The following is a 64,620-nucleotide window of genomic DNA, read 5'->3' on the forward strand; positions in this document are numbered from 1 at the left end:
CATAGATGACAATACAACAGTTCATTTGGTGTTCTTAATGAAAGACAAATCTAAAGCCCTATATTATCTTCAAAATGTTTCATCAAATGGTAAGAAATATTTTTCAATCCTCTATCCATGCTTTACATTCAAAATAATGGTGGGAATATTTTCCCAATGAATTCAATCATTATCTAACTAAGCATGGTATCATTCACCAAATCTCATGCCCTTACCATCCTCAACAAAATAGGGTGGTAGAAAGAAAAAACTGCCTTCGCTTTGAGACTGCTAAGGTTATCATGTTCACTAATTCAGTGCTTAATTCCTATTGGGGAGAAGCAATTCTCACAGTCTCATATCTCATTAATCAACTTCTCTCCAAGGTTTTTGCATCAAGAACTCCCTTAAGTGTTTTTCTTGACTTCTATCCTCATCATACCTGAGTCCTGAATTCCCTTTCCTCGATGGTTTTTGGATGCACTGTCTTTGTGCACAAATACCAACCTTCTAAATCCAAACTTGAACTTAAAGCTCTCAAATGCATATTTGTTGATTATTCTCCTACTCAAAAAGGATATAAGTACTATAACCCTTCTACCCGGCAATTTATTATGTCTTGTGATGTCTCATTTCTCAAGCATCAACCATTGTTTTCCCATATATTGGCACATACATCATCATCACACTATAATACCATCATAGCTCACGTGATAGCAGTGCTGAAACATACTATATGTGTCTCTCATGGCCTTGGCATGCCAAGCCTCACAGTATCGTAATCTTTTCTTGTTGTGAGTCACCAGAAAATCTACTAGATAGTCCTCTAATAATAATGCAAATGATACCCTACTTAATGCACAGATCATAACCATTTATCATTTCATGTGGTACCCAAAATGCACCATATCATTCAATATTTCACACACTCAAAAACAAGAATTAGTTAGGGTATCTTTCTGTTTATGTCTCTCCTAGTAAGATGAAAATATTTCATGCATTTTAGAAACATTTAAACGTGTTTTTCTATGATTCGCATATAAAATCATATACAAGTTATGCATGGAACAGTATATACGTGCACAAAATAAGGTAAACATAACATATCTTGTCTACTTGCCTAGGAAATGATAACTCAAGTCCGAGTCTGGGGAGAAGATCGAGCAAAATCCAAGGAATCCAAGCCTACAATAAATAGAATTGGGTGGTCACATTTGGGTAATAAAAGTAACGACGTAATAAGAATTACCGAAAATCCTAACCATTGTCTAACACCCTGAATCGGTTATTTTATACCTTGGCCCACACAATATACGAATTTGACTCCATGGAATTTGTCGAGCTTAGCCATCGACTACGTCATCATGCATCGCTTTGCATGCTATGCGTAAGTGTATAGTGAAACTATACACCCACTTATAGGCTGCAATAAAATAATATATATATATTTCTATATTCACCTATAAACTAGTTTTCTTTTAATATAGATAATATATTTTTATTTAAATTTCTCTTTTTTCAAAAATACATATATATTTATATTTATATTTATAACTCAATTGGTAAATTTTAAAAAAGTATAATAATTAATTAATTAGTGATTTAATAAATGGCTTAAAAGAAATTATTTGTAGTGTACTAGCCTCAGAATAAAATGAATCCATCAGAAATCAGGATTCAAGATAAACCCAAGTCATCATCATAGGCTAGCCTAGAACACACTCGGGGTCAGTTTTGCTCGTCGCCTCGAGTCATCTAATAAAGCTTCATCCTTAGAACTCCGATCAACAAAGTGATTCGCCAGTCACATCGCCAATTCCAAGAGACCTAAGGAGAACCCAAATTAGACTGACATCGATATCCTAAGTAGGACCAACCTAATCAAGTCATCCTAAGTCCACGGACAAGCGACGAAAAGGGAAAACAAGTGGAGTGGGTAGGCCCAAAGGCTGCCACAACTAGGTCAAACCATGCCCAACACATTGGGTCATTCTATAACCCAATCGGGCCCTACCCTCTTAGGCCAAAACCTTACTCGACCTGCCCAACCCCATAAGTCCTATTTTTTTCTTTTTTCTTTTATTTCCTTTTCTTTTTTTAGAATTAAATTATTAATACTATTATTATTATTTTATTTATTTATTATTTTTTTTTTCCAGATCTTTACAATAAACTCCCCAATCAATCTTGATCCCTGGCAGATAGCATTGAACATCATGAACTATATTTTTCAAGAGAAATCCCCTCAAATTATGATAAGACGGTCATTTGAAACTAGGATCAACTATTGCTAAAGCATCCACCATTGGTTGGTAATAAACTAATCTAGCACCATTAAATGGTACATTGACATTATATTATGTTACAAAATTGGATAAAAATAAACCAACAATCAAACCAATTAACTACACATAAACACATAATTTAACGGAAAAAAACCCAAATTATGAAAAATCATGGGTAGAAAGAACAAAATATCATTAATCAAATATTAGTAATACAAAAGTGATATTGGCCCACATACTGTGTTTAATTTCATGTGACATGGGCACCTATTTATAGACCAAAAATCATCTATGGATGTACACAAAAAATCATATCCTGATCAGAAGATAATGCATGAGGATATTCTTTCAAATGAGATAAATCTTATATAAAATCGAATTTGACAACATCATAATCATAGTCAAATTCGAAATCATATTCATGGTCAAATTAAGAAATCCAATCACAGATAAATAAGGATTTTGAGTCATAATTATCACAAATCTCCACCATGACTCTAAATCCACAAATAGAATTATCCAGAATTTTTTCTTCCAACAAAATAAAAAAGAATCAATCTCCCTAACGAATACCAACTAAATTCACGCAATGCTCGAACTTTGCAATAGGTAAAGACTTAGTCAACATATTTGCAGGATTATCATGAGTGATGATTTTTCTGACAGTAACTTCACCATAAGTAATAATATCCCAAATAATATAATATCGCATCAATGTGTTTCATTCTTGATATGCTAATATTTCCTACTTATTTTTTATATCATTCTTACTTAATTTTATGCTTAATTCTCATGATTTTATATGTTTTTATATTAATTTTAGGTAATTTATCATGTTGACATGATTTGAAGGATAAGTGAGAAAGAAGAGCAAAAATTATAGATTTTCGATGCTTAAGGGTTCAATTAAAAATAAAAATTGGACCAATTGGAATTTCAAAAAGTTCTAAAAAAAATATATACGTGAAACCTCTATATGCCTACATTCCTACACTTTAAACGGTGCATAAATCTAAATTTTCTAGAAAGTTATGGTTGTTGGAATGACAAAAGGTCAAAATTGTCAAAAAACCAGCATTACTTACGAATTTTTTATTCCATTTTCTTCAAGTTGGGTTGAGTTGTAGATGGATTAAGAGGCCTTTTAATAGTTAGTTGAGCTACCTATTTCAAGAAAAATTAGGACAAAATTGATCAAAGAAGCCTAGCCAAAAGTTTAATCAAATTAAGCCCATATATTACAAAAATCTCTAAATTGTAATTCTTAATATTTTGAGGGATTATCTTGTATTTTTCCTTGAGTGGGCATGGATGGCATGAAACATGGAGAGGAAAACATATAAAAGACGAAATTAGGAAGTAAAACATGGTGGAGGAAATTAAAGAGGTAGGGTATGGTTTGATTCATGTTTAAAGGAGGAAATTAAGAAAAAGAAAAAAAATGATGAGTATTAAAAGAGAAGGAAGGATGGAAAATGGGAGGGTTGGAGGTGAGAGAGCTTGAAAGATTGAAGAATTTGAGCATTCTTGGTGGAAGATTTCTTGTATTTTTTTTAAGGATTGGTGACAACATATTTGGAGAAAGAAATACTGCACATCAAAAGAGTTTGTATTCTCTTCTTTCATTTCATTTAAATTTTATATTTATATTTATTTATTTTTTTATGGATTTCATCATTTGTAATATGAACTAAACTCTATAACTATAGTGTTTTGATGTAACTTAAATATGATAATTTGATTTTCATGAATTGATTTTATTTATTCGTGCAAGTGTTTATTATTGTGCTTAATGCTATCAAATATTTGGCTAATATTTGATTGATATGTTAATATAGATTTAGACTGAGAGGAAAAATCTATAACTTAATCTAAGTAATAAACACCACAAGAATATAATTGAATAGGAAGTAAAAATTTGACTTGTGTGGTTAATTATGTTTGCATGAGTAATTAAATTTGGATTATCAACCATTAAAATTAAATTAGATTATTGCTCTCCAAAACTTGAACTTCTTCATTTTTTTTTTGTGTTATTATTTTATTTTATTTTTTAAATTAATTAATTCTTCATTTAATCAATTGTTTAAATAACATTTGAGTTAATATAATTTTGGTAATTATCAATCAATTTATGTTGAAACAATACTCTTACTCACTACTTTATTATTTGTGCGATCTGTAAACTTGCATAAAATTGCTATCAAGTTTTTGGCGTCATTGCCGGTGATTGACAAATGATAATTATCAATCGATCCTTGTGGGAATGATACTCTTATTCACTACTTTATTACCTGTGCGATCCATACACTTACGAAAAATCACTATCAGTTTTCTCGTGAAACATTTAATCTTTAGTGAGGAAAATAACACTTTAACTGTCACAATAGATTATACTATCATGAAGATCTTCACTGATTTCACTCATCAACCCTTTTAGCCAAATAGCTTCCTTAATGGCCTCAGTAATTGCCATATATTCTGCTTCTATAGTAGACAAGGCAACGGTAACACAACCACCAATGATGAAAACATACTCAGTAAGTAATATTCTCTTGTTAGAATCACCTATAAAATCAGAATCAACAAAACTAGTAACTCCATCTCTAGTATTTTTGAATTGTAAATAGACATTAACGATACCGCGTAAATATTGGAGAATCCATTGGACTGTCTTCCAATGTTCTTTATCAAGGTTAGCCCTGTATCTACTAACCACGCTCACTGCATGAGCCAAATCAGAGTGTGTACAAACTATAGCATACATAAGACAACCCACTACACTAGAGTATGGAATTTTCAATATTTTGTCAATTTCATCATTTGACTGAAGAAATAAGCTCAATGAAAACTTAAAATGTGTAACCAACAAAATACTCACAAGTTTAGCCTTCTGCATATTGAATTTAGTCAAGACTTTCTCAACATATCCCTTTTGACTTAGATACAATTTACTTGTCTACCTATCTCTTGAAATTTGCATTCCAAGTATCTTCTTTGCTAATCCCAAATCTTTCATCTCAAGTTTTTTGTTGAGATGATCTTTCAATCTCCTTATCTCGTCCTTATTTTTTGATAATATTAGCATATTGTCAACATATAGAAGCAGATATATAAATGACATGTTCTTGTTTCTTTTAAAATAGACACAACTGTCATAATTGCATCTATCAAAATTATGCTTAATCATAAATAAATCAAACCTTTTATACCACTACTGAGGAGACTATTTCAGGCTATATAAAGACTTCTTCAACAAGCACAAATGGTCTTTTTTACCTGGTTCTTCAAAATCCTCTAGTTGCTGCATATAGATATCTTCATCAAGCTCCCCATGTAAGAACGTTGTCTTAACATCCAACTGTTCCAGTTCAAGATTTTGAATAACCACAATTCCAAATAGTGCCCGGATGGAACTGTGTTTCACAACTAGGGAAAATATGTCTGTGAAGTCTATACCTGGAACCTGATTATATCCCTTTGCTACGATTCTAGCTTTGTATCTCACTTTTCTAAAGATTTGGAGGACTATCAACATCATGGCCTTGTTCGCTTGCAAACCATTATGAAGTTTTTATCTCCTTGACTTTTCAATCGAGTTCCCATAAATGACGCCAATTGTTGTCGCTCAAACACAATAATGAATTTATTTTTCAGGAAATAACTATCTCCAAGATTCAAGTACTTTGCAAGGAAGAAAATCATCAGAAAGCATAAGACAATTCTTATGCAAACACAGGGTTGGCCTTGAGATTTTGGTGGTTCTAAGTAAGCCCATAAACCAAAATTCTATTGGGGCCTTAGACTTTTAAGACTTTAAATCAAATATAATATTAATGGTTTACATGATTAACTTTTAAGTTTAAATATAATTGAAAATTTTCAAAGGTCCAACGACTAAAGTATTAATTGTTTTTTCAAAATTTTGATACAGGAATGATATTTATTGTTTAAAAAATATTAAAATGTAGAAAAATTAACTAAGGCTTTAATTTTTCTTACAAAATTTATGGGATTGGTATTTATTGTTTAAAAAACATTAAAATGTAAAGAAATTCAAACGTGCTGGTAGAGTGACTTGAGCCAGTGACCTAAAAACTAATGATTTACAACCCACTACTCTACCAACTAAGTTTAAATAGAATTTGTGTAAATTATGTATTTTAGCACGTACTTATTATATATTTAAAGTATATATTCAAAATCCGAACTTAATTTTTAGGGGCCTTCTATGATTGGGGGGGCTTAGGCGACTGTCTTGGTCGCCTACTCTCAGGGCTTTCTCTGTGCAAATACTCCGATGCTTAAATTAGAATTTAAAAGATCACATAAGAAATTATAGAGCTCTTGAATGAGTAGAAGTAACTAACTTTTGAAAAATGGGGGCTCGCCTATTTATAGTTGAGTAGTGAGATTATTGATAATCATCCTTTATATTTCAAGATTGATTTGGATTTGGATAATCTTTATCCATTACATAATTTTTAAAGAAGACTTCAAAGGTAGGTTTGCTTGGCTTTGTCATAAGATTACCTTGCGAAGGAGTCCTCCAAGAGACCTTATGGAATTTCTTGAAATTTCTTAGCTTTTCCTTGTGGAGAGCAGGTCGAGGGGTCACTCGAAAGCATTTTCATCCAAAATAGTCTCTTGGGCCCCTTTTGTGAGGCTTTCCCCTTTCCTTTGGCCCTTATGCTTTATTCTTAGCTTTTGGGCTTGACCTTCTTAGGCTTCATAAATGGGCCTAAGTCCATGTGTACATCAAATAGTTTATAACTATAAACAAGTATATTATCAATTTTTTTACTATTATACTTGATTCATGACTCTATGCGTGAAAAGGTTCCACAAACTTGGCACTGTATTGCACAATTTTTATATCAAGATCATCTCATTCACTTACTTTTTAACGTATTGTCCATTCATAACTTTGGTAGGTTTTTCAATCACATTCAAAATAGACTTCCATATCTCCAAATTGTTAGCTTCGATGTATTCTCACCATTGCCTTCCAATGTGTGTAATTAGTACCATTGAAAAGAGGTAGTGTTTTTTCAATAGTTCCATTTCTTGCAAATAAATAGCTACATCCATGGAGAAATAATCAATATAAATGAATATGAACAAGCAATAAATGCAACTCTAGCGCCACTTATGGCCCAAGTGGCAACCTAAGAAAGGGGTGAATTGGATTTCTTTGTGCAAGGTGTTAACTTCTAAATCTTTTAACATGATGTGCAAGCTATGCATTTGTGTGATTATTTAGCTATATATCAATAAAAATGCAAAAGTAAAGCAATTGTAATGTAAAGAAAAGAGAAAAAGGGATGCAAATTGATTTATAGATGTTTAACACAACCAAACCTACATTCCCTCTTCTCAAACCTCAATTTTACGCGCGCGCGCGGGGGGGGGGGGGATCACTATGGAAACAATATCTTTAGTTTACCGGGTGCTAAAGAAATTCTTTCTCCTTGTTTCACTAGGTCCCCTAGCTTAAAAAAGTGTTGGTTGACCTCTATTGCCATTGTAAGTCCCTATAGCTTATGGGTGTTATAGAACCTTTCTCCCTATAGCTCCTAAGTGTTATAGAAACTTAGAATCTTCCAACTTTAATAGGTGTTAGTAAACCTCTCCTAAGTTTACTAAGTACTAGTGGACCTCTCTTACAAAAACAAGTTCCTAGCTTGAAGGCTAGCACAATCCTTCACCCAAGATGCCATTACAAGTTACTTCACACACCTCTATAGAGATATGATTAGAAGGAGAGATGCAAAAGAATATGCCAATGAAGTACCACTTGGATCATCTCATTCTTACTTTGTAGAATCAAATATCAAAAGTTAGAAAGAGGTAGGTTGAGCTTAAGATGAATGCTTACAAAATTCAAGATATGTCAATGAAAAGGAATTTTCAAAAGTAAAACAAACTTGCAAAAGTTCTCTTGAAAAATGGATATGCTAATATAGCTCAAAGAAAGTGAAAGATTTATCAAAAAGAATGTAATAAAGGTTTGCCCTTAAAAGAGAACTTGTATACAAGGTGAAGATCTTGATTCCCTTAATGGAGAATGATCCAATTTGTACAATTCCAAAATATCGTCATAATAAAATTTGAAACTGAAAAGACAAGACCTATCAAATAGGACTCAATGGCCTGAGATGAAACTCTGTCGATTAGGTTTTTACTTTCTAAATTTGTAGTTGCTTTTTATCAATACTCAATCGATTGTGTTACAAAATCATTTGGTTGAATGACCTTTTGTCTTCTATGTTTTTATAGAGGATTTGTAGATGTTTAAGAAAATTCAAAACATTTTGTCTTGACATAGGCACTTGAGTTACAAGATTCATTCAACTAAAAGCCTTTCTTTTTGAATACTCAAGGCATGACTCATAACTAAATCGACAGTGTGTCTCACATATGACAATTTGTCTCACTTTTATAAAAAGATTATTTTTAGGCTTGAAAAACAAGAATTCCTTTCTAAGAGAAAAGTTCACAATTTTGTAGGTTTCAATTCGAAACACATTTAAACTTTTCCTTAAATAAAAAACTAAGTCCATTTAAAGAAAAATATGTATTTAACTTAAGCTCTGAAAATGATGGCCTTTCAAAAAAGATTTTGAGATGAGAAATCTAAAAAATATGTCAATTTTGAGCTCAATAATTCTCATATTTAAAACATTATAGATCTTATTTCTCGACGTGTCATTAAAGCCTAGTCCATGTATGATTCTTCTTCCACTTAGTTTGTGTTAATAAATTTGAGATATCACATTAAGCTGCACATAGCACTAAAATAAAATCATTAGGTAGTTTGAGTCACTTTGCTATCATCAAAACCTTTGGTTGCACTTTCTGGGTAAGAAGCCTGAATTTAAATTTTTGAGATTTAATTAATTAGGGTCAATTTTTTTTTTTTTAAAAAAAGACACAAAGTTTGTATAAAATAAAACTTTAATTTTAATTTTAAGTCAAAACTAGGCTAGCTTTTGATTGACCTAGCCTAGAAGAAAAGGGCAAGGCCCACATGAGCTTTCCTATTTAAAAGGGCCTTAGATCATAGTCTGTTAAGGCTCATAACCTAGGCTATAAGAATGGAAGGGAACCCTAGGACTCCTTATTCTCCTTATTGGCCCCTATCACCACCACCTCGTGCCCTTTTCTCTCTCCATCTCCAAATCTCTCCCTCTGCAACCCCAATTCAAGCAACCCTCTGTTTCTCCCCACTTCTAGTTATGGCTACTTTCAATAACCTTAATTACCTTTATCACTTCCTATTTGTATCATGATTTCCTTTGGCACAAAGTTTTTTTCCACACAAAAGTTCAATTAGGCACATCTTAATTTTCATTTTAATGGAATTGAATTGTATTTCTAAACTTTACCGAGGCACTTGAGGCCCAATTTTGCGTAAAATTGAGAATGAAAATGTTTCTATTTGTTACTTTAGTTTTTTTTTTTTTTTTTTTTTTGCTAGCACGGTACAAAAACAACTCACAAAAGGGTTAAAACATAAAGGCACAAGGGCTAATGTACAACAATTCAACCTCTCGCCACATAAAAATAATAGAAAGGGCATAATAACTATCTTAAGCTAACATTGGGCCAAAATAAGACCAAACAACAGCCCAATAATAGCGATAAAAGAAGGCCCAACAAATGATAATATGCATACCCTAAAAAAAGCTAATATAAATTAGGGTTGCTTCCTAAGATTGCCCCAATTGAAAGCTAAATTTCGAATGCCTAAATCGCCTTCGACATTGCCTTGACATCCACACTCCATACCAGATCAGGGGACCTCGCTCCTATTCTAGATGACTACACTACATCTACCTTTATCTTTAGCAAAAATTGCCTTCGATGGTAGGTGAGAGAGTAGATTGAGGATAGGAAAGCTAGTTGACGAATGGGAAACCATCAAGGATGTCCGATCAAAGCCAAATCTTGCATAAGAGAAGGGAATATGCTAGAGAAAACAAGCCAACTGCATCCAGGAAAACAGATAAGCCTCCACGGTGAATGTCAATCAGAGGACCGCCAACAACACGATGATCGAAGAGAGGCAGTAACGAAGGTCAAACGATCGACAATGCACCCAACCCTCTTCTCTAGGAAGATCTGGAGGAGAAAGGCTCTCGATAAGTTTTTTACTTCTATTTAACAAAGGTATGTATGTTACCTTATTACTAGATATGCCAAGGGTAGTGATGACTGTGGGTGGATTCTTGAGAACAAGGACGTGATAGATTTGAATCTAGAAGACAATTGGTGATGATGATGGTTTTTGAAATGGAGGATGAGTTCATAGAGCTTCATGAGATGCTCATTAAAATGTCAAAATTGTTGTTACAATCATTTGAGTGCAATGGATGTGAAAATCTTCTTGTATTTGAGCTTTTTGTTAATAATAAGTTCTCAAATACAAGAAGATTTGCACATGCAATGGACTCAATTGATTGTGACTAACAATTTTGACATTTTAATGAGTATCTCATGGACCTCTCCGAACTCATCCTCCATTTCAAGAAACATCATCGTCACCAATGTCCACTAGATTCAAAATCTGTCACATCTTTGTACTCAAAAATCCACCCATGGCATATCTAGTAATAAGAAAACAAACAAAAACCTTCTCATTCCTTTTTTTTTTTCAAATATGTCTCAAACTCTTGGTGAAGTTTGGAAATGCAATTTAATTCCTCCATAGTGGAAATTATGATATGATTAATTGAATTTTTGTGCGAAAAATTTGTTTGTGCCCAAATGTAATCATGACATAAAGTGAAAGTGTTAAAGATAATTGAGGTTACTAGAAGTAGTAAGTCAATGGCCTAATTATGTAGTCAAGAGAGATCTATGTTGGATGATCACATCGCAATAGCTGAAAATTGACTTCATAAAGCATGCAGATTTATATAATGCTAATGACCCTAACCCACCACAGACCTACTACCTTGCCAATAATCAAGACCAGTAAATAATTTTGCAATAGATTTTCCCATGGAAGGTCCCCTGCATATAATATGACCAAAATAAAAGGAAAACAAATTCAAAGGTCATATTTAGGGGCAGATTTTATCACATAAGTTGTCATCAAAAACATCAAGTTCGACATATTTTACAATTTAACAACAGGTTTGAGGTTATGTTTGTTATTATTTCAATGGATTTAGTGACAAATATTTCTAGCTATCACAAAACTTCCCACTGGGACGAACACACCCTTTCTGAAACTCTCCCATGCATTCACTATGGGACTTCATCGTATAAATGAACCAAACAAGTGTAACTATTTAAACATCAGGTTTTCACATCTCCTACTACACCTTCTTCAATTCAGGATGTTTCAGAGTTACTTTTAGTACTTCTATTGGGATCATTATACAAAACCATAATTGTAAATGACAAGATATGTGGGTATAATTTTGAGAAATCGTTAGTAAGAATGACTAACAAGATTTATTTCCACTTAAAGAGCTCAACAGCAAGCAGGAAAGTCATGTATTCAGCACTATAGTCCAGCATTTGGATCACCTGATCCTGCAGCAACAACTCCTATGCCAACATGTGATGCAGAGTCAGAAATTTCCAGGTTCGTTGATTTTGTAAGATCGGGTTTTCCACCATCAAAATCATGAACAAGGTCGTCGATCTTGCGAAATTGGTATGGCCATCTTGTATTGTACAGAAATTGGCAAAGATCAAACCGGTTGTCCTCAGGCGAATAACTCTACACGAAACAAGAGGGGTATGAGCTTCGGTATTAAATGGAAATATGAAAGTTCAATCCCAGAAATTTCCAGTTGGACATATCATGATACCTCGGCATGGTAGGAGGGTGTCAACACGGTCATTTTGTGTCTATTTATGGCGTAGTATTTGAAGAAGTGTTTCACTTTGTCAGCCACCTCTGATGGACTCAATCTTCCACCCCACTTATAGCAGAGATTCTGAAAGAAAAGATGATAACAGATAAAAGAAAATGAGTGCACGATAACATTAGAATGGTAAAATATCCTTGGAGTGATGTCAATGTCATGCACGGTAGCTTATATAAATCTGCATGCTTTCTTTGTCATAGTGTTACTTAGCATTTCACAAATAAACCTCCTAAGTTTGTCAACATGAAGCAAATCAGCAAAGAATGTAATTAACACTATGACGAAATGCTAAGTATACCACATTGTCAGAAACATATTCAGTGTTGGCATGCTTATCATTATATCACGAAAAGGTTTATAGACATGTTTTCTTTCTAAAACTATAAGGCGAAGGTTCTAATTTTTACACCCACAAAGAGTTTCATCATTGGCAATGGCGATTTTGTTGCTCAAATATTAAATTAATAGAGGTGAATTGATTTATTTAAAATTTATAAAAATTAATTATAAAGATAAATTAAAATTCTTGATCCATTTTTAAAAAAAAAATTAATTTTGAAAAAGATGAAATATGTAAAGTTAAGTGACGCAAATGCACAATCAACACAATAATTTTTATAAAGGTTCAATCTTTGAAAGACTACATCTTCTCTTTTCAAGACTAAAGTTGAAGGTTTCGCTGCTAATAAAAAATCTTTAGTTTTTAATTGGAACTACTAACCTTGATACAATTCCTAATATTTATAAGGAGTTAGCAACCTAACATAATCACTTGCCAAATCAAGAAACATTCTTATATGCTAGAAGATATTCTTCAGGTTATGGTGAAAATCTCATCGCTTAAGTGAGTTAATACACCAATAGAAAATAACAACAGCCTATGAAACTTTGATTACAAGAGAAACAAATATGGTGTAAATGAAGATCCCTTTCAATCAATGCTCCAACTTTGACATTATATTTTCTTTGCCTCGAGAGAATTCAATGCTCGTACAAGGGTTTTTAGATTTCTATATGTTTTTGTGGCTCCAAAAATCTTTCATTTATAGTCCTTAATTCAAAAACTAGTTTTTAGAGAGAATAAAGGGAAAGGGACAACATTTGTGAGCTCTTCAACAAGGACTACTTCTTTTTTTATTAATGAAATATCAAAAACCTGTAGATATACAGCTAAAAGAGAATACAACAATTTGGAGGATATGCTTTCAACTTCAATGGAGACCAAAGATATGAGAAAGTGGTTAAATTCCAAATGTAATAGGTAATATAACACAGAGTAAGGATACACCTGTAATAAAAGTATACTAATCAAATTTGGGAAAAATCTAACTTGTTTGACTTGATTTACAATGAAGCAACTCAAGAGAATTTTAATCTTCAACAGAGATATCAATCACAGACAAACAAAGCATCTTATCTTTTGTGTGCTTTTGAAAGATGTGTAGAAGATCCTCTTTATTTAAATATTTGAATTCCTTGATTCAGACTTTGAATAGGGTATTATCAAGGTTCAACCTTGTTTCGAACATTTGAGTAGATTTCACTAAATAAGCATTACCTTTGGATAATACACAAGAAAATTTATGATGTGTTGTTAGCCACGATTGAGCATCCATGAACTCCCCAATCAATCTTGATCCCAGATAAATAGCATTGAACATCATGAACTATATTTTTCAAAAGAGATCCCCTCAAATTATGATAAGATGGTTCTTTAAAACTAGGATCAACTGTTGCTATAGTACCCACCATTGGTTGTTAATAAATTGATCTAGCACCATTAAATGGTACATTGACATTATATTATGTTACAAAATTGGATCGAAAACAAACCAACAGTCGAACTAATCAATCACACACGAACACATAATTTAACGTAAATAACCCAAATTGAGAAAAATCACAGACAGAAAGAATAAAATATCATTAATTAAATATTGGTAATACAAAAGTAATATTGGCCCACACATTGTGTTTAATTTCATGTGACATGGACACTTATTTATAGACCTAGAATCATCTATGAATGTACATAAAAAATCATATCTTAATCAGAAGATGATTCATGAAGATATTCCTCTAGATAAGATAAATCTTATATAAAATAGAATTTAACAATATCATAATCACAATCAAATTGAAAATCATAATCATGGTCAAATTAAGAAACCTAATCATAATAAAAATTTTGAATCATAATTATCACAAATCTCTACATTGACTCTAAATCCACAAACAAAATTATCCAAAAAATTTTCTTCCAACAAAATCACATAGAATCAATCTCCCTAATGAATACCAACTAAATCCACGCAATACTTGAACTTTGCAATAGGTAAGGACTTGATCAACATATCTGCAGGATTATCATGAGTGATGATTTTTCTCACAGTAACTTCATCATGAGCAATAATATCTCGAATAAAATGATATCACACATCAATGTGCTTCGTTTTTTATGTGCTAATATTTCCTACATATTTTCTATATCATTCTTACTTAATTTTATGCTTAATTCTCATGATTTTATATTAATTTTAGGTAATTTATCATGTTAACAGGATTTGAAGAAAAAGTGAGAAAGAAGAGTAAAAATTATGGATTTTCACTACTTAAGGGTCCGATTAAAAATAAAAACTGGACTGATTGAAATTTTAAAAAATTCTAAAAAAAATATGTGTGAAACCTCTATATGCCTACTTTTCTACACATCTGCATAAATCCGAATTTTCTAGAAAGTTATGGTTGTTGGAGTGAGGAAGGTCAAAGTTGTCAAAAAACAAACATTATTTACGAATTTTTCATTCCATTTTCTTCAAGTTGGGTTGAGTTGCAGATGGATTAAGGGGTCCTTTAAAGGTTAGTTAAGCTGCATATTTCAAGAAGAATTAGGACCAAATAGACCAAAGAAGGCTAGCCTAAAAGTTTAATCAAATTAATCTCATATATTACAAAAATCCCTAAATTATAAATCTTGATATTTTGAGGGATTATTTTGTATTTTTTCTTAAGTGTGGGACTTAAAACTTTGAGTAGGCATTGGTGGCTTCCTCTCTATGTAAAACATGGATGAGGAAATTAGGGAGGTAGGGTATGGTTTGGTCTATGTTTTACAGAGAAAATTAAAGAAAAGAAGAAATTGATGAGTATAAAAAGATAATGAAGGCTGGAAAATTGGAATGTTGGAGGTGAGAGAGCTTGAAGGATTGGAGCATTCTTAGTGGAGGATTTCTTGTATTTTTTTCAAGGATTTGTGACAACATTTTTGGAAAAGAAAATTTTGTACATCAAAAGAGTTTTTATTCTTTTCTTTCATTTCATTTAAATTTTATATTTATATATATATATATTTTTTATGAATTTCATCATTTGTAATATGAACTAAACTCTATAACTAGGGTGTTTTGATGTAACTTAAATATGATAATTTGATTTTCATGAATTGATTTTCTTTATTCATGCAAGTGTTTATTATTATACTTAATGCTATTAAATACTTGGCCAATATTTATTGATATATTGATATAGATTTAGGCTATAAGAAAAAATCTATAACTTGATCTAGGTAATAAACATGACAAAATTATAATTGGAGCGGAAGTAAAAATTTGACTTGTGTAGTTAATTATCTTTGCATTAGTAATTAAATTTGAATTATCAACCATTTAAATTAAATTAGATTATTTATGTGAAATTGAAATACCTAGTGCTCTCCAAAACTTGAACTTCTTCATATTTATTTTCTATGTTATTATTTCATTTTACTTTTTTAATTTAATCAATTCATCATTTAATCAATTGTTTAAATAACGTTCGAGTTATTATAATTTTGGTAATTATCAACTAATTCTTGTGGGAACAATACTCTTACTGACTACTTTATTACTTGTGCAATCCGTACACTTCAAAAAAATCGCTATCAGTTCTCTCGTGAAACATCTTATCTTTAATGAGAAAATAACACGTTGACTGTCACAATAGACTGTACTGTCATGAAGATCTTCACTGATTTCATCCATCAATCTTTTTAGCCAAATAGCTTCTTTAATGGCCTCAGTAATTGGCATATATTCTTATCAAGCTCTCCATGTAAGAACATTGTCTAAACATCCAACTGTTCTAGTTCAGGATTTTGAATAGGCACAATACCAACTAGTGCCTGGATAGAATTATGTTTCACAACTAGAGAAAATACGTCTATAAATTCTACACCTAGAACCTGATTGTATCCTTCGCTACGATTCTAGCTTTGTATCTCGCTTTTCTAAAGATTTGGAGGACTATCAACATCATGGACTTGCTCGCTTGCAAACCATTATGAAGTTTTTATCTCCTTGACTTTTCAATTGAGTTCCCACAAATGACGTCAATTGTTGTCGCTCAAACACAATAATGAATTTATTTTCAAAGAAATAACTATCTCTAAGATTCAGGTACTCTACAAGGAAGAAAATCGTTAGAGGGCATAAGACAATTCTCATGCAAAGACAGGGTTGGCCTTGAGAATTTGGGAGCCCTAAGTAAGCCCATAAACCAAAATTTTATTGGGGTCTTAGACTTTCAAGACTTTAGATCGAATCTAATATTAACGATTTACACTATTGACTTTCAAGTTTAAATATAACTGAAAACTTTCAAAGGTCCAATGACTAAAGTACTAATTTTTCTTACAAAATTTTGATACAAGAATGATATTTATTGTTAAAAAATATTAAAATGTAGAAAAATTCACTAAGGCTTTAATTTTTCTTACAAAATTTTTCGGATTCGTATTTATTGTTTAAAAAATATTAAAATGTAAAAAAATTCAAACATGCTAGTAGAGTAACTTTAACCAGTGACCTCAAAACTAATGATTTACAACCCACCACTCTACGAGCTAAGCATAAATAGAATTGGTGTAAATTATGTGTTTTAGCATTTACTTATTATATATTTAAAGTATATATATATATATATTCAAAACCCAAACTTAATTTTTGGGGGGTCTTCTATGATTGGGGGACCCTAGGCGACTTCCTTAGTCATCTACCCTCAGGGTTGTTTCTATACAAATACTCTGACACTTAAATCAGATTTTAGAAGATCACATAAGAAATTATAGAGCTCTCGAATGAGAAGAAGTAACTTACCTTTGAAAAATGAGGGCCCACCTATTTATAATTGAGCAGTGAGATTATTGATAGTCATCTATCATATTTCGAGATTGATTTGGATTTGGATAATCTTTATCCATTACATAATTTTTAAAGAAGACTTCAAAGGTAGGTTTGCATGTCTTTGTCATAAAATTATCCTATGGAGGAGTCCTTTAGGAGGCCTTATGGACTTTCTTGAAGCTTTTTAGCTTTTCCTTGTGGGGAGCATGCCAAGGGGGTCACCCAAAAACATTTTCATCCAAAACAGTCTTTTGGCCCTTTTTGTAGGTTTCCCCCTTTGCTTTGGCCCTTATGATTTATTCTTAGCGTTTGTGCTTGACCTTCGTAGGCTTCATAAATGGACCTAAGTCCATGTGTACATCAAATAGTTTATAACTATAAACAAGTATATCATCAATCTTTGACTATTATACTTGATTCATGACTCTATGCATGAGCTCAAGTTTATCCCATATTTCTTTAGCAATAACATAAGCAAACACTCTATTAAACTTTGTGGGTGCACAATAGAAAAGGTTCCACAAACTTAGCACTATATTGCACAATTTTCATATCAATATCATCTCATTCACTTACTTTTTAACATGTTGTCCATTCATAATTGTGGTAGGTTTTTCAATCGCATTCAAAATAGACTTCCATATCTCCAAATCGTTAGCTTGGATGTATTCTCACCATTGCCTTCCAATGTGTGTAATTAGTACCATTGAAAAGAGATAGTCTTTTTTCAATAGTTCCATTTCTTTGCAAGAAATGGCTACATGCATGGAGAAATAATCAATATAAATGAATATGAACAAGTAGTAAATGTAACTCTAGTGCCACTTATGGACTAAGATGCAACCTAAGAAATGGGTGAATTGGATTTCTTTGTGCAAGGTGTTAACTTCTAAATCTTTCAACACGATGTGCAAGATATGCATTTGTGTGATTATTTACCTATATATCAATGAAAATGCAGAAGTAAAGCAATTGTAATGTAAAGAAAAGAGAAAAAGGGATGCAAATTGATTTATAGATGTTTGGCACAACCAAACCTACATTCTCTCTTCTCAAACCTCAATTAGCTTATCGGGTGCTAGAAAAATTCTATCTCCTTGCTTTACTAGCCTAGCTTAAAAAAGTGCTAGTTGACCTCTATTGCCATTGTAAGTCCCTATAGCTTATGGGTGCTATAGAACCTTTCTCCCTATAGCTCCTAAGTGTTATAGAACCTTAGAATCTTCCAACTTTAATAGGTGCTAGCAAACCTCTCCTAAGTTCAATAAGTACTAGTGGACCTCTCTTACAAAAACAAGTTCCTAGCTTGAAGGTTAGCACAATCCTTCACACAAGATGCCATTACAAGTTACATCACACACCTCTATGGAGATATGATTACAAGAAGAGATGCAAAAGAATATGCCAATGAAGTACCTCTTGGATCGTCTCATTCTTACTCTGTACAATCAAAGATCAAAAGTTATAAAGAGGTAGGTTAAGCTTAAGATGAATGCTTACAAAAATCAGGATATGTCAATGAAAAGGAATTTTCAAAAGTAAAACAATCTTGCAAAAGTCCTATTGAAAAATGGATATGCTAATGTAGCTCAAAGAAAGTGAAAGATTTCTCAAAAAGAATGTAATAAAGGTTTGCCCTTAAAAGAGAACTTGTATACAAGGTGAAGATCTTGATTCCCTTAATGGAGAATGATCCAATTTGTAGAATTCCAAAATATTCCCGTTATAAAATTTGAAACTAAAAAGGCAATACCTATCTAATAGGACTCAATGGCCTGAGATGAAACTCTATCGACTAGGTTTTTACTTTCTAAATTCGTAGTTGATTTTTATCAATACTCAATCGATTGTGATACAAAATCATTTGGTTGAATGACCTTCTGCCTTTTGTGTTTATATAGAGGATTGGCTAAATGCTTAAGAAAATTCAAAACATTTTGTCTTGACATAGGCACTTGAGTCACAAGATTCATTCGACTAAAAGCCTGTCTTTTTTGAATACTCGAGGCATGACTCATAACTAAATCGACTATGCATCTCAAATATGACAATTTGTCTCATTTTTATAAAAAGATTATTTTTAGGCTTGAAAACCAAGAATTCCTTTCTAAGAGAAAAGTTCACAATTTTGTAGGTTTCAATTGGAAACACATTTAAAGTTTTCCTTAAATAAAAAACTAAGTCCATTTCAAGAAAAATATGTATTAACTTAAGCTCATGAAATGATGGCCTTTCAAAAAAGATTTTGAGATGAGAAATCTAAAAAATATGTCAATTTTGAGCTCAATAATTCTCATATTTAAAACATTATAGATCTTATTTTTCGACGTGTCATTAAAGCTTAGTCCATGCATGATTCTTCTTCCACTTAGTTTGTGTTAATAAATTTGAGATATCACATTGAGCTGCTCATAGCACTAAAATAGAATCATTAGGTAGTTTGAGTCACTTTGCTATCATCAAAACCTTGGTTGCACTTTCGGACTAAGAAGCTTGAATTTAAATTTTTGGGATTTAATTAATTAGGGTCAAATTTAAAAAAAAAATTAAAGACACAAAGTTAGTATAAAATAAAACTTTAATTTTAATTTTAAATCAAAACTAGGCTAGCCTTTGACTGACCTAACCTAGAAGACAAGGGCAAGGCCCACATGAGCTTTCTTATTTAAAAGGGCCTTAGATCATAGTCAAGGCTCATGACCAAGGCTATAAGAATGGAAGGGAACCTGGGGCTCCTTATTCTCCCTATTTGGCCCCTATCACCACCACCTCCTACCCTTTTCTCTCTCCATCTCCAAATCTCTCCCTCTGCATCCCCAATTCAAGCAACCCTCTGTTTCTCCCCACTTCTAGTTATGGCTACTTTCAAGAACCTTAATCACCTTTATCACTTCCTATATCATGATTTCCTTTGGCACAAAATTTTTTTCCACACAAAAGTTCAATTAGGCACATCTTAATTTCCATTTTAATGGAATTGAATTGTATTTCTAAACTTTACCGAGGCACTTAAGGCCCAATTTTACGTAAAATTGAGGAATGAAAATGTTTCTATTTGTTACTTTAATTTTTTTTTTTTATTAGCACGGTACAAAAACAACCCACAAAAAGGTTAACATATAAAGGCACAAGGGCTAATGCATAACAATCCAACCTCTGGCCACGTAAAAATAATAGAAAGGCATGATAACTATCTTAAGCTAACATTGGGCCAAAATAAGACCAAACAATAGCCCAATAATAGCGATAAAAGAAGGCCCAACAAAAGATAATACGCAAACCCTAAAAGAAGCTAATATAAACATTAGGGTTACCAACAAAAGAAGGCCCAACAAAAGATAATACACAAACCCTAAAATAAGCTAATATAAATTAGGGTTGCTTCCTAAGATTGCCCCCATTGAAAGCTAAATTCCGAATGCCTAAATCGCCTTCGACATCACCTTGACATCCACACTCCATACCAGATCGGGGGACCTTGCTGCCATTCTAGACGATTACACTACATCTGCCTCCATCTTTAGCAAAAATTGCCTTCGATGGCAAGTGAGAGAGTAGATTGAGGATAGGAAAGCTAGTTGTCGAATGGGAAACCATCAAGGATGTCCGATCAAAGCCAAATCTTGCATAAGAGAAGGGAATATGCTAGAGAAAACAAGCCAACTGCATCCAGGAAAATAGATAAGCCTCCATGGTGAATGTCAATCAGAGGACCGCCAACGACATGATGATCGAAGAGAGGCAATAACGAAGGTCAAACGATCGACAACGCACCCAACCCTCTCCTCTAGGAAGATCTAGAGGAGAGAGGCTCTTGATAAGGTTTTTACTTCTATTTAACAAAGGTATGTATGTTACCTTATTACTAGATATGCCAAGGGTAGTGTTGACCGTGGGTGGATTCTTGAGAACAAGGACGTGATAGATTTGAATCTAGAAGACAATTGGTGATGATGATGGTTTTTAAAATGGAGGATGAGTTCATAGAGTTTCATGAGATGCTCATTAAAATGTCAAAATTGTTGTCACAATCATTTGAGTGCAATGGATGTGAAAATCTTCTTATATTTGAGCTTTTTGTTAATAATAAGTTCTCAAATACAAGAAGATTTGCACATCCACTGGACTCAATTGATTATGACTAACAATTTTGACATTTTAATGAGTATCTCATGAACCTCTCCGAACTCATCCTCCATTTCAAGAAACATCATCGTCACCAATGTCCACTAGATTCAAAATCTGTCACGTCTTTGTACTCAAAAATCCACCCATGACATATCTAGTAATAAGAAAACAAACAGAAACCTTCCCATTCCTGAATTGTATTCAAATATGTCTCAACCTCTTGGTGAAGTTTGGAAATGCCATTTAATTCCTCCATAGTGGAAATTATGATATGATTAATTGAATTTTTGTGGGAAAATTTTGTTTGTGCCCAAATGAAATCATGACATAAAGTGAAAGTGTTAAAGATAATTCGGGTTACTAGAAGTAGTAAATCAATGGCCTAATTATGTAGTCAAGAGAGATCTATGTTGGATGATCACATCGCAATAGCTGAAAATTGACTTCATAAAGCATTAGTTTGGCCACTCCTGTATTGGCTAATGCTAATGACCCTAACCCACCACAGACCTATTACCTTGCCAATAATCAAGACCAGTAAATAATTTTCCAATAGATTTTCCCATGGAAGGTCCCCTGCATATAATATGAACAAAATAAAATGAAAACAAATTCAAAGGTCATATTTAGGGGCAAATTTTATCACATAAGTTGTCATCAAAAACATCAAGTTCAACATATTTTACAATTTAACAACAGGTTTGAGGTTATGTTTGTTATTATTTCAATGGATTTAGTGACAAATATTTCTAGCTATCACAAAACTTCCCACTGGGACGAACACACCCTTTCTGAAACTCTCCCATGCATTCACTATGGGACTTCATCGTATAAATGAACCAAACAAGTGTAACTATTTAAACATCAGGTTTTCACATCTTCTACTACACCATCTCCAATTCAGGATGTTTCAGAGTTACTTTTAGTACTTCTATTGGGATCATTATACAAAGCCATAATTGTAAATGACAAGATATGGGGGTATAATTTTGAGAAATCGTTAGTAAGAATGACTAACAAGATTTATTTCCACTTAAAGAGCTCAACAGCAAGCAGGAAAGTCATGTATTCAGCATTATAGTCCAGCTTTTGAATCACCTGAGCCTGCAGCAACCACTCCTATGCCAACATGTGCTGCAGAGTCAAAATTTTCCAGGTTCGTTGATTTTGTAAGATCGGGTTTTCCACCATCAAAATCACGAACAAGGTCATCGATCTTGCGAAATTGGTATGGCCATCTTGCATTGTACAGAAATTGGCAAAGATCAAACCGGTTGTCCTCAGGCGAATAACTACACAAAACAAGAGGGGTATGAGCTTCGGTATTAAATGGAGAGCATGAAAGTTCAATCCCAGAAATTTCCAGTTGGACATATCATTATACCTCGGCATGGAAGGAGGGTGTCAACACGGTCATTTTGTGTCTATTTATGGCGTAGTATTTGAAGAAGTGCTTCACTTTGTCAGCCACCTCTGATGGACTCAATCTTCCACCCCACTTATAGCAGAGATTCTGAAAGAAAAGATGATAACAGATAAAAGAAAATGAGTGCACGATAACATTAGAATGGTAAAATATCCTTGGAGAGACGTCATTGTCATGCACGGTAGCTTATATAAATCTGCATGCTTTCTTTGTCATAGTGTTAGCATTTCACAAATAAACCTCCTAAGTTTGTCAACATGAAGGAAATCAGCAAAGAAGATATGTCAGAAACATATTTAGTGTTGGCATACTTCTCATTATATCACGAAAAGGTTTATAGCTATATTTTCTTTCTAAAACTGTAAGGCAGTTAGACGATGGTCAGAGAATGGATTGATGAAGCGACTGTCATGACTCCCTAATGTATCTCATATTTTATCGTTTGACTTTTCATGTGGTCCCAATGTGGTCTTGTATTATGCTCTTTGCTGCAAGTTGTCTGCTGGATTTAATTTCCATGGAAACATTAAGTTTGATTGTAAGTTTAGATATTGGAATACTGATTAAATCTTGGACAGATCCATCCATGTTGGTCATTTTCTTTTGTGCAATTAATCTATCCAGATCAATAGGCTATGCTTCTATGACAAAGTAGAATGATCAGTCTCCACTGTTAATGGATGGGGCTTGCTCTAGTGATAATAGGATATTCAACACAAACCTTGAACATGGATACAGGCCCGCAGCGGAAAATCTTTCGCATTCTTCCATAAACTGAAAGTTCTTCATATGTCATTCCCATATCCACTTCATCCAGCTATTCACAAAGAATGTGGCATCAGAATTAGATGAACACAGCTCTAGCTAGAACTTTTTTGGTTTGAAGATGATAACTAACAATGCTATGACCTTGACAGAAATTCTGGATGCTTCAACATGAAAAAATCAATCTAGATGAAGCTATTATAAATCAAATGCAGCACTATAATAAACTTGAAAGGACATGATTAATCAATTGTAAGAACATGGCTCATCTTCAACTTTTGGGAGGCAAAAAGTGGAAATTGAAGAAACATTCTGATAGGCCACCGGTGCACCAGACTTACCAAAGACGCCACAAGCAGTGGAAGGCATGAAGATTAGAGTGAGGGGTCAACGCATGCAGGTGTAACAACCAGCATGTGCGCATAGGAGGTGTAGAATTGTAATCCACATGCTGAAGGAATAACCAGCATGTGTGAAGGGAATTCAGTTAGAAAGGTGGTGAGGAGAGGTATAAATAAGGAGGGAGGAGAGAGAAAGGAAACTGGTTTTTTACAGAAGAATTTGGAGAGTTAGGGCCTCTCGAATGCCCTGGTTTATTCTTATTTTCTTGCTGAAAAGTATTGGAAACTATTGATATTTGATTGTTGTTGGAATTTTATCTGGTATCCTTTCAATTTGGTATTAGAGCCATTTTGAACCTGATGGTGAACTTAACAGAAAGAGTGTTAGTGTAGGTGCTCTAGACCCAATCAAATTGGGCATGTTGTACACTGACAATTGCAATCATATTTAGTATTGAATAAGGAGTTATTCAATCTCACAAAGAAGTCATTCTATTAGTTTTTTGTTATTATTGTAATAACCGAATAAAACTAGATAGAAGTCCATATGATGTATACTGTGATTAATATATAAAGATGTGAGATAATGCATCACAGTTTTTAGACATCATTAAACATCTCAAGTCATAGCAATGTCAAGAATGGACATTAACAATTGCGGTAAGACTTGTATGTGCTATGTTTTTTCTATGTGATAGCAATGGGGGTCTCACACCCATAAGCATGGGGATGCCTAGACAAGTACATAGGTGATCAATGTTGAAGAACGTGTCACTGGACATGACTCGCCATGAGAATCCATTTTGGTTATATGTTGATGGTATTCTCATACGAGATGGGTGTAACTAATCCTTGGACCTGAGGTTGTCACGGTCATCTCATAAGAAGACCGGTATACTTTGACATCGCTTCGATGGGCCTAGACAAAAGCTGTACATGGCCGATCGTTGGGCATATCGTGAGGCTTATGGAGATGGGTGCATAACTAAGATGGGACTCGTCTATCCCTTGATAGAGGATGATGTATCTAAGGTGCATTCAGTGGATATTCACTTTAAATCCATAGTCGTGGTGAAAGAGATCAATAAGGAGTTATTAACTCACTTTCTATTAAGTGAAGATATCCGGATGACCGAAGAAAAATTCATGTGATCATAATCAAGCAACACATTGCCAGACTTGAGATCACATAAGATACATTGATGAGAAGATCGAATTACACGGTAACCATGCTCGTGAAAGGTTATTTGCGGATTATGAATTCTTCTGAATAATTGGGTAGGCATGACGCCTTGCTAGAGGCCAATCTTGTCTTATGTGTTCGTACCAACACATTGCCAACATATTCGAAAGCCTAATGAGTCATACGCAATAGGCACGATCCCTGGCTTAAACTAGGAAAGTGGACGTATGGTTAAGTGGGACACTTCGGCAAGAAGTTGTGCCGTCGTAGATTCTCACGAAAAAAGAACAAATAGACGTAATAACGTTGATATGACGAGGGGTCGTCATAATGGAAAGAGTTTCCTAAAATGACAATTGATTAAATTAGGAAGGAGTTTCTAATTTAATAATTTAATATTTGTTAAGAGTGAGAAATAGGAAATAAAATATATTTGGACTAAATTGGATTTGGGCCAAATATTAAATATTATATTTGGACTAAAATAGATTTGGGCCAAATAATAAATATTATATTTGGGCTAAATTAGATTTGGGCCAAATATTAAATATTATATTTAGGTTAAATTGGATTCGGGCTGAATATTATATTTAAACGCATAATAAGATTTGGGCCATTTAATTATATTTCTAGTTGGATTAGAATAAACCCATTTAAATAAGTTTCTAATTGGACTAAATTAAATGGGCTACCCCACATCCATTAGGGTTTAAGAAACCCTAGAGCTCCTTATAAATACTCCTTTATAGGTTGCCCAAACTAGAGAGTTTTTGGTGTAGTTTTTCAAGAGTTGAAAAACGTATTGTCGTTCACTCTTCCCTGTTTCTTTTTGGCATCGATTTGAAACGTGGGTATTCTTTCCGTCCATACATAAGCCGCGAAAAAGAGAAGGAGATAGCACTCCTATTCTGCTCTCCTTGCCAACGGACGCGTGTCGCATATCACGAGTTAGAGGCTAGAAGCTTGGACGGCTCGAATCTGCGAACGACTCGAAAATCTAAATGTTAGATTTATTTTATTTGTATGTGAATGATTTGATTTCGACGTTGATCCAATCGCCGGGATCATGGTAAGGTTCAAAATTTTTGAACTACGCTGCCTGTCCCGTAGCGATCTTGCTTTACTTTCAGAGAATGAATTGGAGTCGAAGATGGAAGGCGTGTGTTATATTATGAAACATAAAATGAGGCCCATGGCTGGGGGGTTTCTTGTGGCAACCTGGGCTGCCCCTTTGGGCGCCCACTGGAAGGCCACAAGAAACAGCCACCTTGGGCCAGCCCAATGCTCATAACTTGTGGTCTTTTGTCGTTTTGTCTGCTGCCGTCTCTTTTGCATGACTTGATCCAGACCTTTGGCGCTGCTTTTCCTGAGGCAATCCGAGCCATTCATTTCATTTATATCACGCCTCGAGATTGCCGTTTTCTGAGAGCATTGAAGACGAAATTGATTGAGGGGGTTTGCAGGGAGTCGGTCACTTTTCTAGGGTTTTTTCTTCTTGCTCTCTCTCTCGTTCTCTCTCTGTAAATGCTGTATAGATCGTCTTCTTTAAGCGTTCCTGATTTTGTTTTTGTTTAAGGTAAGCTCCTAATCTGTAAGTGATTTCGTGGCTTATAGTGTAGAAAATCAGGGTTGTTTGTTATCGTTTTTACGCTGTAATCAGATTGAATCTATTTAGTGGAGTGAGCTCTTCTCACCGGAGCTCAAGTGGACGTAGCCCTATTTTGGGGTGAACCACTATAAAATCTCGTGCCTCCTGTTTCTTGTTTATGTTTTAAATACTGTCAATATTGCTTTGCGTTTATCTTTCAGTTCGTGTGAGTTCATCTGTGGGATTTTGACGGTGTGTGTGTGTTTGGAGATTTTGCTATCTCTGTTTGTTTGTAACAACGTGCAAAGGGGAGTCGAAGTCATTAGAGGGGATATCCAGGCAGTGGAACAAAATGTAGCAGTGATGCTCAAACAGTTCGCTTTCATGAGAACGAAGTAGGACGAGCAGGAGCGAGAGAGGAAGAACAAGTCCAAGAAGCGAGAAGGACCTTTGGAATTCACCATGGATTCCGAAGTAACCCCTGGGGTTGTGGAGGTCGCGACTCGGATGGAGGCGTCGGGGGCGGGTACCGATCGGACATACGCGGAAGGAGATTGGAGATGCCCTTTTTGAAGGAGAGAATCCGGATGAGTGGATTTTTCGAGCTGAGAGGTATTTTGCTGTCAATCAACTAACGAACGAGGAGAAGATAGAGTCCGCAACACTATGTTTTGAAGCCGCAGCTCTGTCTTAGTTCCAATGGGAGACAAGGCGAAGAGGGATTCGGAGTTGGGAAGGCTTGAAGCAAGGAATTCTGGGCCGATTTCACCCCAATCAGGAGGAGTCGTTAGAGGAGCGTTTCTTGGCTCTTCAACATGAGGGAACTGTTAAGGAGTATCGGTTGATGTTTGAGACAATGGCCGCGGCAGTGCCTGATGTTCCTGAGGCGTTTTTGGAAGGCCAGTTCGGCGTTTTTGGAAGGCCAGTTCCTAAACGGCCTCAAACCAGAGATAAGGGCGGAGATCAGGGTGCTGCAACCACAGGGGCTCGATCGGATTATGGTGGTGGCTCAAAACATTGAGGACAAGAACGTAGCTCTTCAGAATTGCCATTGAGTAACCGGACCACCCAGGAGCGGATACGCTATAACACCCACGGTCGCGAGTCGGATGTCACCAGTACCAGCGAAGAGTCTGGGTTCCTCCCAAAAGTCCGTAACCCAGCTGGACCCCGTTTTCACACCGCTGGAAATGGTGGAAGCTTCCCTTTCAAGAAGCTTAGTGAGGCCGAGTGGAAGGCCAAGCGGGAGAAAGGCCTTTGCTTCTGCTATGATGAAAAATATTCGATAGGCCATAGGAGCAAAAACAAGGAGCTCCAAGTTTTGATGATCTATGACGAAGAAATAAGCGAGGCTGTAGCAAAGGAAGAAGTAATGCAGGGGGGCGATGAAGAATTGGGATATGGGGGAGAAGTGATCGAATTATCCATGAATTCGGTTGTGGGATTGACTACACCACAAACGATGAAGCTAAGGGGACTCATAGAAGGGCAACCAGTAGTAGTTCTGGTGGATGGAGGAGCAACTGACAACTTCATAGCGTCCGAGTTGGTGCAACGTTTGAGTTTGCCTAGGACAGAAACGGCTGGATATGGGGTGATAATGGGAACCGAGATGGCTATTCAAGGAGCGGGAGTTTGCAAAGGGGTGAAACTGATCCTGGATAACCTGCAGATAGTGAAAGATTTCCTTCCACTTGAGTTAGGGAGTTTCGATGTCATTCTTGGCATGAAGTGGTTGGCTTCGGTGGGGAAAATGAGTGTGGATTGGAGGAATCTAACCATGAAGTTTCAAGTGGGGGGAATGACTGTGTCCTTGCAGGGTGATCCCATCTTAAGTAAGACATTAATCTCCCTAAAAGCTATGATGAAGGTGTTTAAAGAAAATGGGGAGGGAGTACTGCTGGAAATAGGAGAGGTGGCTGCCGAGTTTAATGAATTGCAAGTGGGACTGCCCCGAAGTTTAGAGGAATTATTGGCTGAGTTCGAAGGGGTTTTTGCCAGCCCGGAGGGATTGCCACCCACCAAAAATAAGGACCATGCCATCAACCTTCTACCCGACACTTCCCCAGTTAGTGTTCGGCCTTACCGCTACCCTTATCGTAAAAAAAACGAGATTGAGAAGATGGTACGTGAGATGTTGGCAGCTGGAATTATAAAGCCAAGTGTCAGCCCCTATTCCAACCCGGTATTGCTCGTTAAAAAGAAAGACGGGGGATGGAGGTTTTATGTAGATTACCGGGCTCTCAACAAAGTAACAGTCCTGACAAGTTTCCAATCCCAATCATTGATGAGCTGCTAGATGAATTACATGGGATTAAGGTTTTTTTGAAATTGGATCTCAAATCTGGTTATCATCAGATTTGAGTCAAGGCTGGAGACAAGCCAAAAACCTGCATTTCGAACACACGAGGGCCACTATGAATTCCTCGTTATGCCCTTCGGATTGAAGAATGCACCGGCCACCTTCCAATCTTTAATGAATGATGTATTCAGGGAGTATTTGAGACGATTTGTGTTAGTATTTTTTGATAACATATTAATTTATAGCCAAAATTTTGAACAGCATGTGCAGCACTTACACTGTGTTCTGAAGTTGCTGGCTGAAAATCAGTTGTTTGCAAACAAGAAGAAATGTTCCTTCGGGCAGTTGGAAGTTGAGTATCTCGACCATGTCATCTCACAGCAAGGCGTGTCGGCTGATCGCTGCAAGGTGCAAGCCATGTTAGACTGGCTTGCGCCCACTTCTTTGAAGGAATTGAGGGGATTCCTTGGTCTCATGGGGTACTATAGGAGATTTGTAAAGGATTATGGAAAGATAGCGTGGCCCCTCACGGAGAGACTAAAGAAGAAGAATTTTTTCTGGGATGGGGAGGCTGAGCGAGCCTTTCAGCAACTCAAAACAGCAATGGTGTCGCTGCCAGTTTTAGCCCTACCAGATTTCGATCAGCCCTTTATAATTGAGTCTGATGCTCCAGGGCAAGGGTTAGGGGCGGTATTGATGCAGAATCTTAGGCCGGTTGCGTACTTCAGCCATGCTCTTAAGCCGTCAAAGAGAAAAAAAATCGGTTTACGAAAGGGAGCTGATGGCCATGGTGTTTGCAGTCCAAAAATGGAGGCATTACCTCTTGGGAAGAAAGTTCATTGTAAGGACAAATCATAAGGGCTTGAAGTTTTTATTGGAGCAGCGAATGGTGAGTCTGGAATATCAAAGATGGATGTTGAAGTTGATGGGGTTTCACTTCGAGATACACTACCGACCGGGGTTGGAAAATAAGGCTGCGGATAGCCTTTCGAGAATCAGTCACCCAGCAGCCCTATTCGCACTAACAGTTCTAAAGGTGGTGCAACTAGATCAGCTGGCCCGAGAGGTGAAGAAAGACGCTTACTTACAAGGAATTATAAGGGAGTTATAGCAGGATCTAGCTTCCTGATCAGATTTCCAGCTGGTGGGTGACTAGCTCCTTTACAAAGGACGGTTGTTCCTGCCTAAGGGTTCTTCCCTAATTCCATTATTACTCCATGAGGGTCACGACGGAAGTATAGGAGGTCATTCCGGGTTCTTGAAAACATATAAACGGATTGCAACGAGTGTTTATTGGGCTAGCATGAAGAGGGACATACACCAATATTTGGGAAATTGTGACGTTTGCCAGCAAAATAAGTATGAATCTTTAATGCCGGGGGGTCTTCTACAGCCTCTTCCTATTCCCAGTCAGATTTGGGATGATATAGCCATGGATTTTATTGAGGGTTTACCAACGTTGGGCCATATGAATTCTATACTTGTGGTTGTGGATAGACTCAACAAATATAGCCACTTCATTAGTCTCAAGCATCCGTTCACAGCAGGAATAGTGGCTGGAATTTTCATCAAAGAGATAGTGAGGCTTCATGGTATGCCCCGGTCTATTGTTTCGGATAGAGACAAGGTGTTCACAAGCCGTTTTTGGGAGGAGTTGTTTCAGCTTCAAGGTACTAAGCTTAATCGTAGTACGGCCTACCACCCACAAACGGACGGGCAAACGGAGGTCCTCAATCGGACCCTAGAGACGTACTTGCGTTGTTTTGCATCAGCAAGACCTATGGGATGGTATGTGTGGCTGCCATGGGCTGAATTGTGGTATAACACATCATACCACACTGCTTCAAAGGTGACTCCCTTCCAAACAGTTTACGAGAGGGAACCACCAACCTTGATACAGTTTGACAAAGGCACTACCCATGTGTCTGCAATAGAACATCAACTGATGGAGCGGGATTTAGCGTTGGAAGAACTCAAGGACCAACTAGCAAGAGCTCAAGCTATCATGAAGAGGGGGGCTGACCGGAAAAGAAGGGATGTGCAGTTTGCAGTTGGTGACTTAGTCTATTTGAAAATCAAGCCTTATCGAAGGAAGTCCCTAGCTGCCCGCCCAAATGAGAAGTTAGCTCCTAGGTATTATGGGCCGTTTAAAATTGAGAGGAGGGTGGGACCGATGGCTTATAAACTGACACTACCAGCACACTGCCATGTTCACCTTGTTTTCCATGTGTCTAAGCTAAGAGAGGCCAAAGGAGAGGTGGCAGCAAGAGTGGAGATTCCCCACCAGCTGAAGGCAGACTTAGAGATGAAGGTTGAACCCGAAGCGATGCTGGGAGTTCGGCCTGGACGGGGGTCTAACTTGTGCGGGCTGGATATCTTGGTACAATGGAAGGGCTTACCACCATTAGAGGCAACTTGGGAGCCCTACAACATAATTCAGCAATAGTTTCCATCTTTTCACCTTGAGGACAAGGTGAAAGTGTGGGAGGGGAGTAATGATAGGCCGCCGATGCACCAGACTTACCAAAGACGCCACAAGCTGCGGAAGGCACGGAGATTAGAGTGAGGGGTCAGCGCATGCAAGTGTAACAACCAACATGTGCGCATGGGAGGGGTAGAATTGTAATCCACATCTGAGGGAATAATTAGCATGTGCGAAGGGAATTCAGTTAGAAAGGTGGTGAGGAGAGGTATAAATAAGGCGGGAGAAAGAGAGAAAGGTAGCTGGTTTTTGACAGAAGAATTGGGAGAGTTAGGGCCTCTCGAATGCCCTGGTTTATTCTTATTTTCTTGCTGAAAAGTATTGGAAACTATTGATATTTGATTGCTGTTGGAATTCTACCTGGTATCCTATCACATTCACAACCCCCCCCCCCCCCCCCAAAAAAAAAAAAAAAACACTAGTCTCCTAACTGCACTAAGTACAATATATACGTTCACTGCATATAACTAATGATCCTTGGAACCCCAACCTTAAAGAAAATGAGAGGAAAAAAAAAATGAATAGAAACCTTGGCTGTTCATACACAGAAAAATAAATACCACAGGGACCTTGAAAATCAAACGTTAGAGAGGAGGTCCAAAGAAGCTCATAAAATAATGAGATATCTTAAAACAAGGGAAGTTTATTTGCCAAAAGTTTGGGAACTGAAAGAAATCAAGCAAAACTAAATATATTAACTCAACTCAAGGAAAGAATAAGCAAAGAGAAATAATATCTACAAGGCATTACTTCACTCAGGAGCGAAAAAACATAGTTGGAAAAATTAGGAATTAAAGGTTTGTGAATTTTGTTATCTTTCAACCAAGAAGTTTTGACAGAAAATATACAACACGGAAATGTGCTAGATGATATACCTGGCTGTAGTTGGACCGTATTGGCTCCAATTCAGCAGTGGGGGGAGCTGCTTCAATTTCTGCTAAAGATGCGTAACCAAGATGACCAGCAGCCCAACGCAGAAATCTGCAAAGATCCTGCTTACTAATACTTCCAATTGGATTTATATCTGCTGCGCTGCAATCATACTGAAATGGGATATTCATTGGGAAAAATTCAGAACCAAGGAGGCGGCATTAATCTCATCAACAAACAAGGTCTAGGAAATAACCCAAAATTAAGTTTCTTGTCCACACTTTTCATATGTTTATCAAACTAAACCATGGAAGGATTTCATAAAGAATCCCTAAATTATGCATGCTTGCGAACCAACTAGCATGGTTGTTAAATTCAGGATCCTAAATAGAGTGGGTGAAGGGGTCTTGACGTGGGACTTCTGGATGAAATTGTAGGATCAGATCAAGAATTGTAAGATCCTACCGCAGCTATGGCCATCAAATGGATTAGATTTTAATCTGAATATGATCAGTTTCTAATCCATTTTATTGGATATTGATTGTGATTCAGATCCATTCACCTGATTATGATCCAAACCCAATAATCCATAACTGCCAAAGCAAATATGACTACATCTTTATACTTTTTTTAGAGGACAATGTATTTGTATACTTGATATAATCATAAATTGAACAAATATTAATTATCTATATAGAATATTAACATAATCATATTTATTTATAATAAACAAATATGTACATAATTAACAATAAAAATAGCAACTATCTGATTATCAAATATGGATAAAAAGCATAAGATCAGGCTTTACCTAGTCTAAACACATACTCTTTTCCTTCTTGGTGGTTAAATTAGGCACAACCTATGGAAAGGTAAAGCACCCTCCCTCCCTCTAATTAGATCTAGGATAATTTTTCTACATCACTATTCAAATTGTGTTATGAATGAGTGGGCCAAATTATTTATTTCTCAAGTACCTACCTAGAAAACCCATTGTTTGCTTCTCAAAATAGTTTTTAATAGTTTCTTTATTACTATTTCTGTATTATTATTTTCAGGCTTTTGATTTACTTAATCATTGGAAAGATGTTTGCACCAAATGGAGAAAAAGAGAAAGAGGCTGCAAATTAAGTGAATGATTCTCCATCTTCAACAGCTAAGAAGAGAAGATTGACATCAGAAGTATGTCAAATTTAAAGGATCAAAAGAATAAGTTGTAAACACTATAAAATATGTGAGACAGAGTCATGAAGAAATTAGCAACTTGCACAATCATATGAGTAGATGTCCAATGAAGTCTCTTAAATACTAAGTCCAACAAACGCTAATGTTAAAGGTCACCAAGAGTCTCATAGAGACTAGTGGCAATGTTCAAACTTTTAAGTTTGATCAACACAGAAGTTAGATTGATTTTTCTGGTGTAGTTATTAAACATACTTATTGTTTACCTCAAAGGTACAATTAGTATTTTGATGATCACAAAAATAATTCTGTTTCTTAAATTAATAAATGTTTAAGTGGTTTTTGGGAAAATCAAATATTCATTTCGTTTTATCAAAGTATTTTCAAAAGTTAAATTTAAAGTATGCTTTTCTGATTAAAACAACATTTTTAAAGGAGTCTGGTCAACCAAATTGGTGAAGTGGTCAACCAAAGCTAGGCAGTAAATACATCCTCACAAATGACAAGTTTGGTCAAACACATGAAGTCCTTTGAATGATCAAAGTTCAACAAAAAGCTTTGCTCATTTCTTTACAATTTGGTCGACCAAAGTGGTCCTTATGGTCAACCAAAGTGAGCTAGTGTGTTCACATCATTTTATCACTTTAAGTTTAGTCAACCAAAGTATCACTTGGGTCGACCAATGTTTTCCTAGAATGAATTATGACTATCCTCAAAGCTAGTTTACTCAACCAAACTTTGTTAGATCCTTATAAATAGTCTCCGAAGTAGATATTTTCTACAATGTTTTTGGTCCCAAAAATCAATCAAAGCTCACTTTTCACTATTTATCTATATTTGTCTTTCATATACTCTGATCTTATTTCTCTTTGTTGGAGAAGATAAAAAAGAAAAAAAAATTATTCCAAGTTGTGAACAAGTAGACAAAGAGATGAGGTTGTTATGAGAAAAGATTGGAGAAGTTCAAACTAAGAGGATAAAGGAAAAAAAGGATGAAGCAGTTTTCAAAACGGATGAGGGAATCCTAGTTCAAATTCATTCTAATATGTAATGTATTGTTATTTAAATTTGTTGTAATTTGTTTCTGTATTTTAGTAGAGTTTTTAGGATATTTTATGTATATATATGTCAAACCAACGGATTAATGAAGGAAGAGGAAGAACATTCATTTTTCATGATATCAAAGCCACGTTCTTGTGGTAGATGTTTCCTCCTTTCCTACGAATTGTAGAATCCTTCAGGTACACATCATGACTGAAACTCAATCAGCTAGTGAGACGTTGCTGGAAATATGCTAAAATCAAGAGAGATTTGTCCTTGATCCTAAAATATTCTAGGATCTAAGTTTTATGTAAATAATATGTAAATATAGTAAGTCAAGGATGTAGTTTAGGATGTTGTCAATGTTTAGATTATTTCCTTCCTTTTTTGTTCATAATCCTCTCTTTAAAAGAGGATACTGTTCTTGCTCATTTGTATCAATGAAGACAAAGTGTCTTTGGTTATTTCTAAGATGGTATCAGAGCCAGATTAAATCCCAACCATCCACGCCGTGTGAGGCTCTTCACGCAACCGTCTACGCCTCCTCTATTGGCCTCTCGATTGGTTGCTGATGCCCGGATTCGGCAATTCCCAGCCTTCGCCAAGCCTGAATCTGTTGGTCGCGGCCACCCAAGATTGACCCAAGGTCATCTTCTCTGTCGCGTTCTCCATCGTCAACCGCCAGGATTCTTTCTACCGCCTGCGAGTGCAAGCCTCTGCTGCGCGAGTGCAAGCGGTGTTCGATTGGGTCGGCTGTGTTTGCTTCAGCCACTGCCGATTGCTCGCGACCTCTCTACCGTGACCAGCGTTCGCTTCCGAACGGTGACACCCACTCCGATTGGGTCCGCTGTGTTTGCTTCAGCCACTGCCGATTGCTCGCAACTTCTCTACCTTGACCAGTTTCAGTCACCGTTGCTGCACAGCGCAGCGCAGCTGCACGTTGCAGCCACCGTAGCCACTGGAAAGCACTGCCGCAACTGTTTCTTCTGCACAACGCGGCGGCCACAGTCGTTCACAAGATTACTGTTGCAACCGCTTATGCAGAGAGCCGCGACCGCCTTCTGCTTGCTGGCACCTTACATTGACAGCAACTAATTTTGCAGCCATCTCCCAGATCTTGGTAACCTTGCTTGCTTCATTTCCTTCTTGTGTTTTCCTCTTCCAGCGTGTAAGTTATGTCGGAAGTCACTTCCGAAACATCCTTAAATCCTGTTGCTGCTATCCAAACAAAATATCCAGCAACCCAGCCAAACCATTCAAGTACCCATTCTGTCCAAATCACCACCATTCGTTTAAATGGTGATAATTTTCTTCGCTGGTCTCAATCTGTTCGGATGTATATCCGCGGGCAAGGAAAAATTGGCTACATTACTGGCGACAAAAAGGAACCTGCAGTGGATGATCCAGCACACTCTATTTGGGATGCTGAAAACTCTATGGTCATGACATGGCTGGTTAATTCCATGGATGAAGATATCAGTTCTAATTATATGTGTTATCCTACTGCAAAGGAGTTGTGGGATAATGTAAATCAGATGTACTCTGACCTAGGTAACCAATCTCAGGTTTTTGAGTTAACTTTGAAGCTGGGAGAGATTCGGCAAGGAGATGATTCTGTTACTAAATACTTCCATTCCTTGAAGAGACTGTGGCAAGATCTTGATCTCTTCAACACTTATGAGTGGAAATCTACTGAAGATTGCAACCACCACAAGAAAATGGTTGAAGATGGCTGTATTTACAAGTTTCTTGTTGGCCTTAATATTGAGTTCGATGAGGTCCGAGGGAGGATTATTGGCCGATCCCCCCTACCTCCCATTGGTGAAGTATTTGCTGAGGTTAGAAGAGAAGAAAGCCGAAGGAGTGTCATGCTCGACAAAAAAACTGCTGGTGAGTCCATTGAAAACTCTGCCTTGTTTACTGATACATCTACCTACAAGGCTGCACATTACCAACATAGAAGCAGTGAGAGGCCTCGGGTTTGGTGTGACCATTGCAACAAGCCATGCCATACTCGGGAGACTTGCTGGAAAATTGATGGCAAACCTGCCAATTGGAAGAGCAACAAGCGAGGAGACAAGAGCAATAACCATGGGGTCCCTATTGCGAATGAGGTTGACACAGGTCCCTTCAACAAAGAGCAAATTGATCAACTCTTGAAGCTGTTACAATCCAATTCCTCATCTGGTATTCCTAGTGTTTCCTTGGCACACACAGGTAGAAAACCTAAAGCTCTTTCTTGTCTATATTCCTCTCCATGGGTTATTGATTCTGGAGCCTCCGATCATATGACTAGTTCTCCTTATTTATTTAATACCTATTCTCCTAGCTCTGGAAATGAAAAAATCAGAATTGCCGATGGTAGTTTTTCATCTATTGCAGGAAAAGGTCTTATTCAACTAACCGAAAAAATTAATCTCCATTCTGTTCTTCATGTTCCTAACTTGGCCTGCAATCTTTTGTCTGTTAGTAAACTTTGCAAAGACTCTAACTGTCGTGTTACTTTCTTTGAATCCTATTGTGAATTTCAGGACCAGAACTTAGGGACGATGATTGGGCGTGCTAGGATGATTGAAGGTCTTTACTACTTTGATGAAAAGTCTTCTGGTAATAAAAAAGCTCAGGGCTTTAGTAGTACTAGTTCAATTCCTGTTCAAGACACAATTATGCTATGGCATCTTAGACTAGGACATCCTAGTTTTACCTATATGAAACGTTTATTTTCTGAATTATTTAAAAAAATGGATTGTTCTTCTTTTCAATGTGAAAGTTGCATCTTGGCAAAAAATCATCGTTCTACATATTTACCAAAGCCTTACCAAGCATCCAAACCGTTTTATATAATTCATAGTGATGTTTGGGGCCCATCTAAAATTTCTACTCTATCTGGAAAAAAATGGTATGTTACCTTTATAGACGATCATACTCGTTTGTGTTGGGTTTATTTGATTCACAAAAAATCTGAAGTGGAAACTTTATTCAAAAACTTTTACATTATGATTGAAAACCAATTTCAAACTAAAATTGGCATTTTACACTCTGACAATGGCACCGAGTATTTCAATGAGCACTTGGGGGATTTTTTGAAAACCAAAGGTATTCACCACCAAACTACTTGTCGATATACTCCTCAACAAAATGGCATTGCTGAACGTAAAAATCAACATTTACTCGAAGTAGCACGTGCCATCATGTTTTCTATGCATGTTCCAAAATATTTATGGGGCGAAGCTGTTTTAACGGCGTCCTATTTGATAAATAGGATGCCTACTAAAGTATTAAAGTACCAAACCCCCCTTAAGTGCCTCAAAGACTTTTTTCCCAACACTAGATTACATTCGGACCTTCCCATCAAAGTTTTTGGATGTACTGTGTATGTTCATATACCTACTCAATTTCGCTCAAAACTTGATCCTAGGGCTGTCAAATGTGTTTTCTTGGGTTATACCTCTCATAAAAAAGGCTATAAGTGTTATGATCCTCTCACAAAAAAGACTTACGTGAGTATGGATGTCTCATTTGTTGAAAACAAACCCTATTTTACCAAAAATTCCCTTCAGGGGGAGAACCATGAAGCTGAAGACAATTTTTGGGATGTTTCTGTCCCCCTTCCAAATGCAATTTGTCCTACTCAGGAATCACATGTTTCTGATAATGGTCACCTAGGAGATTCTGGTTATTTGATGCCAAGTAAAGGGGTTTCTCGGGCAGGGGGAGAATTATTACAAACTGATCATAATGATCTAGATTCTGAGCTTCAGGTTTATACCAGGAAGAGATTTCATCAAAAGAACAAAGACTTGAATGTCAATTCTGCACAAAACCAATCTGAAAACCTGATAAATGGCACTGTAAGTTCAAGAACTCCCACTTCAACTTCTAGTCTACCTCCCTCTACTTTACCTAATAGTTCCAAAATTGATTCTTCAACTATTTCTAATCATTTACCTAGTATTTCTGATCTTGATATTCCTATAGCAATTAGGAAAGGTGTCAAAAGTTGCACTAAATATCCTATTGCTAAATACCTTTCCTACCACAGATTATCTAAGAATCATAAGGCTTTCACATCTAGGATTTCACACTTGTTTGTGCCAAGGAATATACAGGAAGCTTTGGATGATCCAAACTGGAAATTAGCAGTTATAGAGGAGATGAATGCTCTAAGGAGAAGTGGTACTTGGGAGATAGTTAACTTGCCCAGAGACAAAAAAATAGTAGGGTGTAAATGGGTGTTTACAATAAAATGCAAGGCTGACGGGAGTGTTGACAGGTACAAAGCCAGACTGGTGGCTAAAGGCTTCACCCAGACTTATGGGATTGATTATCAGGAGACCTTTGCTCCTGTGGCAAAAATAAACTCTATCAGAGTTCTGTTGTCTCTTGCAATAAATTCAGATTGGCCTCTACACCAACTTGATGTCAAAAATGCGTTTCTTAACGGTGATCTTGAAGAGGAGGTCTTTATGAGTTTACCTCCTGGATTTGAAAATAAACTTGGGAGTAACAAAGTATGTAGACTGAAGAAATCCTTGTATGGTCTCAAACAGTCTCCAAGAGCATGGTTCGAACGCTTTGGAAAGGCAGTTACCAGTTATGGCTTCCTTCAAAGTCAGGCAGATCACACTATATTTTATAAACACTCAAAAGATGGTAAAGTTGCAATTTTGATTGTTTATGTTGATGACATTATTTTAATTGGTAATAATGAGACAGAGTTAGCAGTCCTCAAGCAGAAACTTGCAAATGAGTTCCAAATCAAAGATCTGGGAATCCTAAAATACTTCCTTGGAATGGAGTTTGCAAGATCCAAAGAAGGCATCTTTGTCAATCAGAGAAAATATGTTCTTGACCTTCTTGGAGAAACAGGATTACTCGGCTGCAAGGTGTCAGAAACTCCCATTGAGCCTAATGTGAAACTATATGCTGTCAAACCTGAAAAAGTAAAGGACAGGGAACAATATCAGAGACTTGTGGGCAGATTAATCTACTTGTCTCATACGCGACCTGACATTGCTTTTGCAGTGAGTGTGGTGAGTCAATTTATGCACTCACCAGGGCCAGAGCATTTTGAAGCAGTCTATAGAATCCTAAGATATCTTAAAGGTTCTCCTGGAAGAGGCTTACTATTCAAGAAACATGGCCATCTACAAGTTGAGATCTACACTGATGCAGATTGGGCAAGAAGTGTTAATGATAGGAGATCTACTTCAGGCTACTGTTCGTTTGTTGGGGGAAACCTTGTCACCTGGCGAAGCAAAAAACAAAATGTTGTGGCTAGAAGTAGTGCAGAAGCAGAATTTAGAGCCGTTGCTCATGGAATCTGTGAGGGGATGTGGATCAAAAGGATACTTGAAGAGCTGAAATTTCCTCAATCAAAACCTATAAAAGTCTATTGTGACAACAAGGCTGCCATCTCTATTGCTCATAATCCGGTATTGCATGATCGTACAAAACATATAGAAGTGGACAAACATTTCATCAAGGAGAAGCTCGATGCTGGAATAATATGCATGCCATATCTTCCAACAACTGAACAAATTGCTAATGTTCTAACTAAGGGTCTTCATAAGAAGCAATTTGATAAACTCATTGGCAAGCTAGCTATGGAAGACATCTACAAGCCAGCTTGAGGGGGAGTGCTGGAAATATGCTAAAATCAAGAGAGATTTGTCCTTGATCCTAAAATATTCTAGGATCTGAGTTTTATGTAAATAATATGTAAATATAGTAAGTCAAGGATGTAGTTTAGGATGTTGTCAATGTTTAGATTATTTCCTTCCTTTTTTGTTCATAATCCTCTCTTTAAAAGAGGATACTGTTCTTGCTCATTTGTATCAATGAAGACAAAGTGTCTTTGGTTATTTCTAAGAGACGTCTACCACCATCCCTCTTCCAACTAGAAATACACAAGTTCCATTAGTTTCAATGGCTCTTGACAATCATTCCCTCTAGATTACTCAACATAAACTAAATGGAACCAACTTTAGAAAATGGTCTCAATAAGTTTTGTTGGTTGTTAGGGGAAAAGGAAAAGTAGGTTACTTGACAGGAGCAGTTCCTAAGACTAATACAAAATCAGCAACTTATGGCATTTGGGAGGCGGAGAATTCTATTGTCATGGCCTGGTTGGTCAATTCCATGGAGCCAAAGATTGGAAAAACTTACATGTTCTACAAGACAACCAAGGAGATTTGGGAAGTTGTACAAGAAATATACTCTTACATAGAGAACACTGCTCAATGTTTTCAAATTCAATCTACTATTCGAACGACAAGGTAAGGTACTAATTATGTTACTAAATATTACAATACTCTAATAGAGTTGTGGAAGGAGATGGATCTATTCTATGAAATCACTTGGGAGTGTTCTAAAGATGGAAGAAAGTATGACAAGATGATGGAAAAGGAGAGAGTGTTTAACTTCCTACACAGCCTCAATTCTGATCTAGATGAAGTTAGAGGCAGATTACTTGGAACTAAGCCTTTCCCATCTATAAGGGAAGCTTTTGTAGAAGTTAGCCGAGAAGAGAGCAGGAAAAAGGTGATGTTAACTTCATCAAGGTTTTCCAATAATGATGTACGCTCACAAACATCAGCCCTGGTTAATTCTAGGATGAAAACACTTAACACATCTAGAGGAGAGTCCCAGAAGGATCAATAGTGGGGTGACCACTGTAATAAACCATACCATACAAGAGATACTTACTGGAAATCCATGGAAAACTAGCAAATTGAAAGCCAAAAAACCAAAGGAAGGTGAATCAATCCGCCTATGTGGTAGAGGCTGAAGCTGGAAAACCAACTAATCTGACCTTATCGACAAATCAATTGGAAGTATTACTGTAGTTGTTAAGCCAGACCAAGGTGATCAAATCTAAGGCCAAAGATACTACTAGGCCATAGATAATCCTAATCCAGTAGTATCTCTGGCCAAACAAGGTAAATCTAGATACTCCCTAATTTCTTATAAATTCACTGCAGACTGTTGGATAATAGATACAGGTGTTTCGGATCACATGACCGATTCACTTAAGGTGTTGTCAGCCTATGAACCCTATGATCAAGGTATAACCATCTCCATGGTTGATGGTACAACATCTATGGCTTAAGGAAAAGGGATAGCTTTTATGGTAGGATTAATTCTAAAATCAATATTATATGTGCCTAATTTGAAAAGTAACTTGTTATCAATAAGCAAGCTAACTAGAGATAGGAGGTGTTTGGTCACATTTTTTCCGTCTTATTGTGAATTTCAAGACCTATTTTCGGGGAAGATGATTGGCAGTGCTAAGGAAAAAGGGGGTCTCTATCATATCTCAGGGCTTGGTCATTCTCTTGGATCTAGGTCACACATTCAATCCTCCTTGTCTACTATTTTAGATTTTGAACTCATGTTATGGCACCAACGTTTAGGGCATCCTAGCTTTAATTATCTTAAATTTTTGTATCCTTCTCTTTTCATTAATAAAATGAGCAATTCTTTTCATTGTGAACAATGTATCCTTGCTAAACAAACCAAAAGTTTACATCCAACTCATATCTATATGCCTTCAAAGCCATTCTATTTGGTCCATAGTGACATTTGGGGACTAGCAAGGACTCTCAACTTAACTAATACTCGTTGGTTCATCACGTTCATAGATGACCATACAAGAGTTAGTTGGGTGTTCTTAATGAAAGACAAATCTAAAGCCTATATTATCTTCAAAAGGTTTCATCAAATGGTAAGAAATATTTTTCAATCCTCCATCCATGTTTTATGTTCAAATAATGGTTGGGAATATTTTCCAATGAATTCAATCATTATCTAACTAAGCATGGTATCATTCACCAAATCTCATGCCCTTACGATCCTCAACAAAATGGGGTGGTAGAAAGAAAAAACTGCTTCTCCTTGAGAAGCAAAATAGGGCTATCATGTTCACTAATTCAATGCCTAATTCCTACTGGGGAGAAGCAATTCTCATAGCCTCATATCTCATTAATCAACTTCCCTCTAAGGTTTTTGCATCCAGAACTCCCTTAAGTGTTTTTCTTGACTTCTATCCCCATCATACCCGAGTCCTGAATTCCCTTTTCCTCTAAGGTTTTTGGATGCACTATCTTTGTGCACAAATACCAACCTTCTCAATCCAAACTTGAACCTAAAGCTCTCAAATGCATATTTGTTGGCTATTCTCCTACTCAGCAAGGATATAAGTGTTATAACCCTTCTACCCGACGATTTATTGTGTCTTGTGATGTCTCCTTTCTTAAGCATCAACCATTGTTTTCCCATATTCCTCTGCAGGGGGGCACGCCTAGTACAGAGAAATATTGGGACTCTACCATATCTATCCCTACTTGTTCACCTCCTACCTCTCATCCTACTTCCCTGCCTTCTACAATCTCTGATACTAAACCTATTCCTGAACCACCTCTTACTGAACCAGTCCCTATTTCTACCCAAAGCTTGGTGCCTTATCAAGGGGGAGATCAAAACAACCAGATCCAGGATGATCAGGCTTCTGACAAACCACCGTTGGTTTATTCCAAAAGGCCTCGTGATCCTCAGCTAGGCCCATTATCTAATCCAGAGATACGTCCAGATGCTAGTGTTGTGCATAGGTTGGAATCTATAGGATTTGATGACCTAGATATCCCAATAGTACTAACGAAAGGGGTGAGATCATGTACCAAACACCCTATTTCTAATTATTTGGGGTATTCAAATCTATTTCCTCAGTTCAAGGCTTTTATTGTTAGCATTGATGATATTGAGATTCCTAGAGATATATATCATGCCCTACATGATGAAAAATGGAAGGCAACAGTTATGGATGAGATGCAGGCCTTAGAAACCAGTGGCACCTAGAAAATTGTGAGACTACCTAATGGAAAAAAAATTGTTGGCAGCAAGTGAGTATTTACAATAAAGTACAAGTCAAATGGGAGCATTGACAGGTACAAGGCTAAACTAGTAGCCCAAGAGTTCACACAAACTCAAGGACTTGACTATGAATAGACTTATGCCCCGGTAGCCAAGCTAAATTCTATCCCGAGTGTTAATTTCATTAGCTATCAATTTGGATTGGAAATTGCACTAGCTAGATATCAAGAATGCTTTCTTGAATGGTGAACTACAAGAAGAGATTTATATGAGGATACCGCCTGGCTTTGAGACGGAGGATACAAAGGAAAAGGTATGTAAACTAAAAAAGTTAATAATATGGCCTTAAGCAGTCCCCTAGGGCATGGTTCAAACGGTTTAGTAATACTCTAAACAACCTTAGATACAAGCAAGGGCAGGCAGACCATATCCTATTCACAAAACTTGAAGCAGATGGATGAAGAACAATCCTCATTATGTATGTGGATGATATTATTATCACAAGGGATAACAACCAAGAAATTGCGAATCTCAAGAAGCAACTAAAGAGCATATTTGAAGTAAAAGACTTAGGTAAATTGAGATATATTCTTGGAATGGGAGTGGCTAGAAGCAAAGAAGGAATTTTCATATCCTAAAGGAAGTACATGTTAGGTTTGCTAAGGGAAACAGGTAAACTTGGGTGTAAACCTACTAGAACTCCGCTAAAACCCAATTGGAAGAAAAAAGAAGACAAGGGTGAATACCAAGTGGATAAGGGAAGAAACCAACGCCTAATGGGAAAACTAATCTACTTATCTCTCACTCATCCTAACATTGCATATGCAAGTATAATTGTTAATTCATGCACTCGCCTACAAAAAGACAGCTTGAGGCAGCACACCACATCCTTGGGTATCTCAAGGGAACACCCAGGAAATGACTGTTATCTATGTTCTAAAACGTGGCCTAGGCGGCCTTTGGCCGCTCTAGGCACTAGGCCCGATTAATCGGGCCCAATTGGCGCCTAAGCGGCCTAGGCGGCGACTAGCCGCCTCACCGTTTGGGTTGTGCGCTGCTTGGGCCACCTAGCCGCCTCGCTACCTGGGTCGCCTAGCCTTCTCGTCGCCTGGGTCGCACGTTGCCTAGGCCGCCTGGGTCGCACGCTGCCTAGGCCACCTAGCCACCTGGATCAGTATTCCCCTTTTCCATTTCCCTTTTGATATTTCCCCTTTCCTTTTCTCTCTCTTGTCGCTTTCTCGTTCTCTCTCTCGTTGCGTGCTGCCTGGGTCGTCTCTCGTGGACTTGTCGCCACTGCCGATCTCTCATCGTTTCTCTCTCTCTCATCGCCGCCGCCATTCATCTCTTCATCATTCTCTCCCTTCCATTTCTCGCTCTTCTTCCTCCAGTACGTATGGCCATCATCTAGGTTTGTATTTCTTCTTCTTCCGGTACAAAAAAATTTCTACTTGGCTGTTGCAGCAACAAAAAGCAACCGACAATACTGGATTTCTTGTTTAATTATATTGTTTATAACGCCTATAAGCTATGTTTCACAACGTCTAAACCCTAAACTTAATAATTTATGTTAATGTTTCATAAAGTCGTTAGCTAGTTGTCTATTTTAATTCAATTTTAATTACTCATGGAAAAAAAAAAGAAGAGAAAAGAAAGTCAAATGATGTTGAATGGGATTAGGAGTACGAGAGCATCGTCCAAGGCCTCCTCAATTCTTAAAAGGAAGTCAAATGATGTTGGATAAGAGTATGGAATGTTAATTGATCCAAAGAATATAGATAAAGTTAAATGCAAGTTGTGTGGTAAAATTATGTCTTGAGGTGTTTACAGAGTAAAAGAACACATCGGCCACATTTCTGAAAATGTTTCTGCACGTCCAAAATCTTCTCCGGATGATCAAGCCAAATGCAAGAATGCTATTGCTGAGGAAGAGTAAGAAGAAGAGTGTCATAGCCCAAGGGCAAGTCTATAATTAGAGGAATGTAGCTGGGTATAAGGGGAGATTGGTGTAACTGTAATAAGCCCACTTGGCACATGGCTACTTGGAGGTTCTAGAGAAGTAGTTAGAGAAAGTCTCTAGTTGTAACCAACCCCTGTAAATAAGAAGATGCTCACGAGGATGGGGATATGTGAAGATTAATCCACAAGTCCTTTCCCTGCTAATTCAATCTCTATTCTTTCTTCTCTCTCTCTCTCTCTCTCTCTCTCTCTCTCTCTCTCTCTCTTATTTCCCTTCTTCCCGCTAATTCTCTTCCTAAATTTCGAAAGAGACTCCCAGTCAGATCCAAAGATCTAACAAAGAATAAGAAGGATGAAGATTTGATGAGATCCTCTGTTAATATCCCTGAAAGGGGGGAAGGGGATGATGAAGATGAATTCCAAGAGTTAGGGAGTAGAAAAACACCCTATACTCTTGGCCTTATGGATAAGTTTGCAAGCTCCATCAGCCCTGAAACTTGTTTGAGTGCGGGAATGATGCAAAGAAAACAAAATATCAGCAAAGCACTCTTTAAAGAGAGAACATAGTCTGTTCGTGAATATTGTGCTAGATAGGCGTACGAAGCTAGTATACCTTTCAATGCTATTAATTATGATAGCTCCAAATTGTTTGCTGAGGCGGTTGGTCAATTTGGGTCAAGTTTCAAACCTCCCAGTCAATACCAGTTGAGGGAACCATTATTAAAGGGAGAAGTTGACAAAAAAAAAGAGATACTAAAGAAGCATGAAGAAGAGTGGACACGAAATGGGTGCTCCATTATGATAGATGCTTGGACAGACAGAAAAAGGAGGAGCATCATGAACCTGTGTGTTAATTCTAACGTAGGTACTGCTTTTCTTTCCTCCAATGAGTCTTCAGATGAAGCATATACAAGTGAACTCATCTTTGAGTTTGTGGACAAGGGCATTGAACAAATTGGGCCACCAAATGTCATCCAAGTGGTAACCGACAATGCTGCCAACAATATGGGAGTGGCAAAATTGTTAAAGGTGAAGAGGCCAAATATCTTTCGGACCTCATGTGCCACTCACACCATCAATTTGATGCTTAAAAGTATTGGAAAACCGTCGAGGTATAAGAAGGTCATTGATCAAGCCATGAGTTTGACGATCTTTATTTATGCACACCATAAGACTTTATCCTTAATGAGGTCATTTACGAAGAAGAGGGATATAGTGAGACCGAGAGTTACTAGATTCGCTTATTCTTTCCTTACTCTATAGAGTTTGATGGAGAAAAAGGCCCAAATGAGGACAATGTTTACCAGCTCTGAATGGGAGGAGTGCAAATGGTCGAAGACTGTTAAAGGGAAAGCAACCTATGCTACTGTGATAAGCATTGCTTTTTGGAATGGTGTGACTGTATGCCTTAAGGTTTTTGCACCTTTGGTGAAGGTGCTTCGAATTGTTGATGCAAATAAAAAGCCTTCTATGGGCTTTTTATGTGGAGAGATTAAGCAGGCAATGGAAGACATTAAGGAAGCCCTAAATAATCTTGAGAAGAACTATCAGCCTATTATGGGGATTACTGAAGCAAGGATGAAAGATAGGCGAGATAGTCCACTGCATTTTACAGCTTACCTTTTGAATCCCTACTATTTTTTCAAGGATATGGATATACAACTTGATCATGAAGTGATGGATGGGTTTTTTAACTGTATGGAGATGTTTTATGATGGTGAATTGCAAAGCCATGATATAAATGTTGAGTTGCCAAAGTATACTTGTAAAGAGGGAGTTTTTGGAAAATCGTGGGCAACTCAAGGGTGTGAAAAAAATGATGACAATTATAATCTATCGACGTTCAATTTTAGCCGACCGTGATTGGTTTTGGGCTGCGGTGAGTAAGTCCAAAGTGCCAAGAGGAGGAAAACCAAGATCCCAGATATGAGTCAACACAAGCGATTTTCACGTGGTTCGGCCAGAACGATACCTACTCCACGATCGCACTCTGATTATTCTTTCAAAATGGCGGTGTCTAATTATTCTCCTTGTACCCCTCATGGTATCTCTGACTCCTATTTATAATGAGGGGCCTTTACAATTTGGATAACATATAGAAATATAAAGATGACATTTTGGGGGATAAACAGCCCTTATCATCTACACAAAACCGGGAGTGGGATCCTCATTACAAGGAGCATGGGCTATTGCAGGTAAAGTAAATGGACCCTACCCCTGACTTCTCAGTAGCTTTGCCACTTATGCGAGCTGGAGGTTTTAGGCCAGCGATCTGGATGGTCCAGCGAACTGAGGGCTTTGCTGGGAGATCGTTAGTTGATCATTGAGAGCTCGCTATGGGCTTTGCCGGGAGCTTGCAAGATGCTCGTTTTACGAGCTTCGGATTTCGATGGTGTATAGACTTTCTTTGGCGAGGCCACCTGGGCCTTCTGGGCTTCGGGCGATTGGGCCGGCCCATTGGACCGAGTCTGGCCCATGAGGAATGATGCGGGAAATGCGTATAACATAATCCAAGTATAAAATTCCTTTAATCCTTTCTATCATGTATTAGTGTATAAATTTGTTTACTTTATACTTGTTTAACCTATGTAGTTAAATGGTGGATGACTTATGGAAATCAAACTCCAAACTTGCAACAAATGGTGAGAAGGATCCTCTCGTTAACCACTAGCTTATCTGGTTGTGAAAGAAATCGAGCACTTTTGAAGAGGTTAGTGTATATTTTAAAACTTTTTTAATATTTTAATTTCATTATCTCTATGAATTATATTTATTTAATATCAATTCATTATCCTTATCCACTTATCATTTGTATTGATATTGCTCTTATTTTATTTATGTAAATACATACGAAGAAAAAAAAATAGACTGGACGTGAATCGATTGAACAATCTAGTCTATATCCAATTTAATGCGAAATTGATGAACAAGCAAAAAAGGGAGAAGGAAATGAATGTTGATGTGCTACTTACTAGTGATGCTAGTAATGCACAAGGATGGATCATTGATGGAGGAGATGATGAAGAAGTTGAGCTTGGTACAGAGCTCACTTGGAAAGTGGTTGGTGAAGCATCCGAAGTAGATGAGATGCTTCAACCTCAAAGAAGTTCTAGGGTGAGAAAGCTTTGTGAAGATGAGCAAGAAATCAATGAATTTGATTTTGAGTCCGATGAAGATATGTGTTGGAAGAATATGGAGATGAAGAAGTCGAATTAGATAGTTAGATTCTTCAAATATGGTTTATGTTGCATTATTGTTACTTATGCCTTCTTGAATCTAAAATTAATCTAACAGTTTGTTTTCTCAGACTTAATTTCAGTATTTCACTTGTCTTTCCAACTTTGATTTATCTGAAAATACAAAAAAAAAAAAAAAAAATAGCATTTTTCCTAGGCCTCGCCTAGGCGCTAGGCCCCAATCTGGCTCCCAACTACTGCCTAGCGCATTTTAGAACATTGAAAATTATTTAAAAAGAGCCAAGATAGGGGAATTGGTGGATATGTAGATGCAAATTGAGTTGGATCCATTGAGGATAGCAGATCTACATTAGGATATTGTACTAAACTATGGGGTAAGTTGGTCACATGGAGAAGTAAGAAGCAACTTGTAGTGGCTTGTAGTGTTAGAGTTATGCTCCACAAACCAATTATATTTACATGTAATTGATCATACTTTACATTTTGATTCTTTATCTTTAATCAATTGTTACAACATCATTATTTATTGTAATCCATACTCGACAAAGTCCATAGATCAAATAGGCTCGTTGAATATGGTCGTGCGGAGAGATGACAATCATGAAACATATTCCTTTCAAGCCTTGATCTTAAATGTTCCTAGTCATAGAGTTATTAGGATTGGACACTAATAACTTGGATAGACTAGCACATATGATGCATGCTCAATTAGGAGAATGTCTCGTTTCATGGACATTGATATGAGGACACTAGTGCATATATGTGGATGCTTATTATAAGAATAAGTACACTGAACAGACCCGCTACAGAATTCCTAATGGTTATTATTTAATGTCGAATTGAAATTCCTGTGTTGCAATAGTGCAGATTGATCCTTAGACTTGAGACATCATGGTAGTCTTATATTTGACTGGTTACGCTTTGGTTCTTTTTTGAATTCTAATGGAGTCATTAACAAATTATCACTGGGCGTAACCTTATCACATATGAAGGCTTGTGAATGTCGAAATAGGATTCATCACTTATCGATAAGATGAGAAGATGTCCTATGTATTCCGATGATTTCATGACTGAGGAAATCCTTGGCCAAGGTGAGGTGGAAATCAAAAGATGTTTTGATTTCACCTATCAAGTCATAAATCTGGAATGGATACATAGTTATTGAATGATTAGGGTTTCGACATAAAACCATACCCTAAATTCAATTGGGACATAGATTGATGAAAAGATTTTACTGCATGGTAATTGCAATTGAAAAGGTCCGTGTTTTTCATCGTTGGCTAGGTATTCATGGCATGTTGCTAGACGTTAACCATGATATGTAAGGTTTTAGAATTAATATGATTAATTCTAAAACTATTAATTAAAGAGTTTAATTAAGAAGCCCATAAGTTTAATTAAAGAGTTTAATTAATCTAATAAGTTGGGTCTTGAGATAGCCCAATAGAATTGGCCCTACATCTAGCCCAATGGTGGGCCTAAGGGGTCACACACTTAGATCGATCCCGTTCCACAATTTAAAAGAGAGATTCGGCCCAATGTGATTAAGGGCCGATCCTAAATTGTTTAGGGGTTTTCCAAGGCACTATTAGGGTTTTTAACTCTATAAATATGCCGCTTAAGAAGCTAGAAAAGGAGGAAGAAATTCGGATCTCTCAAGAGGCGCCTAGGGTTGCTAGCACTACTCGTGGCGTTCGTGGAAAGGGTCGATCGTGTGGACCGACTTGGAGGAGTTCGTGCTTGCGACTCTACGGATCATAACCGAGCAGAATCGAAGCTTTACGGTCACTGGTTTCCTAACACGTAGCAGTGCAAAAGCAGAATATAGAACCATTGCTCAAGGCATGTGTGAGGTTATTTGGTTGGAAAAATTGATGAAGGATCTAAACATACCTATATCCTCTCCAAAAATGCTCTATAGTGATAGCAAGTCGCCAATAAGTATTGTAAATAATCCGATACAACATGACCAGATAAAACATATGAGAATTGACCAACATTTTGTCAAACACGAGATCGAGAGTGGAGATATAAGCCTTTCTTATGTTCCTACTGAGTTTCAAGAGGCTGACATTCTTACTAAGGAAATGCAGAAAGAAGGATTTGAAATAATTAGAGGCAAGCTGGAAATGATGGATATCTATTCACCAACTTAAGGGGGAGTGCTAGAAAAGATAAAAAAGAAAAAAATGATTCCAAGCTACAAAGAGTAGATAAGGAGATGAGGTTGTTATGAGAAAAGATTGGAGAAGTTCAAACTAAGAGAATAAAGGAAATAAAGGATTAATTAGTTTTCAAAATGGATGAGGGAATCCAAGTTCAAATTCATTCTAATCTGTAACATATTGTTATTAAATTTGTTGCAATTTGTTAATGTATTTTAGGAGAGTTTTTAGGATATTTTGTGTATATATATGTCAACCTACGGATCAATGAAGGAAGAGGAAGAACATTCATTTTTCACTCTTGATATTCTTGTATGATTTATTATAGTCAAACAAAAGTTTCCTGATTTGGTTTGGCAGACAAACCTGAAAGTCGTCCTGATTCACTGGGTCTTTTCACTGAAATAAATTTTAGCAGACTGTACCACTGAATTGTCTTCAGGCCTGTTCATTTCCCTTTGTTGATTAGATTAATTAGTTTTGGTCTGTTTTTAACCCCTCTGTTGACCTAAAACACTAATCAGATTGTCTGAATATCTATGAGCTATGTTCCTGCAAAGTTGAAGATTTCTCTCAAGTTGAAAAAGGACCACTTCAGCAGAGTTTGAATTTTGAATTTCCTGAGAAACGATCCCTCCAACAGTTAGAAGGCCTGAGTGTCTTTAAAGGGGTCAAGTAGATCCAGCATTCAAAGCACTTACAGGCATTCAATTCTACAAGTAAAGGAGTGATTGCCTCAACTGCTGGTGTGCTGAAGCATTGATTGAGCATAAGATCACTTTCTTTTTTGTACTTAAGATTGATCAAGCTCCATAAGTCGGTTGTATTGGTTGCATTTACTCACCATTAATGCGAGGGCTTATTGCCTAGTTTTGAATTAGTGTTCTTGCATTTTCAAGGGATTGTAAAGGTTCTAGCTCCTACCAAAAGCTAGGGTTCTCAAACACCTTAGTGAAACCTTCAAGCATAGTCTTGAAGAGAGAGGACATAGGCTTTTAAAGTCAAGCCTCTATAAATATTGTGTGTTTCTAATGCTTGTCTTGTACTTAATTTCATTATCCTGTCTAACTTGCAAGCAGATTGAAAGACAACATAAATCATTCAGTATTTTCTAGAAAAATTTAAAGTTTTCAAAAATCCAATTCAACACCCCACCCCCACCCCCCGCCCTTTTGGGTTATTTTCTGGGCAACACTTATCCATTTAACATGGTTGAAAGTGAACTTTTCAGGACATGTTTGAATATTCTTCGACTAGATTTCAAACTTGTATCAAAATATATAATAAGAGTTGATGTGTTAAAGCATTGAGTAGAGACAGAAAAGTTGCACATAGTTATCTTTATCAACTTACTTCTAAGTTGACTATTACAATTGATTGTGGACCTCAAAATATTAAAATTTTGGTTATATTTACTTAAACGGACAATTTAATGATGATGATTAGCAATTACAGAAAGAATTCTTTCCTACAAGTACATGGAGTACCCATATGATGGAGAAACTCTTCAAGTTTAAAAAAGATTTATTTTTATAGTAGAATACTGATAACTTGTTTAGTCATTTTTGTTGATAATACATCAAATAGTGATCCAATTGCTAGAAAATTGAAAGAGTTAATTTTAAGCAATCATTGTAGCATTTGGGAGAGGATATATTTCATGTTTGTCATACAGAGCATATTCTTGACTTAATTGTGCAGGAGGGCCTAAAAACAACTGCAGACTTTATTTCAAAGATTCAATAGTGTCTAGTATTTGAAGAATCTCCTTATAATCATCACAAGCTTAATCCCACTAGGTGGGTTCAACTACATGAACTCTAGCTCTCCAATTATCTCTATCCATGGTTATATCTTCTATAAGGCCATTATATCCATGTCACGTCAAAAGATTTTCTGCCAAATCCTTTGTCTTCCTCTACTTCCTTTTACCATAAACTTCTTTCATTTCATTCTCTCTTCTTATAGGTGCATTTTATTGGTCTTTTTCTCATGTATTCAAACTGCTGGAAAATTATTTAAATTAAGTAATTTAAATTACAGAGTTGGAAACCCAATAAGCTTAGCCACTCAAGAGACTTACACTAATGCATAGATTAACTAGAAGAGTTACACATTAACTAGGAACTCCAAAGGACATTTATAAATTAGAATGACACCCCTACAGACATTCACAAATTAAGAAGTCCAAAAGGTTCACCCTTTTTTGTATAGCCATGCATCCACCATAAAGTCCTCGTCTCAGTTAAGGAGCAGTCTTATAGGGAAAGTTAGGTGACATCTGCAGGAAAGCTAGGAGGATAATCTTTTTTCTAATTTTGTCAGCAGGAGAAGAGGAAAAAAGGAGAGCTACAGAGAAGATTTGAACAATAAGAGAACTACAAAATAGGCAAAAAGAACAAGAATGGAATAATAAGGATATGGCTTAGAAAAAGAGGATTAACTATAGAGAAGATTCAAATCGAAAGAAGACAAAAAGAAGAGGAGAAATAGAGAGTAGAGGAGAAAAAGAAGAGAAGAAAGAGATATATCTGGTGGAAAGAGAAACAGAACAAATTGCCTTAGAATCAAAATGGGAAAACTCCCATATTTCATCTGCAATTCTCTATTTAGGGTATGGGACCCTGAGCAAAAAGGCACAGACCCAACAAAATTAAATTAAAAGGTCTAAAAAGGCCAGATTCAGCCCAAAAATGTGTATTAAAGTAGGATTGGTTGGATTGTAATCCTACCATGATCCTACAAGGGAACAATTTTTTGAATGATTAAGATCAATTCTTCAAAATTGAACAACATTCAATCCAGATATCAATTTTAACAACCATGCTAACCATATTAAGTTTATTTTCAGTAAGTTATGTTACTATATTAACAGTATAGCCAAGGTCAGTAGCATGCAAAGTAGTTTCCTCAAGAACCAAGAATCTGCTCCATCAAAACATTTTCAATATCTAACTATGAAAAGATCTAAATGTCAAGATATACCTTTGTTAGATAGCCACGCAATCCTTCATCCACGTTGGAGCTACCTAAAACCAAATAAAAACCTGGTTTGCTGTGAACCCAAGGCATGAGTGATGCTAACATAAATGCTAGCACCATTCTAATTCGAGCTTGAATGTTTTGCAAGCCCAAGTTCTCAATGTTTGATCCACCATCTACCTGTGATTAAACAGGATCAAGTCAAAATGTTTCTCCAAAGCAATCTCACTTATGCTGATTGTAATGACACAGGTCAATCCAGTTGGCCATTTGCAATCCATAGGTCCTTATTAACATGATGGCAGCGGAACCAAGATAAACAAATAAATGCATGAACAAGCTGTGCACTAGTCACATTAAAGAAAACATGACAATTATCATTGCGATTCTTGTGCTGATCATTCTGATACTGGCCAACGTGGTTGGTCAGTGAATTCCAATGCATTTGATCCTCGTTCACACAATGGTGTGGGCATAAATGAAATTCCAATTCTGATGTTGGCATATTTAGGTGAAAGATCACATTGAAGCCCACACAAATTCTGATGTTTTAAACATGACAATTAGTGACAAGCACAAAAGAGTTTTTAAAATGGCATCTGCTATCTAGATTTACACTTTCTAGCATTTACTGGAAAGGAAAGGATGGAAAATATCTGGCTTTGCCATGGGGTAGTATGTCTTAATGTTTTCAATAAGTCAAAAGAAGCAAAATGTTCATACAATTAAATATAAAACATGGGTTAACCAGAAGCTAGGAAGTACAAACTGCCAACAATATTTTAATTTTTGGCGATACTTTCCTGACCAAGAACTGACCTTAAGTGGACTTGAAAGAGACATTTGAAGGTTAAAACCCTGACAAAGCTTGTAAGGTGATGCCACTGACGGAACTTTGGATTTGTAACTTGCCTGCTCTTGAAAACTACTTATAGATCCTCTAAGACTAGCAACCTGCCAATGAATAATAGAAGCACTTAGAGCCAAGGTCTAATATTCAAATGATTGTAAAAAGCAGCCTCGGGTCTATAATAGTGTAAGTAATTGGATAATCATATGGTCAGATGCACTATTGAACAGAGTCCTGCCTCTTGCAGCATTATAAAAATGCCAACAACATTAAAAGGTTCAAGCATTTGACAAAAAATTATAAAATATGAATATGCAACTGTATAAAAGGATCTTTCATGTTAAACAGATAATGCATTAACCAATTACCACTCTCTGGGCTAGAATCTAAGAGGAAGAAAATTTTATGTTTCTAGCTCAGTCTATTGCAAAAAAGGACTTGGTGAATAAAATGCAGTTAAGTTGGAGAAAATTATTTTAAAGACTAATTACAGATCTGAATATCAAAGAATTAAAGCTGAAAACAGATGTAAGATGATTGGGGTCTTTGACTAGAATAAAGGAAAAAAATCGAATCCACCAACAGGATGGGCCAGGGTATGAGTAGATGATGTATCAGCAAAACAATTTAATGCTAAATTTTGTAAAAGTTTCTGCTATCACATGCACAAGAGAATGGAGACAAAATCTGAAAGACCCAACAGAAACAAATACATGTATAAAGCAGGGTTCAGAGGATAAAAAAAAGCCCATAAGGCAGTGCATAAGGGTAAAATTGTCACATCCTTATCACATGTTTTACTTTGAAAGTATAAGGAAGGTTTTGCAGATGAATGTTCTTGGATATTTGTTTATCTCACATCAACAAGTGGACTTTGAGCTGCCATTTTGCATTGGTCTGCATCTAAATTCTGGGCATTTTATAGTTTATTCAATAATAGAAGCTCATCCTTGGTAATCTTATTGGTAGTTGGCGTCCCTTAATGGACACCCAGCAGCTTAGGCAGAGTCATATTTGCCTGTCAAACAAAGAAAAAATAAACCAAAACATTTTTCGGATTGTGGTATAATGCCATGACAAGACATATGCATGGTCTATAAGATATATATGTATATATATTTATGCATGTATGATCAGACAGATTCATGGTCTGCAAGAAATATATATACACACACATATCTATAAAGTATTTATGGTTAAGAAGGAGGTTTTAATGGATTTTGAAATCTTCAGTGAAAAGTTAAGGTAGTGGAGTAGATTGAATTTGAGCTGAACTGCTATAAATCTCTTTTGTTTCTAGCATATATTGTTGTTTCTTTTACTTGTGTTTCATTGTTTTTATTTGAAAACTTCCACAAAATCTTCTAACTTCTTAAACACCCAATTTACCCCACTTGGGTGTGTTGCGCCATTGATTCACCAACCCAACACATATTCTATAAACACATAAACAAGTTACGAGTACATTACATTTGGACAGGATGGAGCTTCCGGTACTCATCTGAAGCCCTATGATAATAGGTGAAGCAGGCCATGAACCAGATGACAACCTTAAAATAAGGCACATATGTGGTAGGCATGAAATGTGGAAATGGAAGCAATTTGAAATATTTAACATGGTTAAAATAAGATAAAAGGTGTACCAATTACTGACGACAACATTGTGACTATGATGAAAGAAGAATCAAACAACCACCATTGAAGAATAACAAGCCAAGTGATTTGTTTCTCCATGGAAAAAAACAGGCACCCCTTTCTCGAGCCTGAAACCTGAGTGAAGATATCCAAGGCCAAGTGTTATATGTGATCATTTTAGAGGTTTTCATAATTGAATTGTTAATTAAACTACCAAAACATTCTAAAAGGTTTTGTTAAGTCATTCAATCGCATGTTAACAACCAAGAATTAAAGTAAAACTGAACATGACGCTCAAGCTCATCAATAGAGTAAAATTCAAACAAGACCAACCAGGAAGGATCACCAGGCCCCGAGCCACACTGATGAAACGCCATGACAGCTCGCACCTTCAAGCCGCGCGCAGCGCCGGGCGAGCGAGACGATCTCCACATAGCCCCGCCAATTGTAAGCCCCAGGGGAATCACTCTCGAGGAGCCCCCACCAGACCTCCATCACCACGCCCTCGATTCCAATTGCGGCGAGCGCCTTGAACGACTGCGCCATGGCCTTCCTTCGCGCACTTTCTCTCTCGTCAGCGATACGCGGCTGCCCAAACACACAAAAAATGAATGAAAATAAATAATCAGACAATAACCACAACAACATATCCAGTCTTTATCTCATTATGTGGGGTCGACTACATAATTTTAGACTTTTATGTATTTCTGTCTTTTATCATATCCTCATTTAGATCTATATATTTCATATCAAATTTTAATGTCTCCCTCAAAGTCTTCTTGGGTCTACCTCTATCTCTTTTTGTGACTAATTGTTCCATTTCATCAATTCTCCTCACAGGAGCGTCTCTTAGTCTCCTTCTCACATGACCAAACTATCTTAGTCTAATCTCTCTCATTTTCTCCTCGATTGGCACTACTCCTACCTTATTACGAATAACTTCATTTCTAATTTTATCCTTTCTTGTATGTCCGCACATCCATCTTAACATCCTCATCTCCGCTACACTCATCTTTTGCTCATGCTGGTATTTGACTGCCCAACATTCTGAGCCATACAACAAGACTGGTCTTATAGCTGTCCTATAAAATTTTCCTTTCAATTTTAATGGGATTTTACCATCACATAACACCCCCGATGCATTTCTCCATTTTAGCCAACCTGCCTTAATTCTATGTGCGACATCCTCGTGGATTTCTCCATCTTTTTGAATCACTGATCCCAAATATCGAAAATGGTCTTTTCTTTGTAAGATTTGGTCTTCTAATTTTATTATAACATCATCCACTCTTGCATTTTTACTAAATTTGCATTCCATATATTTTGTTTTCTTTCTACTTAATTTAAATTCCTTAAATTCTAAATTATTTCTCCACAACTCAAGCTTAATGTTCACTCCTTCTTTTGCTTCATCCACCAACACTATGTCGTCTGCAAATAGCATACACCATGGCACATCTATCTGAATATCTTTAGTGAGTTCATCCATTACTAGGGCAAATAAGTATGGACTTAGTGCAGAACCTTGATGCAGTCCTATTGTAGTTGTAAATGGTTTAGTATCCCCTTCGCATGTTCTGACCCTTGTCTCTATACCATGATACATGTCCTTAAGGGCTTGTATATAGGCTATTTTGACTCATTTCTTCTCTAAAACCCTCCATAATACTTCTCTAGGGACCCTATCATAGGCCTTTTCTAGATCTATAAACACCATATGTAGGTCCTTCTGATGATCTCGATACCTTTCCATTAGACGCCTCAGTAAATATATAGCTTCCATTGTTGACCTACCAGGCATGAAACCAAACTGATTTTCTGACAACTTTGTTTCCTTTCTGAGCCTCTGCTCTATTACTCTCTCCCAGAGTTTCATGGTATGACTCATTAACTTAAGTCCTCTATAATTTTCACAGTTTTGAACATCTCCTTTGTTCTTGTATATAGGAACTAAAGTACTCTTCCTCCACTCATCTGGCATTTTTTTTGATTTAAGGATGGCGTTAAATAGTTGCGTTAGCCAAGAGCTGCCCTCTTCTCCCATGCATTTCCATGCTTCTATTGGTATATTATCTAGTCCCACTACCTTATGATTTTTCATCTTTTTTAATGCTTGCCTTATTTCATTTGAACTTATGCGTCGATAGAATGTGTAGCTCACATTCCCTTCGGAGTTACTAAGATGTCCCAACCTAACTCTTGTGTCATCACCATCATTGAATAATTTTGTAAAATACTCATTCCATCTCTCCTTAATCGCTGTCTCATTTACTAAAACATTTTGATTGTCATCTTTTATGCATTTCACTTGATTTAAATCCCGTATTTTTCTTTCTCTTGCTTTAGCTAATTTATATATATCCTTTTCTCCATCTTTTGTATCAAGTCGTTTATATAGATTCTCATATGCTTTTGACCTTGCTTCACTAACAGCTCTTTTTGCTGCCTTTTTTGCTTCTTTATAATTTTTTTGATTTTCTTCATTGTTGCATTGATATACCTCCTTATAGCAAGTTTTCTTATTTTTAATTTTCAATTGTACCTCTTCATTCCACCACCAAGACTCCTTAAGATTAGGGGCTCTACCATTTGTCTCTCCAAGGACTACCTTTGTCGTGCTTCTCAGAGCATTAGCCATTTCTTTCCACATTTGGTTTGTCTGTCTTTCTCCATTCCATTCCCTTCTACCCCTTAATTTTTCTTTGAAGATTAGTTGCTTCTCCCCTTTTAAATTCCACCACTTGATTCTTGGATTTTGTTTTATGTGATTTTTTCTCTTCCAATTTCTTACTTGGACGTCAAGTACTAGAAGTCTATGTTGAGTAGTCAAACACTCTCCCGGTATCACCTTACAATCCCTACAACATAACCGATCCTCTTGTCTCATGAGGAAGTAATCTATTTGGGTACTTGAGGTGATATTTTTATATGTAATTAAGTGTTCGTCCCGTTTTTTGAACCTAGTATTGGTTATAATGAGCCCATATGCCATAGCAAAATCTAGGATAGATTTACCCTCATTATTAATTTCCCCGAATCCATACCCTCCATGTACCTCTCTATATCCATTTCCGTCTCTACCCACGTGCCCATTTAAGTCACCTCCTATAATCACTTTCTATCCTCTTGGTATCATTTGTATGAGTCCCTTTAGGTCCTCCCAAAATTTTGCTTTTATCTCATTACCTAACCCCGCTTGTGGTGCATATGTACTAAAGATATTCATAGTCATTCTTCCTATACTAATGTTCACCATAATAATCATATCCCCTATTCTTTTTACATCCACTACCTCATCTATTAAGCTTTTATCCATAATAATCCCCACTCCATTTTTCGCTCGATCAGTTCCTGTGTACCATATTTTATATCCAGCTTCTGATAAAGTTTTTACTTTTTTCCCTACCCATATCGTCTCTTGAAGGCACATAATATTAATTTTTCTCCTAATCATCACATCCACCACTTCCATAGCTTTGCCTGTTAATGTTCCTATGTTCCATGACCCAATCCTTAATCTATGATTTTGTTTTTGGCCTTGACTTTGGATTTGATTTTGTTTTTGGCCTTGACTTTGAATTTGATTTTGTTTTTGTTTTTGATTTTGATTTTGGTTTTGGTTTTGATTTTGGACTAGCTTCTTTACCCACATCCGTCCAAGCAAATGCGAGAACCCTTGCTCATTTATCACTACATCCGGGCGCCGATGCAGCGGCCCTAGCTCACTTGTCACTACACGGGGGCAGTGTAGCGCGTCGCTATGAAGGGTTACGCCCACGCCCAAACGATTTTTCATAATTTGTCTAGAGTTCATGTTTTGGATCCGACTAAGTTTTACGTTGGCTGCCGGCTACCTAACACAACCCTCTTCCTTTATCCGGGCTTGGGATCGGCAGTGGATAACATCCCCAGGCGGAGTTAAATAATCAGACAATATATATATATATAAAGACACACATACATATATATATATATGCAGACACACAAATATATATATACACGCACACGTAAACACACAAACATATATACACACATACATATATATATATATTCACAAATCACGCCCCCCTCGAACCCTGGAGGTCGGGAACCTTCAAGCACCCCGAACCCCAGGGTTTGGGGGCCGTGAAGCTCGGTGGCCATGGCTGCCCCCATGGCCGTTGCTTCCTGCTTCTTGCTTCCTGTATATATAGATATATATGTGATGAAGGAAATACTCTCGGGTCCATAATTACCCTAATGCCCCGGGCAAGCAGTCATTGACAGCAACGCCACATGTCCGCTAAAAAGATACTTCACCTACGTTATCTTGCTCGGGTAGAGAGGGGACACGCGGCATATATGAATTTCCACAATAATTGGCTTGAGGCCCGTTTATGAGGTCTCCGAGTTTCTTGGGATTAGCCATCTCGCTAAGGATCATAGAGGCAGGAGTTATCCCTAACCCTTTGGAGGCGGTTACGATTATGGAATGCTTATCATCAAGATTCCGAGAAGAGTGGGAGAGAGATCCCGAAGATCCCAATCCAAGGTCCTTATCTTGGGCAAGGATAAAAGAAAAGGAAAAAGGCTAGGTAAAGGATCGAAACTTCTGATTTCTTGAGTATAAAGAATAATTCTGAGATTTTTGGTCTGGAGTTCTGACTTGATCGTTGGAGAAAAATCGGGGGAGCAAGTCCCCGTCTCCATTGCAGGTGCTCTGGTAGAGGCAGAGGAGGGTGATCGACCACCGCATCATCAATATGTATGTGTGCGTACACATATATCTGTGTGTATATACATATATTTATGTTTGACTGTTAATGTGTGTATGCAGTGCATATGTGACTGTTAATATATGTATGTATATATATATGTGTGTTGTTATACTGTTATATTTTTATTTATTTTTTCATTTTTAGCTGCATTTGGTATTTTTTTATTGTATTGGCTTCATTATGAATAGGTGGGTGGTATGACTGTGAATATATGTATGTGTATATATATATGTGTGTGTTGTTATACTGTTATACTTTTATTTATTTTTTCATTTTTAGCTGCATTTAGTATTTTTTTATTGTATTGGCTTCATTATGAATAGGTGAGTGGCAGGTAATTGATTGAAGGAGAAAGTGAGTGTGAGGGTAAAAATGAGTTTTCAAAAGAGGATATTTTAAGTATATTAAAATATGACTGCAAAGAGCAAAAACGTGGCTGCGAATAGAATTTTCTAAAATCTTATCTTTATATCTTTATTATATATATATATATAATATTAAAATATGATAGTCAAGTAAAGTATTTTGCCAAGTGTCAATCAATGGTAAATTTTTTTCATCAAAAACTTGGATTAAATAAAAAATAGTGAATAATTAATTATTAATTTTACTTTAATAATAATATTATAGTCTTAAAAATATGTTATCTTAACAAATTCATAAAAAATTATTTAAGGTTGTCAAATGTTTGGATTTTTCAATGTTAATTAATATTTAAGATATCACATTTTTAATACTTTGGAATAAATTAAAATTCATATTTTTAAAGTTTTGTTATTATTGAAAAACTTATTCTTACTCACATTTAAGAATTTTAATTTATATTTATAATATAATAAATAGAAAATAACGAATGTTTTGAGTGAATATATTATAAATTTTATAATATTTATTTATAAATAAATATAATATAATAAAAAATTGTAAATATTTTGTCAAATGACCTACTTAATGTGTTAATTATTCTTTAGCACATTGAATGGTGATACATTAAATTAAGAATGTTCTCCATTAGCATATTAAATAGCGAATAATTAATTAAATTTAAATTTTGATAAAAAACTTAATATTAAAAGAAAAAATTATAATTATCAATTCTGTTAGAATTATTTAAAATAACGAGTTTAATCTTTAATTTTTAAATTAAGCTCTCTTGTGTATCACATGGGTTTACCACTAATTATATTATAATAAAAAATAATAATTATTGAAAAACGGCCGAGGAAGTGTGGGTCCCACTACTTGATCTCCCGTCCTGGCCCAGCCTGAAGATTCTATGGGTTTACTTATTTTTTGATAAATTACTAAAATAATACTCCATTCTTATTTTATTTTAAATTTTAAATTCAACTTTTGATTTAATTAATTGAATATGCAACTTTTAATTTCTTTTCTCATTAAGGTATGTTATCTGATGATGATGTCGTAGAAAACAAACGTGAAATTTTGAAACGAGGTGATAGATTTATTAGTAGGGTTGTAATTGAAATGAGTTAAGCTAATTTCTAAGTTTGAGTTTGAGTTCAAGTTGATTGGTTAAAAGGTTGAAGAGCCGAGCATTGGGCTCGAGAAGCTTTTGAAAAGCCTCAGTCCCAACGTAGGCTTGGGCTCGAGCTTAAGCTCAAATTTGTTAGAATTATTTTTTAAAAATGTGATAATTTGATTAAATTAATATATATTAATTCTAAATATATTTAATTAAATTATATTATTATAATAATTTAAAGTTTGATAATTTTATGTTAAATAATATATTTATAAAATTATAAATAAATAAATTTAATATATTTATGAACAAACTTATTCATGAAATCATGAGTTATTCGCAAACTTTTAATCGAGCAAGTTTATGAGTCTTTAATTGAATTTATTAGTATTCATGAGTGTCTAATTAAACATTTTTTTTAAATTTTAACAAGCCAAGATTTATTGAATTCAAGCTCGTCATATTTACAAATTACGTTTCAAATTTAAGTTCAAGCTGGACTCGTTTATCTTAATGAATGAACTTAAATAAGTTTTTGTCAAGTCAAATACTGAGTTATTCACAAACAATCAGCTCATTTGCAACCTCATATATCAATGCCACATCACTCTCATTTCCTTTCCCCTCTTTTTTGTCACGAGCATCGAAAAGGACACTATTGGAGCGATGGATTCCAACACCTCCATTGGGAACCCCAATAAGGTGGAGGTTCTAGTTTTTTTCACGCACAAAGAGTTTCACCATTGGCAATGGCGATTTTGTTGCTCAAATATTAAATTAATAAAGGTGAATTAATTTATTTAAAATTTATAAAAATTAATTATAAAGATAAATTAAAATTTATAATCCATTTTTTTTTAAAAAAAATAATTTTGAAAAAGATGAATTATGTAAAGTTAAGTGACACAAACGCACAATCAACACAATAATTTGTATAAAGGTTCAATCTTTGAAAGACTACATCTTCTCTTTTCAAGACTAAAATTGAAGGTTTCACCGCTAATGAAAAATCTTTAGCTTTTAATTGGAACTACTAACCTTGATACAACTTCTAATATTTATAAGGAGTTAGCAACCTAACATAATCACTTTCCAAATCAAAAAACATTCTTATATGCTAGAAGATATTCTTCAGTTTATGGTGAAAATCTCATCGCTTAAGTGAGTTAATACACCAATAGAAAATAACTACAGTCTACAAAACTTTGATCACAAGAGAAACAAATATGGTGTAAATGAAGATCCCTTTCAATCAATGCTCCAACTTCGACATTATATTTTCTTTACCTTGAGAGAATTCAATGCTCTTACAAGTGTTTTTAGATTTCTATATGTTTTTGTGGCTCCACAAATCTCTTGATTTATAGTCCTCAAATAAAAAACTAGCTTTTAGAGAGAATAGAAGGAAGGGGACAACATTTGTGAGCTCTTCAACAAGGACGACTTCTTTTTGTATTAATGAAATATCAAATACCTGCAGATATACAGCTAAAAGAGAAGACAACAGTTTGGAGGATATGCTTTCAACTTCAATAGAGACCAAAGATATGAGAAAGTGGTTAAATTCCAAATGTAGTAGGTAATATAACAAAGTAAGGATACACCTATAATAAAAGTATACTTATCCAATTTGGGAAAAATCTAACTTATTTGACTTGATTTACAATGAAGCAACTCAAGAGAATTTTGATCTTCAACAGAGATTTCAATCACAAACAAAAAAAAACATCTTATCTTTTGTGTGCTTTTGAAAGATGTGTAGAAGATCTTCTTTATTCAAATATTTTAATTCCTTGATTTAGACTTTGAATAGGGTACTATCAAGGTTCTACCTTGTTTCGAACATTTGAGTAGATTTCACTAAATAAGCATTACCTTTTGGATAATACACAAGAAAATTTATGATGTGTTGTTATCCTTGATTTGTCCACTCATCAACCATAATTGAGCATCCATAAACTCCCCAATCAATCGTGATCCCAAATAAATAGAATTGAACATCATGAATTATATTTTTCAAAAGAGATCCCCTCAAATTATGATAAGATGGTCCTTTGAAACTAGGGTCAACTGTTGCTATAGCATCCATCATTAGTTGGTAAT

At 36.1% G+C, this 64,620-nt stretch overlaps 1 protein-coding gene across 1 annotated transcript; it reads right to left on the reverse strand.

Annotated features, from left to right (window-relative positions):
• Nucleotides 1-11,766: 11,766 nt before the first annotated feature.
• LOC127813054 (glutamine-dependent NAD(+) synthetase-like) lies at nt 11,767-56,856 on the reverse strand. Its single transcript, XM_052353767.1, has 8 exons — nt 56,608-56,856; nt 56,283-56,409; nt 54,609-54,743; nt 53,793-53,969; nt 32,401-32,568; nt 23,586-23,681; nt 12,092-12,220; nt 11,767-12,000 (listed from the first exon to the last, which is right to left on the reverse strand). The coding sequence occupies exons 3-8, from the start codon at nt 54,630-54,632 to the stop codon at nt 11,782-11,784; spliced, it is 813 nt and encodes a 270-aa protein (XP_052209727.1). The 5' UTR covers nt 54,633-54,743; nt 56,283-56,409; nt 56,608-56,856; the 3' UTR covers nt 11,767-11,781.
• Nucleotides 56,857-64,620: the final 7,764 nt, after the last annotated feature.

This window comes from Diospyros lotus, chromosome 11 (assembly GCF_014633365.1).
Source record: "Diospyros lotus cultivar Yz01 chromosome 11, ASM1463336v1, whole genome shotgun sequence".
NCBI lineage: Eukaryota > Viridiplantae > Streptophyta > Magnoliopsida > Ericales > Ebenaceae > Diospyros > Diospyros lotus.

Bases quoted from the DNA above. Each gene is read 5' to 3' on its own strand.
- LOC127813054 (XM_052353767.1), bottom strand. From the start codon at position 54,632: ATGTCTCTTTCAAGTCCACTTAAG. The intron at 23,682-32,400 runs GTATATCATCTA...CTTTGTGAATAG, and splicing joins TACGGTCCAACTACAGCCAG to CTGGATGAAGTGGATATGGG. The intron at 12,001-12,091 runs GTATCATGATAT...TGTTTCGTGTAG, and splicing joins CACCCTCCTACCATGCCGAG to AGTTATTCGCCTGAGGACAA.